Source organism: Acomys minous, assembly GCF_964271855.1.
Source record: "Acomys minous genome assembly, chromosome: 14".
Lineage (NCBI taxonomy): Eukaryota > Metazoa > Chordata > Mammalia > Rodentia > Muridae > Acomys > Acomys minous.
Genome location: NC_140496.1, coordinates 100,405,821 through 100,466,768, shown reverse-complemented (window position 1 = coordinate 100,466,768; position 60,948 = coordinate 100,405,821). Strand labels below are relative to the sequence as shown.

Here is a 60,948-nt window from a genome sequence, read left to right as displayed (position 1 = left end):
TGAAAATTCAAAATGGGCACGTTAAGTATGTAAAGACCAACTTGAGGCACAGTTTCCCATTTCCATATGGATAAGCAGGAAAGCACGTAGTTTAGCAGGCGGCGTTTGAGGCACGAGGAGATCCTGGCACTGACTACATCAGGAAGACCAGCACGGCTGAGTTGGTTGTGCACTGGAAATGTCTGCAGAAGAAGAGACACGAAATCCCGGGAGCTTCCTGTGGATTCGGCATCCCTGTCTATCGGGGAAGTCTGGACGAGTGGGAACCCTTTAGAATGGGAACGGGCAGCAAAAGACAGCAGAAGTCGCACCGCTTCTGGCAGATCTGGGCCATCCCTAAAGGGGCTGGATCCCATCTGTGGGTTCCTCGGAGAACTCAGCCCACACTGAGATGTAAACACAGCAAAACAGCAGGTGCTTCTTCCCTCCTCATGGGGCACAGCACAGTGGTCATGGACACCAAGTCTGTCACAGAGACAGACCCTGTGGGGATGTGGGGCAGATGATCAGTAACTACCTCACAACTCTGACCACCCAGCAAGAAGTGATATCCCAGCTGGCTTCTCCTCTGAACTGCAGCAGCATCTCTGAAATGTAAGGAAGTGGTCCTGCACCAGGATGAAGGTAGCAACGCACTCAAGAGCTACCTCCTGGAACTATGAACGTGGTTGCCTCCAAGGGGACGCCTATTCGAGAGCAATGCCTCATCAGGCCGTGCTGTCTCCACTGCCCCAGACAAGCAGCTGCTGCTACATACCCCACAGTCACAGAGTGAAGGGACAACACAGTTTCCTCTTTTGGTACCATGATGGATTTAATGCAACAGCCACAGCAGGGGCAAGGAGGGAGGAGAAAGGCAGACAGGACTAACCTGCATCATCAAGCAAGGACTTGAGTAGGCTTCTATATGCAGACAAGCAGGGTGAGGCACTTAAAAGCTTTGGGATGAGACCCCATCCCGGAGAAGCCTGGGCCTAGGTCTACATTGATTATGAACTTCATTGCTCTCAATAGTAACACACTTCTCACAAAGAACCATGCAGCAGAAACAACAGACACAACAGATTGTTCTGAAAATGAAATGACACAAGTGTGTCCAGAGCATCACACCTCCAATTATAAAAGTCAGTGTCTTTTCATTGTCTCGTTTCTTTTGTTGTAGTACCTAGTTGAAAATTTTTTAATTACAAAATTATTGGCAATGATATAAAGCCCTGGCTTGTACAGATATTAACGCACCGGCGCCCATTTGGTGAGGAAAATATCACCATCCAGCTATCTTAAATATCCTTTGTCATCCAAATATCTTAAATCAATGCTCTTATATTGTTATTCAAGATACTTTTGTCTTTCCCCATCACTCCATAATCAATATTCCTCTTAGAAATTATAACATTCACATATATAAAATAAAATATGCTTTAAAAATCTCAACAATGTAATGTTAGTAGCTCTAGCTATCTGAACTCAGTTTTCATGAAGTGGCTTTGTATTATTATTTCCCAGATGGCTTAAAAATAAAGTCTTAACTGTCATGTGGCAGTGGTCCTAACACATCTGTAAACACAATGCCACCAAAAACATTTTTATTGGCCTGAAATACTATACTCAAGCGTTGTTTGAAATCTTTAAACCTTAAAGCCTCTTAACATAATCACATATATTTATGTACAGACATAAATTTCACTTTATGTAAAACATATGAAAGAGGTAATCTCAAAATCACACTAAACATAATAAATATAGAACTTGCTTTGTTAAAAATCTACAGTATACATTCAAGTAAAGGCTAAACTTCCAATGCCAATCATATTTGGGACACAAATATAATGTTTACACTAACCAGGCCCCTAAAAGTGCTATTTTCAGTACCTGGAGGAGGAACTCCTTCTAGTGCTGTTTCCATCCAAACATCACACACTCCTGTCACAGAGCCAGATGCTTCTGTTACTAACACACCCAAACTTTGCATCCCTTGAAATAGCTCAGCGCTTCAGCTCTTTGGGGGAAAGACAGGGAAGTCAGACAGACAACTCAGACCATCTTAAATTAGATGCTGACTTTATGATACACCCTGTTTTAACTCAGTGTCAACTCTGATGTACACGTTAGCGAAAACACTGCAGTCCGTGCACCTAAGATAAGTCATCTCTCGCCACGTGAGCGTGTGTATAGGGTGAGGAGCATCCACTGCAGCAACCTTCCCGCGAGCCGGGTCTGGACACTGTGCTCCACTTCTGACTTGTACATTCTCTTCCAACCTCATTTGGTTTAGTTTCTTCAGGAGTTATATTCAGCACACTGGTTGAACTGTTGGGGAAAGGAAGGCAGATCTTAATAACTTCTGCTCCTTGGCCACCGTTTAGACAGAAGTTCCTGATGTGTCAGTGTAAGGATACGTGTTGGGCAACCACACGAGGAAGCAGGGAGCACTGAACTGCTCTTCCGGTTTCCACCACCCACTACCCTCTGAGCAGCAGGATCTTCACACTGCACATCACTGTCCACCCATATTTAACCTGCCAGTTAATTTACTGGCTTTGTTTCCCATTTTGACCCAATTCCAAGATCTCTCACTCAGCTTTAACGGTGCCTTCCAACTGGCTCTCCTTGTGTACAGTATTGACTCCATAATCTGTTCCCAAAGAAACGTGGAATACTATGTTTTTTAAACCTGTTTTTCTTTTCCCTCCTATTAAAAAAATCTCTAATATTTGCTCTGCAGTTCTTAGATTACTGACCTAAAATACAGACTAAATTGTCTCTCTCTCTCTCTCTCACACACACACACACACACACACACAGAGAGAGAGAGAGAGAGAGAGAGAGAGAGAGAGAGAGAGAGATGGGGGGGACATATCTGGATGGATATATGGGTTTCCTAAGGGCAGGAAACAAACTGCCTTACTACTCTCACGTTAGGCAGGAATCTTTATTAACTATGAGGAAGTGGTTTCTCTTGGCTTTCTCCTTCAATTCTGGTGCACTGGGTATACCAAAGAAACGTAAACCAGGTATTCTGAAAAACTAGCAAAATGGCATTCTTCAAAATGATTAAAGCACTTGGATTTTTAAGTGATTCCTGGTATAATCACCCTAGTGTCTCTTTTAAGGCAGGGTCTCACTCTGTAGCTGACTGACTTAGAATTCGCCACATACACCAAGCTGGCCTGTCTCCTGAGTGCTGGCACAGAAGCTGAGCCACACCTCAGCCGGCCCCGAAGTCTATACTTTAAACGTGAAATAGAGCCACACAGGAGTAGAAGCCACAGCCTGGTTAGCCACTCCACTTCCACACTTAGCACAAAGCCTCCCACACTGGCAACCTCTGCACATAGAGTGAATAAATCAAATAGTGTGTGTGTGTGTGTGTGTGTGTGTGTGTGTGTGTATAACAACTCCTAAGCATCACAATGTTAATCATTTTTAGAAATATGTGAAAGTATTTAAATACAAATACCTGTGTTCTGACACACAAGAGCGTGTCTGGCAAAAGTCTGAAGTGGACGGTGAAGCGGGAAGAGACTTAGTCAGTTTTGACGTGCGCGCGGGCACCCCATTGGCCACACTGTGTGGCTTCTTTTGCCGTGGTCGGGAGTGCACTATATGATTGTCTGGATCGGAACCTGTTTTTTAGAAGTAAGAAGGGCACATGGTAAAATATCAAACCCAAGGAAGATAGCCAGCCAGAGGAATCATTTGCAATATGGAGTAGAATTTGAGAAAAACAATTTAACTGCCATCTCTACTGCATAGTCTGCAAATAGAAGGATCTAGCTTAAAAATGGTCGATTTCTAAGATCATGAATTTTAAAAAATATGGCATTATTATGCATTCACAAGAACACTTGTTATATGCCAGGTTCTCCTGTTAGCTGTACTCTGACTTCAGTGAATAACCCATTAGGTTGATTTGGGGGGCAGGAGGTACAGGACCTCGGTAGAGTGGCAGCCGGCTAAAGGGTGAGCTCCTGCGTCTGCCCGCCAGCACCTCAGCACAGGTAGGCAGAAAGAGATTAAGAACAGAAAAGCCTTCACACTGACCAAGTCTTGAGCGCCACAGACAGATGGCCCTGTGCGCTCGCCCCCCTCTGCACTTGTGCACTCACACAGCACTTACTTCCGGAGAAGGCACTGAAAAGTTTCACATTTTCTGAGTTCTGGTGGTCAAAGGTCGTCATGTTTAGAAATTGCTGCTTCAGCCAGCTGGCTCGCTCTTCCTCGAACGCCTTCCTCTAGTGTGAAAAACAAACGGCAATTACTCCCCTGTCATCTCCATAACTTCTCCAGCAGGTTCCTCTCTGGCCACCTGTACGTTTCATAAATGAAATAGCTGCCTAGAAACTAAAAGACACTCAAGAAAATTATGTTTAAAAAATAAAAATTGTGGGCTAGAGGGATGGTGCAATGGTTAAGAGCGCATGTTGCTCTTACAGAGGACGTGGGTTCAACTCCCAGCACTCCATGATGGTTCACAGCAGTGTGTAACACCAATTCCTGAGGACAGCAGCCACACAGGTGGTGCAGACACACATGCGACACAGAGACATACATTCAGGAAAAACATCCACACACATATAATAATTTCTGAATAAATAATAGAACATCATAGATTGACTTACTAGACCAATTACTGTGTTTCACATGAACGGAGCATTACCAGAACTTTTGAAAACAGAGAACACACAACCAGAACATTGATATCAGAAAAATACCCTATTTCATAAGTCAGTCCCTTGGAAAGGAACTTTTGACCACATCAGGCATTTCATTTGTCCTGTAGCCATCTGTCAGTGGTTGCTGCCACTGAGGCACAAGAGGCAAACACAGATTACACTAACACTCTCCTTCTGGTCAGGTGATGGTGCCTAAGCCACACTTTCCTGCATCCTGGGCTCTCATCTCTGCCACTGTCCCCTGTGTCTCCAAGCACACATGTCCTCATGTGGGTGCCAGGCCGATGGTGGGCACAGGAAGAATTTGCTGCATGAGGAAGACAACCACAGAGACAAGGGACTTTACACCTGGGGAGGGGTCGGTGTTGGCGCCTTCAGATACCCAACACCGAGTCTTTCCTCACAAAGGTGAGTATAAAAGCAGGAATCACCAGACAGCTAGGAAAACCAATGGCAGAACAGGAAAAAAGCGAAGACAATAAGCTGACTGCAGACAATGAGGCTTCAAGAGTTCTGAAAAATACTGTCACACATACAGCAGAATTCATAAATGCATGCAAAACAGTAATAGTGTATAAAGAAGAGGAAAATTAAGTGCATTAGAAAAATAAAGAAACAAAATTCTGAAATAAAAGATCAGTGACTGAAGTAAATAATAAAGTTGATCCAAAAGACAGTTTGGTGATCCAAAGAGCAACACAAAAGAACATGAAGAACTTAGAACCAGTGTCAGCCACAGCCACACCTGAGGGCTGGGCCCTGTCTAACAGCATGGGGCAGCCAAGCACAGGGAAACAAGTAGAAGAAAAAGCCTCCAAACAAAGACTTTAGACTCTTCCAGATGAAAAAACTAATGTGTATCCTGACAAAATCAGAAACTACAAAAATCTATCAACTTCCACAGAAGGGCATTGTGGTGCCCCACAAAATTATCTACAAAGTAACATAGGCTATATCTAGCTTCAACAAAAACAACAAAAATAAAATAAATGAATAAGTCTTTCGATTTTTGGGGTGAGGGCTAGAAGTTAAAATGAAACACCTGGCTGAAGCAATCTAGTGCAGTTTCAGGTATTCCAAATTGAGCACATTAGCACTACGCTGCATTTCACAAGCACAGCAGGGGCAAGAGCACACAGCAGTCGGGTCTCACTGGCAGATGACCACGGTAAGGCCTCAGGGAGACGGCTTTCCTGGCTGGCAAAGCCAGGGCCAAGACTGCAGCTCGGTGGGTGGCACAAGGGTGGCCTTGCGTGAGTGCCATCCTGGGTTCAGGGTTCAAGCCCCATCCTTTACCTCTTCAAATGCTCTGTTTATAGTGTAACAGCTACACAATCTTATTATCTACGTTATTTTCTGGCTTTTAGTCTCTAGCCTCAACTTAAGACAAACCACTGTATTTATATTTATTGTATAGTGTAGGGCAGAATATAAAAGTGGTAGCACTGAACAATGAAAAACAATCTCATAAAACTGCAAAGTGAAGGGGCAAGCAAGAGCTGTAGGAAAAAGCAGTACAAGGATTTCTGCTTGACGTGGTGGCACTTGCCTTTAGTCAGTTCTCTATAGTAAGTTCCCTACCAACGTAGGCTACACAAACTCTGTGCCCTACCAAAAAAGTCAACATAAAACAAATGTCTACTGGTAATTTTTCTGAGAATTTTAACTTTAATATATACTGTTTTAATCTTTTAAAAGATTTAATTTTTATTTGTATGATCACCTGCAAAGTATATAAGTGTGCACATGTGTGGTCTGGTACCCGTGGAGGCCAAAGAGGGATTTTAGTTCTCCTACAACTGGGGTCACAGACGGTTGTGAATGTTGGAACCCCAGCCTGGATCCTCTGTAAAAGCAGCAGGTACTCTTAGTCACTGAGCTCTGAAGTGCGATTAAAAGCTTGTGGTCACACCCAGCTTCCAGCAGCACCCCTTTTATTTTAGCAGTGGTTATGTCTAAAGGTTAAAACGGGAGATGTGGAGGACACTGACTCACTCCATAATGTTTCCTGTAGGTTGAGTTTTAAAACCATGTTGGGTCAATGGTGTCTTTAAATTTTGCAAGGGCACCATGGAGACAGTGCACTGCTGAAAGAAAGCAGCCTGTGGACACATGTGTATATACACAATTCAAATGTGTACACTCCCCTGTGAGCACTAGGGAGAAGAATCTTTTACTGTGCTTTTTTGTCTATTAAACAAGTCTGTTCTTGGCACTGTCTTCTGGCACCACATGTTTGACAGTGGATGAGTGATGGAACTGAATCTATAACAGAAGACCATCCATCTGCTCAACCTCCCTTCTATTTCCAGTTATTTGTAAAGTAACAGGGCACCAGACTTCACACAACTGACTCCACTCAGGCCATAAAACCCAGGACATGGACGGCACCACCAGGCAAAATGAAAACAAAGACCAATGCAGCAAAGCCCATAGTTCTGGGAAAGTCTCTAAGTGCACTAATCTTGCTTTTTGGCTTCTGGCTAACTGTTCTTGTTAATGCCAACCCAGGACATGGATTTTGTGCTTAAAAGTCCACTCTGAGAAGGGCTCAGGGCTACACTGGGATCCCAAACACAGAGTGCAGTCACTGATCGGCTAATAGAGACTTTTTATTGGCTTAACCCCATGTCTAAGTAGTCTTCTCTGGTGAATGGCTCGCCACAACGAGATGATGGGCAGCACTGCAGCAGCACTGCAGCACTCACCCCACCCCGCCCACTGCAGCAGCACTGCAGCACTCACCCCACCCCGCCCACCGTAGCAGCACTGCAGCACTCACCCCCACCCCGCCCACTGCAGCAGCACTGCAGCACTGACTCCACCATGCTCATTACAGCAGCACTGCAGTCCTCACCCCACCCCACCCACTGCAGCAGCACTGCAGCACTAACCCCACCCTGCCCACTGCAGCAGCACTGCAGCATTGACTCCACCCCGCCCACTGCAGCAGAACTGCAGCACTGACTCCACCCCGCCCACTACAGCAGCAGTGCAGCACTCACCCCACCCCACCCACTGCAGCAGCACTGCAGCATTCACTCCACCCCGCCCACTGCAGCAGCACTCCAGCACTCACTCCACCCTGCCCACTACAGCAGCAGTGCAGCACTCACCCCACCCCACCCACTGCAGCAGCACTGTAGTGCACACTCCACCCCACCCACTGCAGCACTGACTCCACTCTGCCAACTGCAGCAGCACTGCAGTGCTCACCCCCAACCTTGCCCATTATAGCTGCACTGCAATGCTCACCTCCAAGCCCAAGCGAATAGCAGCTTCTGTAAAACTTCGTCTTTCTCTCTCAAAATTCTTCTTTTGCTCTTTAAAAAGGGACCACTCCTCTTTGAGGCGTTCCTTTTCTTCCAGCAAGTAACAGTCTCGCAACAGTGAGGTGGTGTCGTCGTCACACGTAGTAGCCAGCTGCTGCTATTAAATTTTAAAGCACAGTAAGTCGGGAAACCCCAACAGGGCACACAGACAGATTCAAGTCAAAGTGAGGAAGACAGCTCAAAGTTTGACCAAGGACATAAACTACGAGAATCAACAGGCCAATGAGAGCGGCTTCCCCAGTGCTGCCTCCCTTGGTACAGCAGGGACCATGTGAGTGAGGGATGCAGCCTAACTGCTGGCACAGAACTCACTGCAATGGGCAGTGTGCACTCACAGACCTCAGGAGGTCCAGTCGCACACATGCCCGGCCTGTGGGGACCGTGCTCCCGGTACCTGTAGGAGCTGCTGCTGGGCCTTGATCATCTCTTTGCACTGCTGAATCTCTGACTCCAGCTTCTCCGTCTCTTGTTCATGGTCTTGTCGGGAGATGACGTCCTCATCAGCAAGGCCCTCCAAGTGCACCTTCGAGACTGATAGAACCCCAGTGTGCTGCTTAGTTTGCTGTCAACTTGACACAAGCTAGGGTCATCAAGGATGACGCCTCCATCAGACTGATCTGTGGGCTAGCCTGGGAGGCACTGTCCAGATCAGTGATTGGTGTGGGAGGCCCAGCTCACAGTGGGCCTGTGAAGGTGGTTTTTGTGCTGCATAACAAATCAGGCTACAGAGGCCAGGAGGAGGCAGGAGGGGGCAAGAGGAGGTAGGAGGAGGCAGGAGGGGGCAGGAGGGGGCAGGAGGGGGCAGGAGGGGGCAGGAGGAGGCAGGAGGGGGCAGGAGGGGGCAGGAGGAGGCAGGAGGGGGCAGGAGGGGGCAGGAGGAAGCAGGAAGGGGCAGGAGGAGGCAGGAGAGGCCAGGAGGAGGCCAGGAGGAGGCAGGAGGAGGCAAGGAGCTAGCAGCACTCCTCCATGGCCTCTGCTTCAGTTCCTGGCCTGGCTTCCCTTCTCCATGGCCTGTGAGCTGGACGGTAAAACAAACCCTTTCCTCCCAAGCTGCTTCTGGCCACAGTGTTTACCACAGCAACAGAAACACTAACTAGAACAACCAGAAACTAGGCAGGTTTTACAGCCACTGTCAGCATATTTACAAATCAAGGTGCTCACGACTTTTGCCTTTGGGCTTCTCACGGGTTTTGTAGAAGGAAGTTATTTTCTTTAGCACTTTGCAGTTTCATAAATGATAACAAAATCAAACGTTTTAAAGAAAAACAACTCCAAGATCTGGCAACTATACAGTTATATAATTTTAGGATGAAATTGATTTGCAAATGAACATTTTTGCCAACATTTAGCTTATATTACACATTTGTTCCAGACTGTCATGAGAAGTTAGTGTTCTGCATGTGGCCTCTGGTTCTTGCTACTCAGTCTCAGGAGCTACTGTCTCTACCACAGAAGGCTGCTAACAAAAGCACAGTTTATAAATTCTTTTGATTATGCTTGAAAGAGCGGTACAGTACTACCACCTGTGTGCTCGCACATTAAATCCTGCAGTTAGAGTCCAGCATGCTGCTTCTTTTTAAAATAATTTATCTTTATTTTATGTGCATTAGTGTTTTGCCTGCATGTATGTCTGTATGAGGGTGTCAGATCTTGGAATTACAGTTGTGAGCTGCCATGTGGGTGCTGGGAATGAAACCCCGGTCCTCTCGAAGAGCAGTCAGTGCTCTTAACCACTAAGCCATATCTGCAGACCCCAGGTGTGGTTCTTAATAAACGGCAATAAGAAATGAGAACATTTCATGCAGAGTAATGCTGGAACTGTAAGAATTGTGCTGTTTGTCCATTACAACTTATGGTATTGGTACTAAGATTCTCGGTTTTGATAACGAGGACCTACATTCACTTGATATACCCATTTGCAGGCACACAAACACAAATAAAATGCAAAATCTAGATTTTCCAACTTAGAACCACGTAGACTTTAATACACACAAAACAGCCCCCTTCAGACTGTTGAGTTACAAGCTATTCAGTTCACTGCTGAGCGGCACGCGGACACGGCATGAAGTGACACTGCTCGCTATGGTTTGTTCTGAAGCCAAGTGCATCCCTCAGCGAGTGCAGAATCAGGGGCGCAGCAGGCAGAGTCTGACCCTCAGAGCAGCACGCAGCCCACTCTGCATGCTCTGGAGTAGTAGTTACCTTGGTTATCCAGTTTTTCTACGTGACTTTTCAAAATCCTCCACTGTTTTCTGATGCTGTTTGTAAGCTGCTCTCGCACAGTGTCACAGGAAAGGCCCCACACACTCTCTCTGCTCAGCTCTCCAGCATCTTCATCAATATCAGAGATCACCTACAGCGCAGGGAGGAGAAACGGACGAGCAACTCTCACGACTTTATCCGGCAGCATATCAGACTGATAAAATCTACCACCTAACAGCTTGTAAAAACAGAAGTTAGCACCGAGACTCCCAACTTTAGATAGATCTCTTCAAATCTGAGTGGCAGAGCTGTCTGAGGAGAGACAGCCCTGTCTTTGTGCAATGCTGCTGTGCTGGATCCTCAAACTGTGCAAAACTATAGAACCCCAGCTTAGAGAGGCAGGCTCAGGGCCACGCAACCACAGTGGGACTAGGATCTCCCACCCCACTCCACCCCCGCCGTGTGTGTCAGGGTTTGTGTGCATGCATGTATGCATGTGTGCGCGTGCGCGCGTGCGTGCGTGCGTGCGTGTGTGTGTGTAGGGATCCCAGCTTTATCTTTTCAGGGCCCAGAGCACAACCTGAGCCACAACACAGGTGCAGACTGAGTGGTTCTTTAGCTCCTGTCTCTGGGCTGTGAAGAGATGCCATGACCAAGGCAGCTCTTAAAAGGAAAGCTTTCATTGGGGCTGCCTTACAGTTTCAGAGGTTTAATTCATTACCATCCTGGCAGACACAGTGTTGGAGAAGGAGCTGAGAGTTCTACATCTTGATAGGCAACCAGCAAGGAGGAGACTGGATGTTTCACAGTAGACGCAGCTTGAGCATTTGAGATCTCAAAGCCCCGCCCACACAGTGACACACTTCCTCTAACAAGGCCATGCCTCCTCTAATAAAGCCACACACCCTAACAGTAGCATTCCCTATGCCTAAGCATTCAAACCCATGAATATGGGGCCTTCTTTATTTAAACCACCACGGCTCCAAAGATCTGAAAAGGTCCCCTCTCTGAAAAGTAGACAACATGGCACCGAGGGCTGTGACCACAGCATGGTGGTTGAGAGCATACCTGAATCCAACCCTATTCCTGGCATGCACATTGTGCTCAGAGTTGCTCATGTCTGCAACGGGCATAATTAAAAAGCAGTCAACCTATTACACCATGGAAGCATTATATGCATGCCATGGTGCTCATAAAGTACAGAAGATAAGCCCTAGCCCCCAGGATGTGCCTCGGGATGCACAGGCCAGGGTGTGTGCTTGTCACGGAGCCTCTTCAGAACACCAGCAGTGGCGCCACTGCATCACCTGCCCGGTCTGAGCCATGTGGGTTAGCGGAACACTCACAACAGCGCCTGTGCCGTCCTCTGCTCTTTCTCTGGGCTTCTTCTTCTGGGGAGAAAGGAGGGAAATCATGTCCTTCTTCATCTGCTGGAGGACTTTCTTCAGCTCCGCGTTCTCCAGCAGGATCTGCTTCTGGCGGTACTCATACTCGTTCAACAGCATTCTGTACATCTCATCCTCATTCCTGTGGGAGGGCACAGCTGTGAGAATACACGGCGACAGCAAACCCTGGCTACACGGTCAGGCCGCATGCTGTACCTGGCTTCTGTTTTATCAGTCCTCCAGGAGCCTCGTTTTCCATCAGCCCGACCCACGTAATTTAAAACGTCCATGGCTACAAACATAAGCACAAAACACAGTCCATCATCATCAATCTCCACCACGGCTCTGACACCGCAGACTGCAGCCGACCTGGTGCACAGGTCAGCTGCCTTCAATACCCGGAGGCTTAGCAAACTCTTCAAATGCTAAGCTCACTTCTCTCCTGACTGGGAGAAACAGAGAGTCCCCCCAGTCACTAAAGATAAAGGGGTATAAAAGGACTTAATGGAGGGAGACAGTGTTTGGCGCACAGCAGGTACCTGGTTACTTATTCCTATTAACTTCAGTGTCAGGGGAGGACAGACCACAGGCTGCAAGCCAGCTGCCTACTCTTGAAGATCAGCCTTCCCTAGAACTCAGCCACAGCCACCCACTTACACACTTAGGAGACCTTCCCCTACAATGGCAGGGGAAGCAAGCTAACCTTAGTCACTGGGCCATTACAGAGAAGGTTTGCTGTGCCCTACCAACCACATCACTGCTGTCATCTTCAAAGGACCAAAAGCCCTCAACAGTCTTCCCCAGATGGAGACAGATACATTAGGCATAAGAAAACAAAACAAAACAACTACAACAACAACACATTATTTGAATTCTAGAACTAATAAGATGAAATCTGTCATTTCTGGTTGGGTTTGGGACGGCCTGCTGCTGCTGACACTTTACAGCCTTCTTTTGACATTCAGAAGCCACTGAGATGCTTACTATCACTGGTTCTTTCTAGGGAAATCAGGGTCTAGCTTGCCTTTCTTGATGGGTCAACTCCATATGGGTCATATTAAACAAATACGTATGTGGAGGTTTGAGTGAGAACGACCCCCATGGGCTCATATGCTTGAACGCTTGGTCCCCAGTTGGTGGAATTGTTTGGGAAGGATTAGGAGGTGTGGCCTGGTTAGAAGAGGTGTGCCACTGGGGGTGGGACCCGAGGTTTCAAAAGCCCACAGCCAGTTCCAGCTGGCTCTTTCTGCCTCATAGTTTGTCTCAAGATGTAAGCTCTCAGTCAGCTACTGCTCCAGCACCAGGCCTGCCTTCCCGCTGCCATGCTCCCCAACACAACTGTCATGGGCTACCCTCTGAAACTATAAACTAATAAACCCTCCTGTAAGTTGCTTTGGTCACTTTGTCCTATAGCAACATGTAGCTACTGATACAAATCAAAGTGACTCAGTTTCCCCAGACAAATCGGTTGTCTCAGTCCATAGTTTACACGGCAATACCTAACTGTAAGGCCAACCTCACAGTGCGTGCAGCACCTGGCTCTTTGCTGCGCACATCACTGCAGTCGGTCACGCGCTCTGCCAGTTGCCTTCATACCTATTTTTTTGTCCTTTTTGTTCATAACGAGCTGGTGCAGACGCTCCTTTAGCTTATTATATTCACGCTCTTTCCTCTTCATATCGTGATTATACTGAGTGGCCCGACTGGCTATGATATTTTGTAATTTTTGTACCTGAAAGAAAAACCACTTTCTATCAAACAAAAATTGATAAACCTGCTAAAATTCACAAGTTCAAAAGGTAAAACAAGTCTATCTTCCCACATAGTGATTTCTCAACAACAGCTGATTCTTCCTTCTTTATGGAAAGCACCTTAAAAATATCCCATGAATGACAACAATGCTTGCAGCCCAGCAGCTGCCAGCAAGCTGTCGTCGCTCTGAGCAGCAACTGCTGGAGCCTGTGTCAGGTACTGCGGTCTGAACCCGCCCACCCCGTGTGTGCGAGGCCAGTGCTAAGCCACACTCCCAACCCTCTTTCCACACTGAGCCAGGGCCTCACAGCTGTGCAGGCTGGCCTTGACCTCTCAGTCTTCCCACCCACCTCCTCAGCAGCTGGGGTTACAGGCCTGTGTCACCAGGCTCAGTTCACGTAGCTCTGGACAGGAAGCACACTTCATTCTCTAGAGCCGTTCTCAAGCTTGGCCATAGAGTGGTGCATTAGCTTACTCCATACCAAAGACAACTACAGTCACACTACATGTAAGCAACAGGGCAGACCAAAAGCTCCTATGCAGTAACTCAAAAAATATATATTATATATTATATTAATATTAGTTTAATAACTTGATAATATGGTATTTTAAAATATATATATATGGTTTGGTTAGATAAGATATTTATTGTTTATTATTAAATGCTAATTAAGTAGGGTTAAAAATCATTCTATCTACTCATGGGCTTTTTAAGAAATAGACTCCTGGGGCAGGGAGGACGGCTCAGTGGTTAAGAGCACTTGTTATTCTTGCAGAGGACCTGAGTTCAAGTCTCAGCACCCACATGGTGCTTTACCACAACCTGTAACTCCAAGCCCATGCGATCCACTGACCTCTCCTGGCCTCCACAGGTGCCAGGCATGCACATGGTATCCAGACATGGAGGTAAAACACCCATACACATAAGATAAAAAACAAAATAAAAATATAAATAAAATAAAAAATAATGAAATAACAAAGAAAGACTCCCTTCCAGGCCTCTTAGTTAAAGAATAAAACACTGAAAATCATCCTATTTTCATAGTTGTTATATGGACAGGAGTTGCAACCTAGAGCAATGGAAACCCAATGGCTTATAGCAACTTCAAGCACTAACTCCATACTCCACACCATCACACTGCTAATGGCACTAAGCTAGAAATAAAGGCTTAGGCATCTATTAGAGCAAAACTCAGAGTGATGACAGTTTTGAGTTAGAGGTGAGATCTTTAATGTGAATTGCTACAGTTTGTGCATCTTAGGCAACTGCTCCACGCTGTAGCCATTTAATCAGGTTAATTCTTTGACTAGATAAAAAATGGTAACATTTAACATCATGCCGGGGACAAGGGGATAGGTGGTTCAGTGTAGAGCACTTGCCTAGTGTGTGTGAGGCCCTGGTCAGGCAGAGAGAGATCAGCAGGCCTTCCCTGCAGAGGGAGACCTTGCTGAAGCGAGATGGCGGTGCAACGGGCTGAGGCACGGAGCCGTGCATCTGCCACGGCACTCTGCAGACAAAAGGATGCACTCTCTGTGTTCTCTGTGCCTGAGGAAAGTGAGTGGTCCTGAGTACAGGAAGGATGGCTTGGAGGCCCTGGCTCTTGCCAGGTAAGAACTGATATACTAACTAAGAAAATGCACCCTCTTGGGGCAAGGGCAGAGGACAGCCACAGGACTGTCCACCCCCCTTGCCAGTGTGACACAGGATGAACAGATAGCTCTTAAAAGTGAAGTGACCACTATGTCTCAAGTTCCAGAGCAACAGGCTCACCTCTGCACAGTAGCACAAAACTCACCTCATCTTTCTCATTTTTCAGTAGCTGATGCAAATTCCTGTTTTTGCACTGTAACTGCCTGTCTCTCTCCTGCAGCCCAATCATCTCTCGCCTGGAGGTTTCCAGCTGCTCCTGGAACATGAAGTAAAACTGACTTGAGTCAACAAGTCCTCAGAAGGGCAGTGACAGAGGCTACACCTGGGAGGTGCAGTCCAGCTTCTGTATAACACTGAATGTGACTTTAAAGTGATTACTATGAAATTTAATATAAAACCACATGCCTTAAATTCATTTTATTTCTATTTATGCACAAGAACTGCAACATGGTTCCCTCAAAAGGCTCTTTCTACGATCCTGAGTTCTCCAATTCTCTTTAAGGCCTGCATACTCTGATAACATACTTCAGAGGACCAGCTCATCGACAGTAGTATTTTCATCCTTTGGGACGCTTGGCTTTAGGGAGCAGTAAATGCTGCTGAGTGTGAGAAGACTGGGAACACTATCTCTCACAACACCTGAGTTTAAGTCTGAACTCTGAGAAGAAAAAAAAATCCTAAAATTCATACAGAAGCACAAAGGGCCCAAAACAGCCAAAGAATGCAGCCAAAAGTACCACAAAACCTGATTTCGAATTACACAACACAGCCACAGTAGCCAAAATACAGCATAGTATTGCCATGGAAACAGACATGAAGGCCAATGGAATACAACAGAGGACTGGAGTGGGTGTAAACATGTTTTTGTTGTGATCCCAGGTGTGGGATGTGAGGTGTGTATGTGAGGGTGTGCGGTGTTTGTCTGCTGGAAATAGACTTGTGAGGGGACACGTGGTGTTTGTCCACTAGAAGAGGAACCGCCTCTTGTGGGGGCGTGGTCTTTGCCAACTGCCAAACATCCTAGTACGAACTATGAGAGAAGAGATATATGCCCAATACAAGGGGTTTGGCTCTTTGGTTTGGGGATCATTTCCCATCATTTTGCTGTTCATCACGCCACTCCAAGATGCTCCTAGAGAGAAACACTCCAGAGAACACTTCAGGGTTCTGGATTCCAGCTGCTGCTCCAGGTTCTGGCTACTGAGGTTGCAGTCACCTTTGCTGAATTGCTGCTTTGCTGTTTAACGGGTCTGCTACAATCCTGGAATCACTCTAAGGAACAGAGTCTAAGAAGGTCTAGTTCTCCTGTTCCCATTAACCTTTTTTCTCTCCTGTCTAGGGTAGGTGGGTTAGGAGGAGGTATAAGCATTGAAGAACCCCAAGTAAAGTAGGTTTGAAAAAGGTCGAAGCCTACAAGGCACCTCATTTTTGACCATGGTCTAAAAAATATACATTGGAGAACAGAGCCTCTTCAACATCTGGGAAAGTAGAACAGACCACCATCTCGTCCCATGCGACAGTTAGTTCAATTAAATAAAGCTCTTAGTGTAGGACCACAGACTCAGAAGCTGCTGGAGGGAGAACAGAGAAAGCATTGCAGAGAGAGGGTTCGGCAAGGATTGAATGAAAAGGACTCCAGCGACACTGACCAAGAATGGACCAGTGACATCACATGGCGTCAAAGAGGATACTCACAGTAAAGGAAGCATCAGTGCGTAAAAGATGGAAGAAAGTCTTTGCTAAATACCTGTCTGGTAGGGACTAATACTTACAATCCATAGAGAGACTCAAAATAAATACAAAAGCCCCAAATCACTCAATAAATGGACAAACACTGACTAGGCAGTACTCAAAAGAAAAAATACAAATGGCCAGTAAATATATTCAACATCTTAAGCCCTATAGAAAATGCATATTAAAAACTACAGTGAGATTCCACACCACCCTGGCCATTCTGATTAGGACCATCAAGGAAGCAAGCAGCTCCAAATGCTGAAGAGGATGCCAGAAAAGAGAAGACTCTACACACCGGTAAGCTGATGCGCTGACGGAGGCAGGACAGGTCAGTGTGGAGGGTCCTCAAGAGCCTAAAAGCAGAAATGCCATACAACCCAGCGTACCACTCCTAGGCTACGTCAGAAGGAGTCTAAGTCAGCATACCACAGAGATACTTGCACACCCAGGCTTACTGCAGCACTAGCCACAGTATGTAAGTAAGCTAGGGGATCAGCCTATGCAACAGAAGAATGCATAAAGAAAATGTGACGCGGTGTGCATGTGTATGCATGTGAATGATATAGTTTTATTTGACTCAGAAAAGATGAAATTATGTCATTCTCATGAAAATACATAAAACAAAAGATACTTGTGTTAAGTTAGATGAGCCCAACTCTTAACAAATGCCTTTTTTCTCTCATATGTGGACTCTAGATTAAGCATGTGTGTGCACGACCTGAGAGCAGGAGAGCTACAGTGCCATGGCAGGAGGGTATGTAAGGGGAACGGAGAACAAGAGGGGTTGATGGTGTGTGTGTGTGTGTGTGTGTGTGTGTGTGTGTGTGTGTGTGTTCGCGCGGGCACATGCACGTGCCTGTGGATAATAAAGACAAAATACATCCCATTTCTCTCATTCAGATCCTGACTTGACTATACATGCATGTGACATGAAAACAGGAGGGGAACATACGGGACAGACAGCAAAGGAACTACAGGGTGGAGAAGAGAAATATAGGTGAGGCGAACAGAAGTATAGCACAATGATGTACTATGAAAATTTAATAATGAAATCTATGTTATGCATGTCAACCAAAATACTTTATAATCCAAACAAAAAGGTCTGCCAAGAATTCCTAAAAACTGTGTCATCATGAGCCTCCTGGGCCTTCCACCCTCCATGTAAGTATGAATGTGCACCCACAACTCTCCACCCTATCAGCAAGGTGACACTGACACAGTATCTTCCCCTTGCTCGGTGCCACCTCATTTCTGTACCCTCCAGAGCCCAGGGTCCAGCCTCACACCTCACACAGTCACAGTCACACCAAACTTTACTCTCTCTCTCCGGCCTCCACAAAGCCATCTGCGGTTCCCTGAAAATGCAGCACCTTCTCCTGCCTCCAGGACTTTATAGGAGTCAAGCTCTGGAACCCTTTCCCAGGTGCTGACACCCTGCCAAGAGTGTACACAAACTCACAGAGGCTTTTTCTCGTACACAGGTCCTTCTATAGAATACTGAGGGAAAACTGAGGTTTGTATAGATTATATTCTTAATAATATGCAACTATAATGGTAAGTCTTTCTTATACCATGATTCAAATGCTTGTTACTCTTTTTTCAAGGGAAAATGTATTTTTTTTATAGAAAAACATACAAAAAATTTTGGGATAATGAAGAAAAATAAAGCAAACCAGAAATCATCAACAACATTCTCTATGGTAAGATGGAAGGTCAAAGGCTCTGTGAAGAGCAAGTGTTCCTTTTTACAGAGAAAGGTTACTAGGGCCGCAGGAAACTGCAGTCTCCACTGTAGCGCGGGGACTCCTTACTGCCAGCTGCTGTCCGGCTTGTTCACCCGGAGTGCTGCTCTTTGGTAATACGTACTGTACCGTGCCTTGCCGTGGGGACATTTTCCTTGGGGTCAGTGTGTGAGGAAGCATCTCCTTCACTAAGCAGGGTGGGACGACTTTGGAGGAAGCCCTCAGTGCCCCCAGAACATTACCAGTTCCTGACTTCCTACAGATTCAGCAAAGCCATGGATAACAAAACGCAGGCCTTCAGCGCGGACAGCGGAAGAGAGCAGCAACGTGTGCCGACTGCCAGCGTCACTCCTGCATCTATAACTACTTCAGGGTTTGAACAGAGCCCGGAAGCTTGCTTGAAGCCAGCAGCCACCTGCGGCCCGTGCCCTGAGGCCCAGCACTGAGGCAGGAGGCTGGGACTGTACCTTAAGCTTGCTATAGCAGCTCTGCAGGTGGTCCATGTCGCTGCCCAGCTTCAGGTTCTGCGTCTCCACGCTCTCCTGCGCCAGCAGGTTCTTCCGCTGAAGCACGAGCAGCTCATTCATACAGTTGAGAACAGCAACTATATTTAATCCTCTCTTTATCTCTTTACTTTTGGATTCTTCATAGAGGGAGGGGAAACCGAAGGTAGTCAGTTCCTGAGGGGAAAAAATGTTTTCTTAGCAGTGTCAGCTCGGGGAGGAGGTTGGACAAAGGACAGGATGTTTCAGTTCAGCAACAATGAGCGACTACACTGCACAGTGATAAGTTAGTAACAGTGTGTTGATTCTCCAACTGCAGGGTGGACCTGAAGTCACCCTGACACAGACAACCTCACCATGTGCCCATCAGAGCCACTCCATAGTGTAGATGTACTCAAACATTACGCAGTAGGTATACAGTTTTTAACTTGTCAACTGAAACACTCAATAAGTAACTTGCCTTTCAGTGGATTAATAGACAACTCAGTGAGAAGGAAAAAAAAAGAGAGAAAAACAGAAAACCATTCCTAGGTCATTTATCAAATATTCTAAGAATGAACACAATTTCAAGTTCTTTGATGAATGTTCTAAAGCCTGATCAACAGTCGCCCATGACCTGGCATATTTTCATCATGTCCTGGGACCCAAGGGGTCCAGCTGCTGCAGATTGCAGCTAGCCTGGGTCAGCCCAGCTCACCACCCCGCTCTCTGCATGTCTACATCTGTGGCCACTCGGGCTTGGCAACCGCTGTTCTCATAGCCGTGATATTTTCTGGTATATAAAATGACTTATGCTCTTGCTTATTACAGGAAGCACATTACCTGATCAAGATATGAAATACTTTGTTCAATGTTCTCTTCTGTGCAGAAGGCACTGAAAACACTGTGCACGTTCTTTGATAAAGGTATTGAAGAACACAGCACTTGCTGGGAGTATAAACTTGATGGAGACATCTTTATTTCTGAGGTATATTGAGAGAGATTTTTGTTTTCTGAAAATAAAAAAAGACATTCAGGCAATTATAAGTCTAACATGATCTCCATTACATCAAAGATTCTGAATTTCATATAAAGTATTTTAAAGGGCAAAGACACTTTTATGTGAAATCTATGTACACTTTTCTAAACAAAGTGACAGACTACATCAGTGTTTGTGTGTTAAGTGAACACACACATGAACTTCCACTACTTGATTTATAAAAATAGGATTAACACATTTGTCTGTGCCACTCTATTTATGCGATTAAAAGGATCAGAGACTGAAGGAGCGAATAAATATATTTCAAATGCATAGTTTCCCTCCAAAGTAGTAATTAATAGTCTACTGCCCACCCAGAGCACAGCCTGGCTCTGTGTAACTTTATGCAAATGAACACTGGTACGTGATGACCGCTGACAATGCGTCATCCCCTCCTCAGTGTCTGCGGTAAGCAGTTAATGCTTTCTCGGTAATGCCTCTGTGGTGGTGTTGGCTGTCTGGACTCAGTTACCTGCACACAGACCTGGATCTGTAACAGTTATCCAATCTCCCATAGCAGTTTCCAGAGCCAGGGTACCTGAGGAGGTGGGTCAGTGCTGAGGCATGGACAACAGCGTCTGTCACTCTTCTATGTCAGCATCTCCTTAGGAAGCAAGGGACAGAGGTACCTAATTAAAAGATGAAGTCTACGGCTGGGCATAGTGACTCACACCTTTAATCCCAGCACTCCGGAGGCAGAGGCAGGTGGATTGTTGTGAGTTCAAAGCCAGCCTAGTCTACAAAGAGTTCCAGGACAGCCAGGGCTACGCAGAGAAACCTTGTCTCAAAAAAACCTAAAGATGAAGTCCAATGAAAGCTAATATGCAAAAAATAGTTTTATATTCTTTGAGCTTTTTAAATTTCATTTTTATGCATATGTACACCATATGTGTGCCTTGTGCTCATGGAGGTCAGAAGAGGACATCAGCTTTTCTGCAACTGGAGTTTAAAATGGTTGGGCCACCATTGTTGGTACTGGGAACTGAACCCAGGTCCTTTGCAAGAGCAGCCCAGGGCTCTTACCCACTGAGCCATCTCTGCAGCCCCATTTGCACGTGTCTTAAAACAGAAGGGTTCTGGAACATTTGTTCCTATGTACACAGTGAAAATAGTAGGTGCATATTGTGCTGGTTGGTTTTAACTGTCACCTGACATAGCCTAGAATCCCCTGGGGAGGGATCTCCATGAGGAATTATCTAGACCAGGTTGCCTGTGCATGCCTGTGAGGTGAACTGCTCGCACCCTGATTGTGGGCGGCACTTCGTGGCTGGCCCGCACCGTACACAGTGATGACAGCGGCTGAACAAAGGCACAGGGAAGCAGCAATTCTGTGCTAACTTCTCGCTGCTCTTAAGGATGGATTTAGCGTGACCAACTGTCTCAGGTTCCTGCGTCTGTGACTTGTCCATGATGGACCACAGCCTGGAATTATATAAACCTTTGATAAACCCCTTCTCCCATAGTGGATTTTGATCAGGATGTTTAATTACAGCAACAGAAATGAAACTAGAACACACATACACACTGACACACGGCCATGCATGTGTGCATGCGTGCGTGTATCTGTGTATTATAAGTTGTACATATGTGCATCAAGGTTTGAGGATTCCCAAGATAAGCAGTATCTGATTTGACTCGAAGGCATATCACAACACATACTATTTCTACATTGTGTTCTTTAAAGTACCGATCTTGTTTATGTAGATGAGAAGGTGAAACCCCATGTTTTGTTTTTCCGGTCTACGCTGCAGTCCAGCAGAGATGTAGGAAAGGCACGTCCCTACCCGTGACACTTTAGGCAGCATCACCTCCTACCCCAAGACAGAGCTGGCAATCAGGACCTGGAAAGGCCTCACAATAATATCTAAGAAGATTAGATTCATCTACAATGTGTTCTTTATAAAGGGAAAATAAAACAGAAACGTGTTCCGCAGAAAACTGGCTCATACAATACAACACTGTACAGATTTAAACAACTGTAGAATAAAGTGTCTAAGAAAGATCAAACTAGAAACAGACTGAGTAAAGTGGACTTAACTAGACATACATTTGTTTACTATTCATGTTTCCACCTTCTAACAGATGAGACATATTTCTACCACAAGAAAAACGATTCAAACGAAATTACAACTGGCAACAGATTTCCAGGTCAGGAGAAGGCGGAAGGGTGAGGAGGGAGAGCAAGTGGCAGGACATGTGCTACGCTTGGACAGCTGCTTCTCGGCTACAGTCAACTGCAGCCAAGGGACAGCAGCCGATGCTGACACTGGAATTCTGGACTTCCATATGAAATCTTCAGATTTTTAAATGTTAGAAGCTAATTAAAAGAAACATTAAGTGACTTATCCCAAGGGAAGAGGGAGTGATTGGGGATATGATAACTGTGTGGGGTTCTAGAAGCCTCTTGATCTGAGGTAGTATGGACATACGCACAGTTCATTAAGCTGTACATCAAGGTCCCATAATGACATGTAGTGTGACTCCTTAGGATTAAATGAGACGATGCATTCAAGTATTTATCACATTGCTTAGCACACGGGATCCAGAATTAGTATTAGTTCATTGTGTCTAACTTCCTCATTGCCATGACCAAATATCTGAGATAAACAAGGTGGGAGGGGGATGTTTTTGGGCTCACAGCATCAGAGACTTCACCCCACCACAGAGGGAGGGAAGGAAGGAGGGTGTGGCCAGACAGGGACTGAGGTAGAGGTGGGTTATAAGAATGTGACGAGCCACACAAGCAGGCTTTCTCCTTCATTCTCCATGAACCCCCAGCCTAGGGGAGGGAGCTGCCCACTCAGGAGTGGGTCTTCACTGCTAGTCAGTCCTTTTTGGACATGTACTCACACACATCTACAGGTATGCATCACAACCAAAGGCAGCAATTGCTGTCATCACGTGGACGCAGCTCTGTCTGGTGTGAGTGACAGGCAGAAATCACTGCTGCTCTCAAGGAGAGAGGAACACGGCTCTGCAGAAGACCTGGAAACTGATGTCTGAATAGACACCAGGCAGTGATGTAATCTCCCATAACAGGCTGTCCACACTGGCACCGGGCAATGATGTACACCTCCGTAATCACAGGGCTGGGAAGAAGCAGGAAGCCCATCGTTGATCCTTAGAAGATCTGGAAACTGAGCTGATGGCCACATAGACTCTGGGCAGTGATCTAATCCTCTGTAATCAGCTGTAGGAATAGACACCATGAAACCGAGCAAGGCTCAGCACATCTCTACACAGGGATCTGAGGCCTCACACTGGCTTCTGCGCTCCCATTGTGCTCCCACTGCACTCCCACTGTGCTTCCACTGCGCTCCCACTGTGCTCCCACTGCGCTTCCACTGCACTCCCACTGTGCTCCCACTGTGCTTCCACTGTGCTCCCACTGTGCTTCCACCGTGCCTTCTTCACACATCCCAAAAGGAATGCTTTTTTCTTTTTTTTTAATGAAAGAAAGGTTGTCTAAACTCATAATTCTTTGTGCCAGATTTAGTTCATGCCTAGTTTTTCTGTGTCAACTGCTGGAAATTGGGGCTAGGAGAGATCAACAAGGCTGTCCAGGGCTACTTTTCTCAGTTTACAGAATTCTGTGTTCCCTTTGTTCCACTACTCCCTTTCAACATGGAAATCCATGAAAATCCATCTTCAGAGGTTGAAAAGTCAGAAAGATGTCCACTAGTGCCTTTAGAAGATTGACTTGTTGAAATTAACTTAAAATAACTTCACTTACAGCGTGTCACTCCTACAGAGCTTAGACTCAAATCCAGGCATGCCTGTGAACTGTCTCTGCACAAACACCAGCATCTTGTTCATAAACACTTCCATCCTCGGGTAAATCTAATTCAACATCAAAACTAGGACACTTCACACAAACAGTTTGAGTTCTGATTATATCCATCCTTTTCACCAGAGACGTTTGTTATCCTTTCTTAGGACTCGGGTTCTCAACACATACCAACACTCTGTAGAGCTGTAGGCGGGGCAGCCTCTGAGAGCCCTTCAGTCCCATTCTTACTGGGATAGCCTTGAGCCACTCTGTGCCCAGGTACGGGCTGGACCTGGTGAACAGCTAACAGTATAGGCAACATGATATGACTTCACTTTGGAAATCGGGCTATGAGTGTGAGGCTCCATGTGAGCTTTGTCTACATTGTCTGTCAGGTTCCGCTCTGGACCAAGCAAGCCATCCTGCTCTGAGTATCCCCGAGAGCCAATGTCACAAGGAACTGACTGACGTCTGTTCAGTCCAAAAGGACACAGGCTGCCAAGAGCCAGAGCAGGCTGGAAGGAAGGAGCTTTGCCTGAGCCCGGCTCCTGCCTAGATGACGGCCTCTGACGAGCCCCTGAGCCAGAGGCAATCAGCTGAGCTGCGCCCAGATCCTGGGGGAGCTGGGAGATAGTACATGCTTTGTTTAGTAATAGATAATGTAAGTTAAAAAAAAAAAAAGAATTTCTGAGCCTCCGATAAAGCTAATTTATGGGGCTGGAGAGATGGCTCAGTGGTTAAAAGCACTGACAGCTCTTCTAGAGGACCCGGGTTCAGCTCATTCTCAGCACCCACACGGCGGCCCACTATCTATAATCCCAAGAGTTGACACCTTCACATAGACAGACATGCAGGATAGACACCAATGCACACAAAAGAAAAATAATTTGAAGAAACTAATTTATATGCATCCTGATGAACTGGAACTAAAAAGGACATCAGAAACACAAATGCAAATGACTGTTTTATGATGAACAGAGTCTACTGTTCTATCATGTTCTGGGTGCTGTGCTGGATGGTTTATGGGCGCCAAGTCCCTGACATAGAGCAGGCTTCAGCACATCTCTCTGCTCAGGGACCTGAGGCCTCCACACAGTTGTTATTCCAGCCAGCAACTCTCTTCTTTGAACTCTCATATTCTTACTCGTCTCATCTTCTGCACTCTTAGCTAAACACACACTTAACATTTCTGTACAGCCATAGTGAGCAACAGTAATCACAACAACTCCAAAGAACAACCTATGACAAATTGGTGTGTCCGTACTGGCAACTGCGTATGAAAGCAGGGAGCAGCGGGAAGACGCAGACTCCGGGTCAGTGCCCTCCACTGCCCACCTCTCCTGCCCGGGGCATGCCAGGCCTGTCCGATGTCTACAATGAGAAAAGAAGCATGGCGGAAACCCACCTCACGACAAGGGCCTCGCCACACAGCACTCCGTGTTCTTTCCAAGTTGACCTGCAGTTCAGGCTTCAGAAGGCACAATACCCACCTAATCGGAATTCTACGACAAACGCCCAGTAAGTGTCAAAAAATAACAGCTTTCCATTACAGGAACATAGTAACACGGTGCCAGCTGGCCTTCTAAATACCGCACATGAGTTTCAGATAGTTCACTAACATTTCTGCTAAAATATCACCAAGTTGAGTTACCAGATTGTTGGAATATGCAAATAAAATTGTTAAATCTAAATCCTTAAACATTAGTAATCTTCTAAATTCAGTCACAGAACTTGAAGAATCAGTTAGGGACATGGTTTATGTCACTAATCTCAAGAATGAAATCTGATTACTTAAAACGTAACAACTTTAATTATTCCTTTCTAGAGGAGACTATAGCACTTAATTTTATCACGAACTCTGCTGTTAACTCAAGTATAGAAACACTAAACTCAACCTCTGAGTTTTACAAACGTGAAATCCGAATGACTTGCCTGTATGGCAGAGTACTACAGACATTCCCACAGATGTGGACTCATCCAAAGCACCCATGCGGTGATGCAACTGGGGAGCATGCAGAACTTAAAACAGGCATGCCTTCTTCACAAAGAAAATAACACTACACACCAGGAAGGCCCAAACAAAAAACTGCTATTACCTTAGTCCTTTGCCTTCATGTTGGAAGGCATGGCGAGCAGGAGATTTGCCGTTAGGGAATGCAGTGTAAGCCCTGCTGGCCTCCTAGGCCTGCCACATGCCTGACATCCTATTCTGACTAAGACACTTTCCACAAACCATCTCTCCAGGCTGGTCTCCTCGGCTGTGTGATGAGGACCACAAACTCTACGTTTTCCGGCTGCTGTGGGTACCTGATTAGACAACAGGTGCAGAACCGGGCAAAGTGCAGCCAGAGCACAGGACACTGACCTAAACACTCCACACATTCCCACTCCACCCCACTACGTCCGTGTACAGCACTAACTCCTTTCCATGGGTAAGACAATTAAGGCAGATGAGTTAGGTAATCAGCCAGGGTCACGGGGCTAATGTGGAGCCGAGAGCTGAGTCAGGATTCCAGCCCCGGCCCACACAGCCACTCTCCTGGCCATCGGCCATGCAGGGTGCGAGGGTAATCTCTTCCTCTATGAACTCCACCAAAGACAGGATCCTAATCATATCTCCCGACTGGGCAAAGGGTGAATAAAATAGCGTGCAGATGCAAATATGATAAAAGATTTCACGTGGAGACAGTGGAGTGATGCTCCTGGGCTGAAGTGGCCAGAGAAAGTTAGTCCTCCCATACCCGGGCATTGGCTGCATAGGACCCTGCACAGTGTACATGTACCCTAGGAGGTGGGTCTGGGAGCAGCAGGGGGCTTCACAACAGCAGGGGAGTACCTCAGGGGGCAACCTTGGACTACTGAGCCCAAGCACTCACCTCTAACAGCAGAAGGAGGAAAGGGGGCCTACTCCCAAGAGGGGCTGTTAAGCAGGCGTTGGAAACCTAGTGACACACAACAGATCAGATCAATCATAAAGCCGACACAACAGACAGATTGTTCCGACAGATAGGATGTGAACACCTGGTTTTTAATTACACATGCATGGAGACCAAATGTGATAAATCCGTATTTTAAAAGACACAAGAAGGATGCAGAATTCAGTGATCGCTGCCGTATGAAAAAGGGTCAGAGGAGTCTCTGCATACAGTTATACAGGTTACTGTCTTAAGTCCTCTTTTGTATTAGATGTTTTATTATTAAAATAAATAAAGCGAGTTAACAAAAGAATGTGTGTAAGAGCTGAGAAATGACTCAGTCAGCGAACTGTTTTCTCACAAGCCCAAGGAGCTGAGTGTAGACCCAGGCGCCCCAGGAGCCCACAGAGAAGTCTGGTGCTGGAAGACAGGAGGGAGAGGTGAGTCCACGGACAGTCACCCCACCGTTAACCACGTTACTTTATAATGCAGGGGGGGGGTCAGGGGAGTCCCACCATTCTCTCAGGGTATCTTGAGCTACGAGTGGGCCAGCATGTATGAGGATTTCTCCAGGTCTGTAGTTGCAGATAAAATATCTAGATAAAGTATATTAATTTCTCTCTTTAGTTCTTTCCATCAACATATGACCAAATCCCAGGCCAATAATGGGCCCTGTGTCAACAAAAGGTGGAAAGCACCCAAGGACTTACACCCGAGTTTGTCTTCTGACCCTCCACACAAGCGTGCTGCACGCGCATACATACACCCGTGCTCATGGGACACACACAGAAACAGCAGCCTGAGTCTCTTGAGTCTGGGATTAAAGGTGTGCACCACCCACACACAGGCCCAGTTTTTCTTTGTACAGCAGCACACATTATTTTTTTAAAAATTCTCAAGAATGATGTGGCAAATGAAGTAGTCTCTGGTCAGACAAGGGAGGACAGAATAAACCCACACGATTGGGCAGAGAGAACACACGTGCTGTCTCAAGTAAAAGCCTGGGTCTGGTACTAGACAAAACGTTCCTTAGGGCAGAAGACTAAGGTTAATGGGAACTGGGTTTAGGTAAAGGCAGCCTCCCCGTCAGGGTAGACACACAGAAATGCCTGTGCAAGTGTTCAGTGGAGAGTAACGCTGAGTGCACACGGCCAACCTTCTGACTTTGTGAAGTGACACAATCATCCACAATCTCCCATGAGAACCACACAATCAAATTGCAAAACAACAAAAACAAAGCTCAAAAGACCTCAGCCAAATGTCCTATCTTCAGTACTTACGATTTTCCGTTCAGTTGCACTCTGGTTACGGGGCACACTAATGAGCCAACGGCTGTTATCCTGCCACGACATTTTTTTTTTTCTGAGACAGGGTTTCTCTGTGTAATAGCCCTGGCTGTTCTGAAACTCACTCTGTAGACCTCTCTGGCCTAAAGCTCAGAGATCTGCCTGCCTCTGCCTCCCAAATGCTGGGATTAAAGGTGTGTGCTACCACCGCCCAGCTCAATCTTAACTTTTTATCAGTTTGGTTGGGTTTTTGCTTATTTTTTCTTTGAGACAGGGACTTCCTAGTAGCCCAGGCTGGCCTCGAACTTGTACTTCTTCCCCAATCTCCAGAGTACAAAGGTTTTTGCATGTGCCACCAGGCTTGGGTAATTACACTTATCACACAGTGAGTGTTCCAAATGTTTGGTATTACCAGGATACATGTATGTAATGAGCACAAGCCCAGGAAGCAGGTCACACTATTAGCATCTCTCCTTGATTACCACCAGAGGACCAGTGGTGACGGAGCATCTGGCCAGGGAGAACAGGAAGGAAAGAGACATAGCAGCAGCAGCAGCAGCAGCAGCAGCAGCAGCAGCAGCCGCTGCCGCTGCCGCCCAGAACTACAGCCAACAACTCTGTTTAACTCCCACTAACAACTGGTTACTGAATGCAGTGTGTCATCTCTGAATCTCACACTGCTTCTGCCCGACATTTATGGGCCTCTTATCGCTCAGGTTCTGCCGTGACTGTTTTCCACTGGTGGCCTGCATCTTCAGCACCTTTGATCTCTATTGCCCAGGCCTAGCACAGAAGACAACTCAGCAAAGAGGACACTCACTGCTGCTTTTTAAGGCTTCTGTGGCTTCCATTAAGTGCCTGGGAAGGGGGGGGGCGCTTTCAGGTATCACCTGGACCATCAAGTCCCCACAGACTATGCAAGCTGCTAACTGTGGCAGACATACTCTACAGAAGAAGCAATTTAATCCCCCAGTAAAACAGTGCAGATATTCCTTATTGCCTTCTGGTCAAGGTTCACAGGGGTGTTCTTGACTCTTATCACTAGTGCAACTCCAGCAGCCACCTGCAGTCCCCAGCTGCATGGACTGACCACCTATAACCTGCACCTGCTTTGCTGCACACAACGCACCTGTTGCTTGCTGAGCACCTGTCAGGACACAGCTGAGAGGCCTTCTCACATTGGTGGTTTTCTCCTCCACACAAAAACTCCCTAAGTACAAAATACTCAGGGCAACAGTTTTCTTTATTCTTACACCTGGCAAGTAGTAGCTGAGTGCCCAATAATGTTTATTCAAAGACTAAATTTATTAATGCATAATAAATCTGCTCCTACACTATACAAATATGAGTCTAGATTTTCCATTACTAATGGCTTGTGTGTTTCTCTACTGTCTCATCCCATGAGCTCACAAACTTAAGACGCATGCTCATAACCAGCTAACCACAAGCACCTAAGACACAGAATAGACTCACAGCCAACAGGTTGAGCTAACACTAAAAGCTGCTTTTGAAGCTGGGCCCAGTGGCACAGGGCTATCATCCCAGCTACCTGGGAGACTGAGGCATCGCAAATTCAAGGTCTGCCTTGGCAAGCTAGTAACAAGACAACCCTGCCTCAAAAAAAGGGGGTGGGGTGGGCACTGGGCTTCACCGCTAAGCAACAGAACACTTGCCCAGCATGTGAAGGGCCCTGGGCCTAGTTCGGCAAGGTGTGAGAGGGTGTTGTTTGTGTTTAAACAGGATGTTTGTTACCCTGGAACTCCTAAACTTAGGCTACCCACTTACCTCAGCTGGGATGAGCAGCCACACTAGCCACACACTGCTCCCATTTGAACACGCAGTCACCTCACCGCAGGAAAGTCTTTCTCTCTCTAGCTGAACGCTAAGTGAGGGCCCTTCCACAAAATCTGTGTCCTAGCCTGTCTGGGCCCAGGAACTGGTCTGTCCAGTTTTAAGAGCGCACAACTACACAATTTGACTGGGCTGGGCTTGAGGCCTCTGGAATAACTTTTCCATTTCGTACACACCTGCCTCAGCAAGTTTAGGATGCTGCGTACTTAACAAGTCTTATCACAAGGCTCAATGTGTTATGGGGAGCGCTTCGCATTTCGTCCTGGAAAAACCGAGCCTCTGCATTATCTTACGTTACTCAATCCCTGGACCTCATTATCTGAGCTGTACAGATGGGGATCGAGAAGGGAAGGAAGGTGTAAAATGACTCCGCTGTAGGGGCCTCACCAGTCACCAAAACAGCCCCTAATCCTCACAGGGAACCATTTTGTGTGAGCAACTTCCACACACACCAGCCAGGGCAATGTGTCCAACAGGACCACAGCTTTTTTCACTTGTTTAGTTGAATGAACACTGAGCTTCCTGGGCCCATAAGGAGGATGGATTAAGTTTTGCTGGATGGATAGAAGTTTACAAATCTGCCTCTGTTCTACATTTCAAGACAGCATTTTTTTTTTCTCATCCAGATCTTTTCCAACTTTATCCAGTCATGTCATATACAGACCTTTCCAGTTCATGATCAAATTATGGGCTAGAAGGATTTTCTTCCAGAACCTTGCAGGCTCCATGGTAGCAGGATTCTCACCTAACTCCAGGCCTGGACTCTAATCTGAATGGAAGCAAATCCCAAATCCAGGAAGCTCTCACCGTTGGATTTGGGAACCCTTCACCTTTCATACAGTCTGGATTCTAAAAGGAAATCGAAGTTCTCACAACTGCATCAGCGTTGACAGTTAAGAGTCTGGCACGCAGGGGCTCAGGAGTCTGAACTGCGGGTGTTAATGTAAAAATTCCTCTACTGGTGCTAATGGGGAATTATTTGGCAAGTTTTATTTCCTGGGCCCAGGTGACTTGCATAATCCGGCGATCTGCTGCACTAGGAGAAATACGTGCTGACCCGAGTCTCACCATTCACTGTACAACACTGGAGAATCCGAGGCCAAATATTTTTTTCCAAGCAAGCCTACCGCGCTGCGATGATGTAAGTTCTTCCCCTAAACGTGGGGCTGGACCACTCTGAGGCTCCTACCCGCGCAGCAGCCGCGGACCACTGGCCAAGTCCTGCTGCAGCCTCTGAGAAATCGCCGAGCCCCGCGGGCCAAGGGGACCCCGCGCGTGCACGCGCCGCACCTCGCAAGAACGCGGAGCTCTCCCCAGCACCTACCTCGCACCTCCCGCTGCAGGCGGCGGACAGCAACGCTCTCCAACCGCCGCAACGGCCGCGCCGAGCCCGCCGACAGCCGTCCCTGGTGCCTGCGCCCACGTCCAGCCCGGCTGCGCGTCACAATCCCGCCGCTCACCGTCACGGCACCAGGAGCGGTTCGCGCCTCCCGCAGCCCGCGGGCCCGCACCGCGGCGGCACGCAGCGGCTCCCCGCCCGCCCCGCAGCTCCGCGCAGCCTCCAGCCCGCCCGGCCCGCCTCCCGCCGCCTCCCTCGGCGGACGCCCACCCCATCCCGCCCCGCGCTGGCGCCGCCCATTGGCTCCGCCGGTTGCCAGGCGACGAACAACCGCAGCCCGCATTGGTCCGAAGAGGACTGGCCTCCGAAATACAACCGAGCGGCTCTCCCAGCGCAGCTGCGGCGGCCGCACCTGTTACGCCCGGGTTCATCAGGCCGATGCTCCCCGCTCCCTAGCTCTCCGCGGGGGCACGGGGAGAGTCCTATCTGCCTTAGATCGCGGCCTCCGAGGCCACCTCGAACCCCCAACGGTCCTCAAGGAGCAAAAGCGGGGCTCCCAGGAGAGCCAGGTGCGCTCCCCAGAATGGAGAGACACCAACGGGCATCCAGAATTAGGTCAGGCCCTGGAGAAGGGAGGGAGTGGCCTCGGGAATCGGAGTGCAGAGCACGCCAGTGGTACAGAAGTCCGTGTAAAACTAGGGTCAGGGTGGTGGGTGTGAAGGCCTGGGCTCAGTCCCCAGGACCGCACACAACGCGCGTGTGAGGGTCCGTGATCCAGCTGAACTGAAGTTCAAGGTCATCTTCGACTTACCTTGGGAGCTCCAGGCTAGCCTGGGTGGTATGAGTAAAGCACAGGTAGCAGATAAAATTAAGGCCAGGAGATAGCTGCAGAAGGAAACTAAGTGATGGCACTGTGAGCTAGGAGTTGATGAAAAACTCCCTAGGCCCACTTGGCGACTCCAAAGAAAACGAATGACACCAGCACGTGACCAGACCACTCCCTACCATAGCTGCCTAAAGTTCCCTGGGGAAAAGGAGGAGAAATCTCAGTCAAGGGCAGGATGGTGGGGTTCTAGCCAGGTGTTTACTCAAGAGGAGAAAAACAGGTTTGGGGGTTTTATAGTGGCTCCTGAGAGCAATTTGAGACCAAAGCAGTATAAAAGGAAAACAAGAAATATGCACATCTATGCCACTCAAAGACAACTGGGAGAGTAGTGAGGACTACACACATCCTCAGTCCTGCCTGGAAGATGAAGTTTCAGAAGTGAGCATTGGATTGAAGGAGACAGATTAGTTGCCCTTGAATACAGACAGCAAGGACCCATCTTGGGACACTGAGCACCCACTGCCAATGGTTATCTTGCTCTAAAACAGCAATTAAGTCTTCATCTTTACCATTTCACTCTGGCAGTGAAACAGGGAGCGCTCACTCCTGGGTTAGCTAAGTCACTCAGTTCAACCTGTCTAAATAATTGAGAGGTGTTTGGCCTTTGGGTCTCATGAAATGCTTCACACAGTGAAGTGCTAAGGTCTCCTAAAAGCTTGCCCTTGTATAGGTCACATCTGTGAATAAATACCATACTGTGGAAATTTAAAAGTCTTAAAAATATCAAAAATTAATGTCAACCTAAGTAGCAGACTTTAGTGAAAATCTATATTAAGAAATTGATGGTATTTAGAAATTTACATATATACTTACATGCAAAGACAGTAGAAGGCATAAAAATCTTCAAGTCTCTACATTCTATGATGCAATTTCTGGTAGCCTCTGGAATACTGCAAATAGCTTAGTGTTAAAATAAAAGTAGCCTTTACCTCAGATTCCTTTTGGAGGATTTCCCAGAACCCACACGTCTAATGGCTAAATTAACCTCTGCTGGCTCTGTGGGAGCTCCAGACGGCTCCTCACATGAAATAGTAAAGGGCCCGTTGCATTAGGCTTTGGAGGGTCAGGTATGTATTAGAACAAGAAGATCCTGACCAGTGCCCAGGACAAGATAAATAGTTGAGGCGGTGGTCTAAAATAAGGCCTGGCGGGGGTAGGGGGGTACCAAGAGTGAAAAGGGCATTTCTGGGCTTGAGAGAAATAATTGGATATGGTGAGGAAAGGTAGGATAGGCAAGGGCTGGCTTCTTATCATCTTTGCTTAAGCTTAATTTCCTCTCTGGCAAAATTAGAGGGTGCTATGTGACACTGCTTTGTTTTCTGAAGCATGAATCCACCATTGCTACCCCGAGTCTACTCACCTCCATCTGGGAAAACTCTTTGTTTTGTTTTTCAAGACAGGGTTTTCTCTGTGTTAGCCTTGCCTGTCCTGGACCCACTTTGTAGACCAGGCTGGCCTCGAACTCATGGCAATCCGCCTGCCTCTGCCTCCCGAGTGCCAGGATTAAAGGCATGCACCACCACGCCCTGCCCAGGAAAACTCTTAGAAAACCTAGATTGTGTCTATGCTCATCATCCAAGCCCAGGTGTTTTCTAGCTGCAAGATTCTCGTGCCCTGCCACTCTCCACACCTGTTTAGCCCACTGTCCTTGAATCCTACAGCTGTGCCACTAGCAACTACCTCCTATCCACCTCATTGTCCCTCAGGCTTGCTGGCACAGGACTGCCTCAGGACCATTGCACTGGACATTGCTATGGCGAAGCCCTCCCCACCCCCACCCCTTAGCATTTGCATGACCTCTGGATGCCCCTGAACGTTTGTATCCCTTACACAAATGCCTAACAAGACACCTTCACTTTAAATTAAAACTCCTTTCAATTCCCAACTATCAAATTACCTTGCTCCTATATAACCTTCAACCATATTTTATCTTTTTTTCTCTCCCCTGACTGCTTGCTTGGTCCAATAAAATAAAGCCTCAGTAAGCAAGGGCGATTTTGTCTGCTGCATCCTCAGTGTCTGGGACTTTTGGATAGTCTTCAGTACTTGGTGACTGTTGAAGTTTTCTATTTCAAAGTAAGCACTTTCACAGGTGACGTCTGTACGTTGTCCAAAGGCATGGCTCACATCTGGATGCTCAGCATCTGTGAGACATAATTCTCTCCTTGAGAATAAGCCTGCTTTCTAGAAATCTAAACTCTGGCTTAGGACATTAATGGCTTCTCTGTGTGCTTCATATAGAACGAATCTCCTACTCCATCATGTTTGGCTTAAGCTGACCTTACATTTCTGGAATTTTCTTATTCAGCACAGAAAGTGCCAGCAGAGAGGCCCCCACAAATGCCCTAGCTTGTTGCCTTGCCCCTCAATATCGCATCTTTCTGTCACTGTGACAAAGCAACCAAAATAACTTTAAAGGCAAGAAAGGCTTCTCATGCCTCGCTGCTGAGAGTTTGCCGCCCACTCACTCCATTTAGCCTGCTGCGTTGGGGCTGGGTCAAGACTGAGCATCACAGTGGGCAGCACCCATCCAACAAAGCTGCTCACTTTGAGGTAGCCAAGAAGCAAAGTGGGGCCTGGGAGGGGGAAAGTAGGGAGGAAGAGGCCAGTGTTAACCCACTTCAAGGACATATCCCTGCAATCAATTTTCTATGTCCCTCACACAAAAACTTCACCACCACCACCACCCATAGTACCAATGGCTGGGGACAATGCCTTTAAAAGCCTGTGGGTGTTTGGGGGACATATCAGATCAAACTGTAACAATCATTCTGGAAGGTTCTTCCCACAAAGGCTCTACACTGATTCCTTTTCATCATCCAAATCGCACCTGATGTAGAGCAGCCTTCTCAGTTTGTTTCCTTCGTGTGATCTGTCTCCTCCCACTAGAGTAGAGCAGGAAGGCAGGGGCTGTATTTCTGTACCTTCAGCTCCTCATGGCTGTGATAACCACCGCTAACCAAACTGCTGTGAGTAACCAGGAGTCTGGGGTTGGGTGGTGGGGGTAAGGGGGACACTTGCATTACAACTTACTAACTTCTTCTATACAAGAATATTTAGAGGTAGGTATATTGTGACTTTTGTTTGGTTTTGTTTTTTGAGACAGGGTTTCTCTGTGTAGCCTTGGCTGTCCTGGACTCGCTTTGTAGAACTCACAGAGTTCCGCCTGCCTCTGCCTCTGCCTCCGCCTCCCTGAGTTCTGGGATTACAGGCAAGCCACCGAGCTTGGCTTATTATTGCTATCTCTAAAACACCTTACTTCTGCTGAAGGCTCTTCTGAACCACCCCCAATTCAATTCATTTGTTTTTCTCAGAGACATGATTTCAAATACTCAAGCAGAGACTCTGGCCCAAGGCTGCTTCTGGCATGCACATTCAGAGTTGGGGAGTACGGGCCAACTCCTCAAGGCTTTCTGCTGCAGTGCATGCCATCTGGGTTGCTCAGTACGCACGCAGCCATTTCTGGATCCACCGAAGTACATTTCTTGTCAGAGCCCGCGTCTGTGCTGGAATGGATGATGGGCTGAGTCACTTCTGTTAATGGTCCTGCTTCCATTATTTCTGGGTTCCAGCCAGGTCTACCTTTTAAAGGACAGCAGGGTGGGTAATCTTAAGTCTTGCTGAATATTGAGTGATCTACTTCTGTGTTTATGGCCATTTTATTTGTGAGAACAGTTTAAAGCAATATAGGGCAGAGTTCATGGGCCAAGAGAAGTCAGAGTTTTCTCAACCAGGGACTAGTCCACAAGGAAGTAAACAGATGGGTGTAGAGCTTTTGGACTATCTTTACTCTGCCAACTGAACATTCTAATCTATATAATATATGATATATAATATATAATATATAAGGAAGAAAGAAAAGCCAGACCAAGAGCTGGGCATGTGGTTCCGTGGTAGAGTATTTTCCCTAGCATATACAATGCTCTGGGTTCAATCCCACCCCTTCCCCACCCCCACTACACAAAATGAAAGACAGAAAGCTGGGCTTTCTGCCTTCTAAACCATGACTGTAAACTTAACAGGACCTGACCCCCTACGCATCTGTATGGAATGGTGACATCACACTACATAGACAAAAATGTCTTTCAGACCAGTCCCTTGGGCGGGAGCTATTAGACAGCATCATATGACTGAGTGCTGCTTAAGAAGTGCTGTGCTTGGAAGGGAAACAGATCACACCTGCTCCTGCTATTAGTGCAGGTTAAAAGCCACAGAGCTGTATGCCTGGGTGTTCCCTACTTAGCACTTGGGACTTTGGGCTGGTCTGCTGAGACCTTTATATTGCAGCTTTTTTTGAAACAAGTCTGAGTAAAAACACCTTTTGAGTTTTAGCAGACACTAACATGGCTTCCTGACTTATCCTTTGTCTCAATTGAGTTATTAACTTTTAAATCATTCAAGCAATTGGTAAGCTATATCATAGAAAGTTGCTTAGGCATCAACCAGAGAGGGGTATGTGTGTGTATGTGTGTGTGTGTGTGTGTGTGTGTGTGTGTGTGTGTGTATGTGTGCATGTGTGTATACACCTATGTTGACATAAAGCATTTTCCTCAGTAACACCTCATTTTTTGAGACCACATCCCTCATTTAACCTGGAACTCTCAATAGCTGGAACTACAGATGTGCCCACCTCATGACTTAGATAAACTGAAATGTTGCAAGGCCTCAGTTCCAGTAAAAGAGCTCACTTTTTATAAAACCATTGCTAATCCCACCAAGGGAGCATAAAACCACTACCACAATTTTCGAGCCAAGTTTGAAGCAAGCTTTATAAAATACTTCCCGGGACAATGGATACTGGCCAGGCCAATGCCCAGAATTCCCAGAGAATGACCACGAATTATGTTAGTCCAGTGCTTATAAAGGCAAAACCGACAGGCTATATACTTCGTGTCTTTGTCCTAGAAGGAGCAAGCATCATCCTCACATGTATCCTGCCCACATACTTTCCTCCCGTGTATGATCAAGCACATCCTGTGTAGTTGAGGCAACCAAACATGTACAAAACTGAAAACTGTAACGTGGCTTGTTATCTTACAGGAGCATCAGCCCCAGCATTCCAGGAAGTTATATGTCCTTGGATAAGTGGGGCTTACAGGTTAGAAACATTTTTGTTTTATTGATCTCTTAAGCACAGTAATTTAAACTTAAAACATAATGTTAACCCTCACACTGTCCTTTAGCCCCAAACACATCTCTCAGTCCTCCTCCAGATTCCTGGCTTTTGCTCAATCTCCCCTTTTTTTCCAGTGTACAAGTATGCGCGCGCACACACACACACACACACACACACACACACACACACACACACACCCTACCTTCATAAACAGCAGACATCCCTGCCTTTTTAAAACCAGAGCATTTTAGTTTGCTTTATTCTCTTAGTCTTGAAATTTTAAATATGGCACTTTGCTCAACTGACAAAAGACCTTCCAAAGAACTGAACGATTATACATAATCCCAAAATGTCTTTCAGCCACACAGAAACCTGTTTAAGAGCATGATCCTGCAGAGCTTGAATAATTCAAACATTCGATTCTGTACACAAGTCTTCCAATTTTACCAAGTCCTCAGCTGACCTCATGCCTTAGTGAATATTTGCTGAATGGCGACTGTGTGCCAAGCAATTTAAGAAAAGATCCCTGTCCACGACAGGAACTCTAGTCTCCTAGGAAGGAGAGATAACGACAGCGTAAAGCTCTGAGCTACACTTCCTGCTTTGAAAGTTTGGCTTGACCACATAGGTCCATGGTGATGTCACTGAGTTCCCAAACCTGTTGGGACCACCTTCCTCTGGGCGTTTTGTTTGGTAACAAGGATTCCAAACCACTGTTAGGCTGCCGTTCCTTCAACCAAGAGAGCTATCTAATAGCAACAACAACAACAACAATGAAACTCTCAGGAACTGACCTGAGGCTGTGATGTTTCGTTTTACTGCTACAAGTGTGATGAGACATAACAAAAGTCAGAACAGGACAGAGCCCTGGTTGAATGGAATAAGTAAGAAGGAAAAACTGGGGGCTTGCACCAGCTTTCCATCACTGTGAAAACATACCTAGGATAGTAAACTTTACAAAAGGGTTCAGACTCTGTGAGCTCGAGGCCAGCCTGGTGTACAAAGTGAGTCCAGGACAGCCAAGACTACACAGAGAAACCCTGTCTTCGAAAAACAAAAATAGAAAAAAAGAAACAAAAGGGTTCAGAACACGAAGAGTTGGCTCCACGGCTGGGGGTGTGGTGAGGAAGAATATCAAGGGGCGTATGGCTAACCAGTCTATGCCTCTTTTGGTGGCCGTAAAGAGAAAAGATAGGTGTGGCCTCAGCACCCCATTCAAGGGCACCTTCCCAAGAACCTAACTTTTTCCAATTACTAGGCCTCATCACTGAAAATCTGCCTGTGGCATATGTGCCTGTGTGCGCACAAAGGCCAGAGGAAGAAGCCGGGTGCCCTGCTCTCTACTCTGTCTCTTCCTCCTTCCTTTGGGATGGGGGGGGGGTCTTCTGGAACCTGGAACTAGGGTAGCAGTGAGCAAGTTCCTCCTGTCTCCACTCCCTCAACTCCACAACACACACACAGTGCTGGGGTTACAGGCATGAATACTACCATGCCCAGCGTTTCCATCCCCTAAAGTTCTGGGGGGTGAGTCCCCAACACATGAGCCTTTAAGGACATTGAGGATTCAAATCATAACAGGGAGATCTATGACTTGTGTTAGAATTCTACGTTGAAGCCAAGAAAACTTTTCAGAATCAGATCTACTTTCTTTGCTGCTTTGGGTGTGTATGTGTGCATCTGCATGGGGGTACACAGGTGTGCGCATGTGTGTGCTCAATTGCTCTGCTCTGTCTGCCTTGGTTTTGCAAGGAAGGATCTCTCAGTGGCTTGGGGCCTGCGGACTGGCTGGCCAGGGAACCACAGTGATCCTGCTGTCCTCTCCAGCATTAGGATTATGGGTTGTACGGTTGCCACGCCCAGCTTTTGGACATGAGGTCTAGGGATGGAGTTCAGGCCTTCATCCTTGCATGGCAAAGCTTCTTCCCCACTGACCTGCCTCCCAAGGCCTCCTTCTTAGTCAAGTTAGTTCAGAAATACTAAAGGATTTTGATAAATGCAACTTCCACCAAATAATTAATTTTGTTCAGGCACACTACTATGTTTCCTTGCTTGCTCTTGCTTTATGTAATGTAATAGATAACCTGCCAGGAAAATGACATGTCAATAATACCTTTACAAATTAAATCGTATTAAGTGTACTACTGAAATCAAATATTTACAGGGAAACTCTGATACATCGTTTTACAGGACGAGCATGCCGAGATAGAACATAAACATGTAGCTGACATTTGTATTAAAACCTCTTCTTAATACACTTGTTTCTCTCGAGACGGTTTTCTCAGCTATCAGTTACAACTGTGTTTTTTGGTTTTGTTTTGTTTTGAGATGATTTTAATGGGTTTCCTGAAGGGCAGATCCAACTACAGAAGGCTAAGTTGTTGGAATCAACCAAATGTTTGAACCTTTTTATTCTGCAGATTGGCAATTCAATTTTATCTTATTTGTGAGTCTTATTTGGCTTTATGATTTGTATTTCATTAGGCAGTTTCTGTTTTTAAATTTTTATTTTATTTCTAATTCTGTGAGGGTAGGATGAGGGCATATGTACATGAAGGCAGGTGCCTGAGGGGGTCAGGGGCATTGGATCATCTTGGAAATAGAGGCACTGGTGATTGTGAGCCTGCTGCGGACACTGGGCATTGCAGCCCTCTGCAAGAGCAGTGCTCAGTCCTAACCACTGGGCCATCTCTCTGCAGTGTTTTTCTTACATACTCAGTGACTATCAGTAAATAACTGCTCAAGTTATTGAGATATAGTATCCTCTCTCTATCAAAATCAAAACAACCACATAAAATTTCATATGTGAGCACTTTTTGCAAAATTAAAATATTGTGCTTCAGACAGCATTTAAGTCTGCCTGTCCCTTTAAGAAAACAAACACTTGTGTTTAGTTGCTGGGCTGGTCTTGGGTTTATTTTATCTTAACAGCTGTGCCTATAGTTAGTGTTATTCAGATGGGGATTTTCAAGCTCTGTTGTGTTTTTCAACTTGACAGTGCTATCAGATATAAACCCCAAATTTAGAATCAAATGTGGGGGTGGATGCTATCAGGAGTGTTGGTGAAAGAAAATAATATGAGCAAAAAAGTTCTAAGCTTCTTTTAACAAAAATAAAATGGTTATATGTGATATATATATATCATGGTGACTGTGTGCCAAACAATGTAAGAGAAGGTCCCTGTCCATGACAGGAACTTCAGGCTCCTAGGAAGGGAAGCTAACGTCAGTGTTAAGCTCTGAGCTACACTTCCTGCTTTGAAAGTCTGGTTTTGCCACATAGGTCCATGATGATGTCACTGCGTTCCCAAATTTTATATATATATCCATACAAATATACATCCATACAAAAATACATACACATACATGATTTTTTTTCTTTTAATAGCATTATGTGTCACATCATAAATCTTGCTTTATGTAGAGGGTAACCTACCAGGAAAAATGATCTGTAAATAATATCTATACAAATTGAATACACACACACACACACACACACACACACACACACACACACACATATATATATCCGAAAATGTCGGGGTGGGAAAGAAGCATTGTAAATGGAAATAATGGACATTTCTGTGGCTATAAAAGGTGAGAGCAAAACCACAACCACGCCTCAGCACTCTGGAAATGGGGACAGTACACATTCTGTCTAATGTGCCAACATTTGATCTAGAAGGATGCTTGAGCATCTCCAATTTCATTTATTGTTCTATCGGGTTTTTTGTTTGTTTGTTTGTTTGTTGTTGTGTCTTTTTGTTTTTTGTTTTTTGTTTTGTCTTTGAAGGGGTAGTGTTACAGTCCTTAGAACTCCAGGCAAGAAAGAATTGTGCTTTGACACGTAACTTCTATTAAAATGGAAAGAAAAGAAAACAAACAAAACAAAAACAAAGAAAAAGAAAAGAAAAAATATGCCTTTTGCCTTGTTTGTGAATAAAACACATTTCCTTGGGTGATGGTAAAACGTGTCTAAAACTTTAACTTATTTGGAGCTGCTGCTCCATTTTGTGCCGTGTGTAATCAGTTCCCAGTATTATTCTCGCTTACTCATGGAGTGCCTCAACTTCTGCGCACTGGGCGGAGCTTCCCACCAAACCCACTTAATCCTAGAGCCCTGTCCCTAAAGCGGCTACTTCCAGATGAGGATTAACAGGCAGAGGTTAACAGTGCCCACTTATGCATCCCAGAGTCTGAGCTTAGCTGAGCCCTCCTCCTAACCATCTGCCAGTGCAAATCTGCTCTGCTGTCGCTGTTGATTTCAGGCGCTTCTGTTTGAAAGATTGCTGATCAGTAGCTAACGGAAAATTTCAGACTGAGCAAAGTGGCCCCCAGCACCCACCCCTGTCCTGGTACCAGAGCCTGGGCAGTCTTGAGAGCCAGTCTATTTTGTGTCCTTTATTCTCTTTTATACGTTTTCTCCTTAATCTAGTCTGCCTGAGAATGCGCTCGGGGTCTCCTGGCCGCCTTCCTTTCCCAGCCACCTGGATCCCACTTGACGGTCGTTCTTTCCACGGGACCTTCTCACCTGCTGTGATGCTTTGCCCCAGGCCCATGGAGAATGGACTGGGGAGCACAGTGTCACGGGGAAGAGGACTAAAAAATGTATAAACTGGGCTGGAGAGGTAGCTCAGCTGAGGAAGCGCTTGCCTTGTGGGCCTGAGCTGCATGCCCAGATCCTGTGTGAAACATGCGGAGTGCGGTGCTGTGTTTGTCATCCAGCATTAAGCAGGCACGGCAAGAGGAACCCTGGGGCTCACTGGCCAGCTGATTTACTCTCTGACAAACACTTCAGATGAAAGATTCTAGGTGGCACCATAAAAACATGGGGTACGAGAATGGAGCCAAGTGGTGAAACTAAAGACTATGGACGGGATTCCCCCAGGGTGCTTAGAATCTGGCTGAGGTCATCATGAACACAGACACTGCTCATGGAAGAACGCAACCCCTATGCAAAATGAAGTGAACCGCTCACTGCTCTTCATGGCTGAGTTTACCTTTACCATTATCCTAACTATATATATATTTATATTTATATTTATTTTTATGTGTGAGTGATTTGCCTGCATGTATGCCTGCGACCAGATGCATGATGCCTGCGGAAGCCAGGAAAGGGTACTGGATTAAGTGGGAGTGCAGCCACAGACATGTGGGTGCTGAATTAATCTTAGTGCCCTGGAAAAGCAGCCGATGCTCCTAACTGCTGAGCCATCTCTCCAGCCCCAGGACTCACTTTCTACTGACATATGTTAAGATCTGTTTCCTGGTAGATTTTACTTGGAGCAGGCTATCATTCAAAAGCTTGAAGAGAGAGCTTTCACTACAACTTCAGTCTTAGCATTGCCCATTTTGCCTGTGGTTTCATCAATTCTGTAAACACTGTGGCCTTTTTCTTTCTTTCTTTTTTTTTTTCCAAGTTGGTCTTAGGGGTCCACTTCATCAATATAGAAGACTTTGCAATTTTTTTTTTTAGTGTTATTTGATTTCTGTTGGTAATTCCAACAGGCTGGTCCTGACCAACGTCCATCTCTTGGTCAGTACTTAATATTTAATAAATGATTGCTTAATATTGGGACCAAAATGTTATTCTTCCCCTCTGCGTAGTGAGAGTAACAATGACCTACTCACTTAGCAAAAGTCCTGAGCACGGCTTGTTAACTCTAGTGCTGTGGCTTGAAGCATGAAGGAAGCCATACATATATTTAAGCAATGGAGGCGCCTATTGAAATTAGCAATCTACAAAGAGCACTCTGGAGACATGAGGAGCATTAGCCAAATGTGAAGAAGCCCTGGGAGTGACCAGGAAACAACTGTAATAAGCAGAGAAGTACTGACAACCCCAGTAAAGACAGAGCCAGCGCTGGTGTAAGACAAGAGGCAACCGGAGTCATTGAGAAAGAGGAACGATCCTGCCTCAGCTGGAGTCTAATAAATTTAGCTCCTGCTCTCTCCTTATCTCAGATTTGCCCGACTCAAGTTCCAAGAATAATCTGAACTAATATCCCCTGCCTTAAGCGACCACCAGATGACCCTATAAATATTTATTTCTGTGGCCAAGGAGTGTCCAGGCTTCTCTGGTTAAAATTTCCCACTCACATTCTTTTCTCCCTGTCATCAGAAAAAAAAAAATCTCTCACCACACTATTCCCTTGTTAGTTCCACATCTTTTAACCCTAATGGGATCCTGGCTTTTTGTCAAAGCCGCGGGACTCTCTGCAACCCTTCTGCGTGGTGACCAGTTTCCTCCTGCATGTCATGTTCCACCAGGCCGTCAGGTTACGCATATGAGTGTTTCTCTCCCAAGAACCCATTCCTCTCTTGCCTACCTCAGTTCCGTTGTCCTTTATCATGATCACTCCTTCAAATGTGTCCTTCCTTTTCTAATGCTTCCGCCGCATTGTCCCCACCTGCCTTAGTTACTACCCTACCACCGTGACAAAACACCCAAGCAATTTCTAAAGAGTTGAACTGGGGGCCCGGGGTTCCACAGAGTTATAGAGTCCGTGACCATCATGGAATGGAGCATGGCAGCAGGCAGACAAGGAGGGCCCTGGAGCAGGAGCTAAGAGCTTATATCTGACTCACAGTAATGAGGCAGAGAGAAAGCTAACTGGAAATGGTATGCGCTTTTGAAAGCTCAGAGTCCCTCCAGGGACACGCCTCCTTCTAACAAGGCCACACCTTCTAATCCTTCGCAAACAGTTCCACCAACTGGGGACTGAGCATTCTAGTATATGAGACTTTGGGGATCATTCTCATTTGAACTATTCCCCAAACCCACTCTCAGATCTTGAATCACCTCTCCCATAAACTCTTGTCTACCACCCTTCAGAATCCAAATATGTCTGAAGAAAACCACGGCTATGCTGTGCCCAGAAATTAAGCTATTTCCCCAGTGCTGCCAAGCAACCATTGTGCGTGTTTCTAGTTAATGTCTTCTTTGATTCTCCTAGTCTCTTATTGTCAAAACCTCATCACCCCACAAGCAGCAAAATCAAGTGCACCTTCTCCCTGCAGCTGTGCCCATATGCTCTGCTGCTGCTTCTGCGGCGATAGAGAAGCAACTTGCCTTTCTGCCTGATGCCACCATCTTCTCTGTGCCCTAGCATCTTCTCCCTCAACCACCCGTATGATGCTTTCTTATGTCTTATGTACAGATATTTCTGTCACCAATGAATTGATTTCATTAGTCAGCAGACATCATTAAAAGAACCTCTTGCTTATATTGCTTTTCCCAAGTAGCACCATGTTTTCTGCTTCTTCTTACAGCAAAATGCTAAAGGTGTTGGCTAATTCTCTTAGAAAACCTAGCTTTCGTAAGTGTAGTGAAACAATAGCCATTACAGTGCTCAAGATGTAATGGCTATTGTTTTCTAAGAGAATTAGAGTATTAAGAAGTAGGAGGGGGCCTGGAGAGATAGCTCAGAGGTTAAGAGCACTGACTGCTTTTCTAAAGGTCATGAGTTCAATTCCTAGCAACCACATGATGGCTTACAACCATCTATAAGGAGATCTGGTCTTCTTCTGCCATGCAGGCAGAATGCTGTATACATAATAAATAAATACATATTTTAAAAAAAGAAGTAGAAGGAACCTTAATAATTGAGAAAATGGTGCCCAGTCAGGGAGGAGAAGCAATTTGCCCAAGGATGCCTGTAGTTACTGCATGGCTACCATGCAAAAGGTTCAAGAGAAGGAAAGAGAAAGCCACGTCATGCCCTTAAGTCTCCAGGAAAAGCCGCTCAGAGCCCAGTGTCTGGGCCTACACTGTGAGGCACAGACAAAGCGGAGCAGGATAGGGCAGGGTGGGGTGGGTGAGGCAGACATGCAGATGGCACCCAAATACCTATTCTCAAATCCTATTACAGTAAGTATTGGCTATTCTATTTGGAGCAAGACTGCTAATCTCTCTTTACCTCATTTGTTTCTGTTAAGAATGATTATATTACATCACACAAGATTGTCGTGCAGTTAAATGAGAAATTCACTTTGTAAGCTGCCATAACCACGAAAATAAGTAGGATCTATGCTTTTCCTCCAGACTCCCATTTGCAGACCTGCTTTGCATTCCCCTCCAACCTGAGGGCATTAGAGATGAACAGCAAATCTCATTTTTGCCAGAGTTCTGCCTGAGTAACGTCCCTATCAGGATAACGCATCCCACCACGGTTATCAATGTCTACTTCTGCGTCTGTCAACATCCCCTTCATGAGGTGACGTTCCAACACGTAGTGCACTTTCTCCAATAATTAACTCAGAGGCTTCATTTCTCCAAGTTCCATTGTGCTTGTAGATTCATTTGTTACAAAGTGAAACCCAAGGCAATGAAAATAACTGTACTCTTCAAAAAAGAGGATAGACTTGAGGCTATATGCAACTGAGAACTATTTATAGCAAAGCCAGTCTACGAATGCAGTAAGCCAACTAACACACACACACACACACACACACACACACACACACACTCCTTACATAACGGTATGGAAAGGTTTTAGAAGTATTAGGGATGGCAAAGTTTTGAGGTCAGGTAAGAGAACACAAGCCAGTGCTACTATCACCAAAAGACTAAGCTAAAATGATGGCAGCATTTCCCAGCATTCATATACACAGGGACAGCAAGGGCATCCCACGATGGCTTATCAGATTTTTAAACTGCAGCACTGCTCTGAATACGACATGATACCCTTTTCCCTGTGGGTTTTGTTTTCTGAGTAAGTTCCCAGATGCGACTATATCAAATGCTGTCCAGTATTAGGCTCACCTCCTCCCAGGGGAAAGCCCATGTCTGGCTTTTCTATGGCAACCTGTCTGGAAGTAAGTCAGCCATTCACTATGTCTAATCAGATGAAAGTAATTCTCGGAGGAAAACCTTACTCCTGCAGTGAATAGGAGTAGACCAGCACACCAGCAATCCCAGGGCACCAGGCATAGTCTGTTAAACAAAAAGACACTGGCAACACTGTGGTAGGGTAGGGGGGCATAGGAATAAGAGCAAGACAAGTGAATGTTTTGTGCTTGTTCATGTCTGCTGCTGTCTCAAGAATGACTTGGGGGAAATGGTGAGTCATCTGTAAAAAAGTGGCTGGTCAGACTGTGGAATGGGAGGGAAAGAGAGCGCATGCATTCCTGACGCCTGTGAGACTAGGATCTCACAGGTGAAAGGTTACAGTCATTGAAAAGAAGGACCCCTCCCAGCAAACCTTTCTTGGGTGCTGGTCTTGTTTTTAGACATGGCTCGGGAATATTATAGACACGTGGATAGCTGAAAGGATGGAGAAAGATGTAAAAGTGAGACTAAATATTAACCAGAAGCACACACTAGTTAAAGGATACATGATTTGATAAAAATCAGCCATCCTGGAATGTACAAACCCCTGCAGGGCAGGGATCTGGATCTCTCAATAAATAAGATATAAGGAACAAAAAGTAAAGAGGAAAAGGGAACCTACAGAATATGAAGAGACACAACAAATGTATCAAACAAGTACAGCGCGTGCACCTTATTTGGATGTTAGTTTGGCTAAACAAGCATTTATTTTTTTTTTAAGTATCCATGAGACAGCCAGTTTTTTTTTTTTTTTTTTTTTTTTTAGACCTTAGGTGTAGTTCTCTCTGTGCCAGACGAAGACCTAGAGGCAACTAACAATTCCAGAAGAGGAAAAAATCTGCATGTCCAAGGCACAAGCTCCCTAACTTGTTATCTAAATACCAAACAGTTAGCGGTGAAATCATTACATATGTGTGTATGCATGCGTCTATATATACATAGAGATAGATGTATGATTATGTAACAGTAATAGAGACAAAGAGGGAGGGAGACATAGGAGGGGCCAGAGGGAGGAAAGGGAATGAGGGCAGTGGTATAGCTGCATTTTAACTAAGACTGAAAACATCAAAAAGGGAGAAGAAAAAGATCCAGCAGACAACTGGAAATAGACTGAAGACTGAAGAACATGAGACTTAACTATAAAACTTCTGTAAAGCAGCACAGAGGATGCTAAGGCAGGAGGAGGAAGACTGCAAAGCCAGTCTGGCCTGTATAGCAGGAGCCTCCATGCTCAGATTAATCATGGCTCTTGTTTTCTTACATAGGGTGAGGAGTGTGTGTGTGTGTGTGTGTGTGTGTGTGTGTGTGTGTGTGTGTGTGTGTTTGCAGCACTGGCGGTCTAACCTAGGGCCTTGCATGTGAGAGGCAAGGGCTCTACCACTGAGCTCTGCCCCCAGCCCTTCAGTGTGAGTTTAGAGCTCAGGGTCCAAACTCAAAGCGTTTTTAAGAGGCAGAGGTTTGCTTAGTTTTCTCTATTCCTGAACACCATCTCCTTTTCAGTCCCACTTTGTCCTGAATGGCAGGGAAATTTGGCTCTGGAGTTCTCTCAAGCCTTTACTTGCAGTGGAGTCTCAATCAGAGAGACTCTTGTGGACTTGAAGGTAACTGAGAACTCCTGAAATAAAGGTGGGCCTGCAGAGCCTGCTTGACTGAGCTCAGTACCGCAGAGGGACTGGCCTGCTGCTGGTCTGGGAGTCAGTTACCATATCTTGGACTAGTCTAGACCCCAGAGCAGGCATTTCTTGCCCACTTCTATGTCAGAACTAATATCCTCTAACTAATAGATGAACACCTGTTGTGTCTATCAAACTGCTAGTTTCCACTAACCCAAGAGCTGAGCATGATGTCCGACAGCATCTTGGGCCTATAGAAACGTTTCCCACATCTTGCTGAGACCACTTTTCTGTGGTACCCACCAGTGCATTTTAAACTTGCCTTGGCTTGTGACTTCCCTTGTTCTGTAAAACTCTAAAACTTCAAGAAACTGCTTCCATGTTGGAACACGAAATTTGGGGTGACCTAAATGTGTTCCAGGCCATGGTCACTCAAAATGGCTCCGGCATAAACTGTCTCTTACAGCCTTTGAGATGAGAGCTGTGGTTTTTGCATTGACACAAATATTGGGGCTGGAGTCAGTCTATCTAATTTTCAGTGTTCCCGATGGCCATCTGCTGAGACAATCGTTGGGCCCCACAATCTTGGTCTTCTCTCTCTTTTCCATTGTTGGATTGTGTAATACAACCTAGGCCAATCAGAGAGCTCCCTTCGAATAACACTGCTGCTTTCACCAAGTGGCACCTCCACAGGATCTTTCAAGATCACATCTTCTCTGTATTACCCCAACTCCTAGGAACACTTCTGGAAGTCAAGATGCTGTTTTCTGCTTCTGTTGAACCTCAAAATCTGGGTGAGGCCTAATTGCTCCCCAGAACACACTAATCCCAAAGAGCTGCTACAAGGCATCCTTTCTTCAAGCAGGCATTCATTAGTAACCATCTCCCAATACTGCCTTCTCCTCTTACCAAGAAAACTATATTTCCATTTCAGATATAGAGGTGACTCTTTTAATTATGTTTTCTTCCATTACAACAATGCTCCAGGTTTGGGGAGTGGTTACATAAGAGAGTGACTTGGCACTTTTCAAGTTTTCCTAATTGGATAAGGCAACTGAGAACGTTCTAGAACATCCAGAATGAGGGGCAGGTAAATTGACTCAGCCCCTGGTGGAGCACAGATGAACATGTCAATGTTGCCAGTATACTATGGCAGAAACATGGATGGACATGTTTATGTCTTTCCACGATGTCGGGGATTTATGAAATAATAAAGTCACAAGCTAAGTCAGTTTGGCTGGCTGCAGGTTAGAATGTGGTTGGATTAGCTTGATATCTGGCCCTTGGCAAATACAAGTTCTTTGATTACAGTCTCAATCACTAGTATTAGTACCCAGATCACACGTTATGTGTCACCTAGCTTGACCTACACGTGTACCCATTTGTAAATATGCAGACACAGAAGAGTTCCACGGGGCCTTACTGGAGGCAGACATAGACAAACACTGATGAGAAGACAGTCTCTGCAGGTGGCCAGGTCAGATGACTAGGAATCCAGTGGGGAACTGCCAGACGCCTACAGAGCTAAGGGGCAGAGTAGCAGGGCCACATGGTCAAGCTGAGTCGCAGAGGACAGAACCACAGATGCAAAGCGTAGAGTGAGTCTGGCGGAATGAACAACGGACAGTAGTGGAGACCATCCTGGGTCAAAGTTCCTGGGACCTCTGGTAGTTCTTAGCCTTGCCTGTCTGTCCCATGGTGTACATATTAGACTGTCAGTCCGGTACGGAGCTGTCACCATCACAATGTTAGGTGCCCTCATTATGGGGTCCAGGTAAGAGTGTTATACCGGTCACTGGTGTGGCATGTTTGATAGGTTCTGGGCCTGGTTTCTTTGATATAGTTTCAATACACCCATGTGTTCATATATTTCCAGCCTACTTTGATAGGTTCATTCATAGGTGGTAACATTTACTTTTAGGAGTGAGCTCTCAGTCTGTGCCTCATGGGTGGCGCTGGACAGTGTCTGTTTATACAAATATGATGCAGGGTCATCCTGCTTCTCTGTGTGTGCTCAAAACAGAGCCATATGCTGCTTGTAACATGGAGGCACCAGGTCAAGGCACAGTCAGGAAGCTTCTGTGTTTCACAAAAAAAAAAAAAAAAAGCGGGGTACAGCCTGATCGTCCCACAAAATACAAAGGTTTTTCAAAAAAACCTTTGGACATATACAATTGGAATATAAAAATATTCAATTGGAATATACAATGCATTCCAACTGAATGAAAGGAGGTGGCAAGGTCAGAGCCAAGGTGGCCAGTTAGAATCGCCAGTCATTGGACCAATCACCAGTCGTTTTTGTTAGAATGATCAGTCTTTGAGAAGATCAGTTTTAAAAGACAAAACAGGAACTAGTAAACACTGCGCTTTAAGATTCACATTGTCCCATCCACTACATGTTTAAAATCAACACTCGAAGTTTTATTAATTTTTCCACCCACACTCTTAGAGTGTAGGGAGTTACCATGCCACTAGTCAGGGACGGGCCTGAGGACTTACAGACTGTACAGCAGTTTGGTTCCTAAGTCTACTTGACCTGTCTACGGATGTGCATTTGTAAAACCACTAGATCACTAAGCTCCGAGGCTGGGGACACTAGTGGAATGCGTAGCTGGGAGTGGGGGAATGTTTGGGACTGAGCAGGCAGAGAACAGAATGCAAAGGCCTTTTGTCGGTGTGCAGCCGCGCAGACGGAACGCGGTAATGAGGTGGCATCGTGCCTGGCTGCCAGGTTCAAGGCCACTGAGTTATTACTGGTCTAATGAATTTTTAAAAGTAGCATTCGAAAGCAAATCTGGTGAGTAGCAAAGAAAGAACTGCTGCTGCCAGCACCGTGCCTCCTGTACTTTCTAACCTGCACACACTCAGGCCGGCTTGCACTTTGAGTCCAGTGGAAAAACTCAAAACAAACATCTCTTTGAGCCTGAAGAAAAAGCACTAATTGTAGTCTGATGGGTCAGGAGCCCGACGGCCTTGAGCTCACCTGCACTACTTCACTGAAAGCAAACAAACTACTTTCCTTTACTTGGGTTAGAAAAAAAAAATTAACCTTCCCCACTCCTACATACAGTGGATTCTTTCCAAATAAATATAATCTTTTCAGAATATAAGACGTTTAAACTATCAGCTGCTTCTTTTTTCTTCTGATAAGTACAGGGCTTGTAGCCAGCTGAATCCAGTCATTGGCTAAATAGAAAGTCTTTTTACAGGAGATGCTGGGTGCTCACTTCTTAACTTCCTGATGCCAGATATAATTTATTATTTACAGACCAGATAATAGGCCAAAGGTATTTTCAAATGAAATATAGACAAAGGGAGTATTCAAATGAGCTCCTTCTGGAGATGGGGGACATCCTTCTGCATCACAGCACTGTGGGCACAGCATACGGAGTTATCTGCCTTACACGTCACTCTTACTCAAATGACACTGTTGCAGCAGAGGCTATGCCTATGTGAACCTGCGCAGGAAAGTAAGTGTGAAGGAAAACTCCTGAAAAGAAGCTGTGTCTGCAGAGACTGATGGTCTAACTAGAGTTTCAGTGCTGTGGAGAGATTGGGATGTTGCAGATGGAGAGGCTAATTTCCTGATCTTGGGCTGGTTCTAGTGCCCTCCACTCCCCAGAACAGCAATTCCTTGCTCACCTCTTTGTCAGAGCTAACATACTGTGACTAACAGATAAAAAAAAAACCCTTTTATTATCTATTGACTTTGCATACAATTAACTTCCATCAACCCAGAAGCTAAGAATGTCACTACACAGCATCTTGGGCCTAAAGAAAACCTTTCCCCATCTCACTGTACCTGCCTTTCTGATGTACACACCAAAGTATTTTAAACTTGCCTTGATTTATCGTCCTGTGCAACTATGAAATTTCGTGGAATTGCTTCCATGTTGGCACATGGAATTTGACATAGCCTATATCTGTGTTTCTGCACCAGAATAACTTCTTCTTATTCCCTTTAGAACGAGAGCTGTGGGTTTTGTGTTGACAAAAGCATGTAAATGAAACAGGGCTTTCTTCAACTAGGAGCCGCAAAACCCTTTTCTGTGGACGCAGTAGGAAGCAGAGGCACTAGCAAACATCTCCTGATGGAGAGCGGTCCAGCCAATGGTTAACTGCAACAATTAATTTATATCCAATTAGCCCAGATCCCAGTCCAGCTGCCTTCTGTTTCAGCATCCGGCCTTTCCTTCCCGAGAGTGAAGTGGATTTCCTTCAGTTTCTTCTTTCCTTTTGACTAGCAATAGGAGCTTTGCATGGAATGGCCCTACTGGATTTAAATTAAAAATTTAAAGTCCTCTCTTGCTGATTCTTGCCTTCACTAGAGAGGTGGTGTGCGTTCTTTTTTTCTAGTCAAAGGCAGAGGACCAAAGAAGGACCAGCAACCTCATTTCCTGCTAAATATACTACGAACATCTTTTCAGGCCCTTGCAAGCAGACAGGACACCCATAGGGTGCTCATACCAACCTGAGGATGTTATGGCTCTGCATGGTTTGTCCTCAGCACCTGAAGTCCCCAGATCACCCCTCTGTAGCCAGCTGGTGCTTGTATAATATTGCTTTGAGCTCGGTGAGATACAGGAAGTCAAGCTCTCTGGCTGAACATTTGGAATTCTGGCCATCCTCTCTAGTCATCCATCTGGTAGCAGCGCCCTCCCCTTCCCCGCACTCTGCATGCCACAGTGCACCACCTGGTCTCTTTTGTATTAGTCAGTTTGAACAACATGAGTCGAGATGGAGAAGTTCAGTTAGCCAATTCAACCATGGTGGAGCTGTGACATCTTGGCCCTCTCCTCCTCAGATCTGTCATTGCATTTGGTCCAACCAAAGCTGAAGCTATTAAGAAACTGGGGGTGGGGGTGGGGGGGGGGGAGAGGCAGGGGGGTGTGGTTATGTCTTTAATCCCAGCACTTGAGTGGAAGAAGCAGGTACATCTCTGAATTTGAGGCCAGAGTACCAGGACAGCCAGGGGCTTAATAATATAGAAACCCTGTCTCAAAGGGGGAGGGGGAGGGGGAGAGGGTGGGGGGAGGGGGAGAGGGTGGGGGAGGGGGAAGGAGAATGGTGGAAGTCCAGAGTAGATTTCCCAAAAGTTGTCTTCTAATTTCTACATGCATACCATGGCATATGCATGCCTACACACACACACACACACACACACACACACACACACACACACACACCACACGCACACACGAGGGCGCAGTGGTAGGGGAGACATAAATGGCTTTTGACTTGTGGCAAAGTGGTTTTTGTTGTTGCTGTTGTTTGTTTTGTTTGCTTGTTTGTTTGCTTTTACCAAACCTGGTTCTTATGAAAGACCTAGTCACTGCATCACTGAATGGCTGAGAGTCTCTGCCACAGCACACAGCCTGGAACTGCCATTAGAGAACCAAGTGGAGACTGTGTAGGAGGAGATGACAGGTACTGTCTGCGGACCCGCACTACTTACTTGGTGGGGGGAGAGAGAGTGGCATCCTCAGTGCTCTCTCCCATCACTGGTTGCCACCAGGGTCCTCCTTCCCCACAGTTCACTTTGCCGAGGGGAAGAGAAGGGGGAAGGTTTGGGAGGGAGTTGAGTGTATTTTTCCTTCCTCCTCTTCTTCTTTCCCTCTGTGAACACATGAGCAATGGGGACTGTGGCCATCCCTAGCACAGTTGCCCATGCTGAGAGATGTCAGGAGAGGGTGTAGACCCAGTTGGCTAAGTGGTCCAGGCCAGTCCATCAGCATAGGCTTGGTGGAGCCCTGTGAATGAGCACTGAGCCTCTTTAACCTTGCTTCTGGCAAATAGACCCTGGAAAACGTCAAGTTTGTGCAGCTCATGACTAACACCAGTCTTCATCAATGGAAACATCTTTGTTTAGGTGTATACCTCAGGGCCAGCCCTCCTAATCCGTTCTAAAACATAGTCAAGGGTGTTGCCTACCTGAAGTGAATGAATTTTATGTTATTGTTGTGACTTACGACTTTTAGCATATTAGAAGAAAGATTTGCAATCATAGAGTTCTAAACAAAGTCCCAGAGAGATGCTACAAAATTTCATAGTTAGTCTTGGCCGCAGGGAACAGAATTCTTCATTTAACCTACACAGTTCCATGCCTCATGTTCCTATCCTATTTTATTCAAATCGTCTTGGTATTTTTAGAAGCCAACTATCTTAAGAAAAAGCATTGTTTCTCTTTCCAGAAGAAAGAAAAACTGAAAACTTTCAGAAAAGTAAATCTCATTTGTAACTTGTAAGGGATCTGTTACTTGCCTATCTTTAAAAACAGCCATATGAGCATTGTAGATGCACAAAAGATCTGCATCTATTTACTCTGAGTAAGGCAGGGTTCCTAGGAAAAAAAGAACACAATCTGATTAGTTTAGGAAAAATACTTTAAAAAGGATATTAAGACTAGCAGAGGATAGGTGTTGGAGGCCATGCTGTCAGGAGTCAGGTGTAAACCACACCTGTGACAGGGAGACACCACAGCACATACAAATGAGGAAGAGACAAGACACCAGGACTCAGGCTAGCCTGTGGTCATGGTCCCGAACCTTTTGCCAGTGGAGCCTTTCTTCACTGCACCTTTCTCTTATTTTCCTCGCTTCAGCTAAGTTTGCTTATATAGGACCGACTCGGGGCCACATGCCTGCTCCCCAGCTTCCAGAGAGGCCAGAGGGGTGCTTTGAGGAAGAAGAAATTACTGCAAACACTAGGTCAGAGGAGGCCAGGTGACTGCAAGCCTGAGATGGTGACATCAGTCCCCCTGGGTGTTCAGCAGTCACACTCAGCTCTCTTTCCCCACTGATGTCTCCAACTCTTCACTCTCTCTGTTTTTTACTTCTAAATTAATTAAATAATTAATTTTTATACAGGATATGACTTTGTAGGCCAGCCTGGCTTGGAATTCAAGATGTAGCCCAGGCTGGTCCTGAACTCATGGCAATCCCTCTGTCTCAGCCTCTGATGCACTGAGATCACAGGTCTATGCCACCACACTTGACTTCCGGCTCTGCATCTTAAGAGCCAGGCATGCTATATCCCTCAAGCTGTAGACTTCTTGTAGTGATAATCTGGACCTGAGGACCACTTCAGCCTTTGCTCCTTACTCTATGATCCTCAAGTCTCTCCATCACCGAGACTGATCATTTCTTACGTGCGAAGCCATGACTTACTTTATTTCCTGTTACTAAGTGCAGTTGTGGAGGCTACAACACACACACACACACACACACACACACATACACACATATACACATACATACACACACACATACATACACACACACATACATACACACACATACAGACACATGCATGCATATGCATGCACACATACACACCACACATACACCAAACACACACACACTCAACAAACACATACATACACATACACACACATACATACACACACATGCACACATGTGCACACTCGTGCGCGCACACACACACACACACACACACACACACACACACTGAGCATCACTAGAAGGAAGGGGGCTAGGAAGGTGGTGATGGCCCGTGCGCGCACGTGTGCGTGCGTGCGTGCGTGCGTGTGTGCGTGTGTGCTTAATGGTGTAGTTTCTATTTGCACCTAGTAGGCTAGAGAACTCCCTGGTGCTTAGAGTGGCTGGACTTTTTGCTCTATTTAGGCTCTCAGCATAGATTAGAAGAGTTAGTCCCCATTACAGAGAATTTTGCTTAGACAAAATGCAGTGGTTTTCAAGTTATTTTCATCCAAGTGGGCCTTTTAAGTTGACACATAGTGATCACAGGGATTGTTTGTTCATTTTTGTAAGCATATTGACAAGGATAAACATAATATATATTTGTATTTTATACTATTTCCAAATCACTGTAGTTATTTGTCTACATGATGTGACGTGGCTGTGATCCCAGCACTTGAGAGGCAAAAGCAGGTATATCAGGAGTTTAAGGCCAGTCTCAGCTGGACAGAGTTTAAGACATTCAGGGCTACATGAGGCTCTGCCTCAAAATTAAAAATAAATTGTAATGACTTTTTAATAATAATCCTATTGCCCTGAGCTGTAAGGAAAGATATCTGGACCAGCATAGGCAAACTATTAATTGACACTTCACTCCCCCAGCCCCTGGCCAAATGCCCCTTGGTTCTGAAGGCAGAAGAGTTCAATGATTGCAAAGCCGGAGCAAGGGAGCCCGCTCTGAATCATAGCAGGACTTGATGTTCTACCACAAGTCTCATGTTCTAAGTGGGGAGTGTGGCACCACACATCCTTTTTCTGCCTTCAAATTTTCAAGTTAAAATATGGCTTCCAGCCTGGGAGTTCTCCCTCGGCCCAGGGGCTGTTGTCTTTAACGTGCAGTCTGGATGCTCCACCCAGAGTATAGTCAATCATGTGTCAATTACTTTAATCTCCTTCAAAAATAGAGAGAATATGAACAGATAGGAAAACCTAAGGTTGTGGGATAACAGACTCAAAGGAAAGATTATTGCATAAAACATAGCATGACATTTTTATGTATGTGCCAGTGGCATGCTGTAAATTTGGCTCCAGTATTTCTAGTGGTGCGTGGGAGTGAGAAGCTCAAGCAGTTAGAGGACTGGGAACTTTCCAGAAGACAAGTAGAAGGGAAAACGTTCGAGGGAAATCATCTCTCTGTGACTGTGAGTCTCCAGGGAACACAAATAGCATGGAGAATTAAGACTCATGCTATCTTGACTAAGTAAACATTTTTGTTTGCTAATTTGTTTGTTTGAGGAAGGGTCTTTCTTTCTTTCTTTTTTGATTTTTCGAGACAGGGTTTCTTTGTGTAGCCCTGGCTGACCTGGACTCACTTGTAGACCAGGCTTGGTCTTGAACTCACAGAGATCCACCTGCCTCTGCCTCCCAAATGCTAGGGTTAAAGGTGTGCACCACTACACTAGGGAGGGGCAGGGTCTTTCTATGTAGCCCTGGCTGACTGAAACTCAATATGTAGACCAGGCTGTCCTCACTCTCAGAGATCCACCTGCTTCTGCCCACTGCATAGTGGCATTAAAGTTATGGCATGATATTTCTAATAAAATACATACATTTGTGGCTTTTATACTCTTGTTTATAATAAGGGATTTTTTGTTTTGTTTTGTTTTGTTTTTCAAGACAGGACTTCTCTGTGTAGCCTTGGTATCCTGGACTCGGTTTGTAGACTGGTAGACCAGGCTGTCCTTGAACTCACAGAGGCCCACCTGCCTCTGCCTTTCTGAGTTCCAGGATTACAGGTGTGTGCCACTGCTACCAGCTGTCATAAGGATTTTTTTCCCATAAGGGATTTTAAAGTAGGTTTATTTGGCAGAAAAAAAGTCTACAAAGTAGTAAAAATAATCTGGTCTCTGTGTCACTCTTTGCAGCTTGACCCAAGGACAACATCTGGACACTGGGATGGTAGAGAACACCTGGACACTGGGATGGTAGAGAACACCTGGACACTGGGATGGTAGAGAACATCTGGACACTGGGATGGTAGAGAACATCTGGACACTGGGATGGTAGAGAACATCTGGACACTGGGATGGTAGAGAACATCTGGACACTGGGATGGTAGAGAACACCTGGACACTGGGATGGTAGAGAACATCTGGACACTGGGATGGTAGAGAACATCTGGACACTGGGATGGTAGAGAACATCTGGACACTGGGATGGTAGAGAACATCTGGATACTGGAATGAGACACTTAGTCACACATGTCAACGTACTTACATTTCACAGGTGCTTTTTGGGAAATCTGAGTTTGGAAACAGGTTTGAGTCTGAAGGACTCAGATGCCTGTTATCATCTGTTGTCATTACAGTGGACTTTTGGACCCAGGTCTTCAAGATATGGGGGGCAGGGCTTACATCTGTGCTTTCCTTTCTCTGCAAAAGCACCATGCGTGTGATCCTTTCCTTGTAGATGTAGGGTGTCATCCCCTCCTCTGCTCCTCAGAAGAGGCCATATATAATTATAAGTTTTTATTTCTGGAATGTTGAAAGAATTTTCTACTGGCACTATTTCATATTACTTCACTTTTTGGTAGGTAGGGAGGCTAGGTCTCATCTGAGTAGAATAGTCAAATAAAATATAATATTTCAAATTAAAATTGATGCTTATGTAAGCAATGGGTGGTATATAAGTATGTTTGTTTTATGTACTACTGCAGACAAACTTATGCTTTTTTTTGTTTGTTTTTCAAGACAGGGTTTCCCTGTGTAGCCTTGGCTGTCTTAGACTCGCTTTGTAGACCAGGTTGGCCTTGAACTCAAAACGATCCACCTGCCTCTGCCTCCCAAGTGCTGGGATTAAAGGTATGTGCCACCACCACCCACTGACAAACTTATGCTTAAGTAGTATTTATTTGAAATTAAAATTTTACTTAAGAAAACTGAAAATATGTTCATATAAAAATGTATACATGGGTGCTCTTAGCAGTGTTATTTGTAAAACCCTCAAAGCATAAATGATGGTCTATCCAGAGCAATGGGAGTACAGTGGTCCATGTGTATTAGGAAGGATTCTCCAGAGAAACAGAACAAAAGATTTGACAAAAAATGTATTATAAAGAGTGACTTACATGACTGTGGAAACTGATGACCCATCATTTTGCTGTCTGCAATATGGAGACATAGAGAAGCTGATGATATAAGTCAACCCATGTCTTAGCACCCAAGAACCTTATGCTGTGGGTTCTGGGCTGAGTGTAGGAAAAGGTGAAGTGGGGATGGGGGGGATGGGGGAGTGGGGGTGGGGGGCGGTACCCCACCTCTGCAGAAAGGCAGGGAAGGCAGCACATCTCTTCCCCTTCTCCCATTCTGTTTTTAAAACCCTCACTTTATTAGGTGATATGTACTCCCACTGGGAAAGGAACTCTGCTTCATCGAGGTGAGCAGCTCACATGTGCATCTCTTCAGGAAATAGCCACACAGACATACTCGGAAAGAATATTTAACGAGAGAGGTCAGCTTTCCCCATTCCAGTCAAATAGACACAAGAAAACTAATGATGCCATCATACGATGGAATTTTGTCAATCCCAAAAGGAATGGTATGGTGGTTTATACCATAATATGAGTTACCCTATAAAATATGCTGTGTGAAAGAGGTTATACACACATGGTTACATATTTTATAGGGTCACTCTTATTATAAGTATAAACCACCATATCATTCATGCAAGAGAAAACAGATTAGTGTTGCCAGGGGCTGGAGGAACAGAACAATGAAAAATGATTAGTGTTCATAGGTTTCTTTTGGAAGAGGTAAGAACATTCCAGAATTAGAGAGTAGTGGTGGTCACAGAACTCTATGCTTATATTGAAAATCACTGTTCTGCGTGCTTTCAAAGGGTAACTTGTAAATGTGACCTATATCTGAATAAAAATTATACAATAAAAATTAACTGAATATTTAGAATTATTTGCTAAATCTGGGTGCGTTTGACTGGTGAAATCCAAGTAGCAGCTCTGTATATTATAGCTGCAAGGGATCCTTGGACGTGTTTCTTTGTGGCTCATTGTCCTAGTCACTGTGCTGTTGCTGTGAAGAGACATGATGACCAAAGCAACTCTTATAAAAGAAAGTATTTAATTGGAGGCTTGCTTTCAGTTTCAGAGATTTAGTCCATTATCATTATGGTGGGATCTGGCATAGGCTTCTGAAACCTCAAAGCCCACTCCCAGGGGTACACATCCTCCAACCAAGGCCATGCTTTCTAGTCGTTTTAATCCTTTCAAACAGGTCCACTCCCTGGGAACCATTCTTTTCTTAAAAAAAAAAAAAAGATTTTATTTTATGTATATGAGTGTTCTATCTGCATGTGCACCTGCATCCCAAAAGAGGGCACTAGAGGGTGTAGATGGTTGTAAGCCACCATGTGGTTGCTGGGAATTGAACTTGGAACCTCTGGAAGAGCAGACAGTGCTCTTAACCTCTGAGCCATCTCTCCAAGCCCCAGGGAACCATTCTTATTTAAACCACTACTCATGATGTGGAAGCCCATCACTATGTTGATCATCTGAGGATGGTAGATACTACGATAGGTTCTGAAATTGGCTGCACTGGATTAAAACGTTACCTCTCAAACCTACCAGCCACAAAGCTATTTAACCCCCTGCCTTTGGCTTTTGTATATAGTTTGTCAGTATTAGTCTTGCAGTCATTTACTGCCCAATGTCCTCACTTCCCTGGTCTTCTCTCTTGCAGTCTTTGTTCAACAGAGCAGACAACACAGGACTTTCAAGTAAGACATTAGGCAGTGTCAGTTCTCTGCTGAAAATTCCCTGTGGATTCCTCCGATCCCTTGGTGTAAAGCGGGGAAGAGATGTACACTGAGCAGAAACTTCTGAGCATGGAATCAAAGTAGAGGCGATGCAAATAAAGTGACACAGATACAAACGGTAGAGGGAAATAAAGCGAGGCGCTCCCAGGAAACAAACCCTCATATATCCTGAGCTTTGAGTGAAAAGCAAGCCAACGGAGCTGGGCTGTGGTTCAGAAGGCAACAGCTTGCGAGGACCCGGGCTCAGATTCACAGAGCCCACATGGAAGCCTGGTGGATATCCTCGCTCGCTACCTGTAACCTGTGGCCACAGTGGGCAAGGATAGAAGGTATCTGCAGCAAACTGGCTAGCCAGGTTCAGTGAGATGAACTGGCTGAGTCTGAAAGACATCTGAACTCGTGCTTACAGTGGTCTGGGAGAGAACTCTTTCACCCGGAAGCTCATGGGGAAGAGGAGAAAGGTGTAAGGACCAGAGGCTGCTCTTCTTCCTCTTGCAGGATGCAGTGTTTGTAACTGTGATTGCCTGACCCCCCGGGGTGACCACAAGTGGCCCGCAGCCAACATCTGCTAAGAACTGTCACAGCGGTGTCAAGGTCTCCCAACTTCTTCCCAAGGCCAGCTTTGGTAAGAAGGTTTGAGCAGTGCTTCAGGGGAGCCCCACCCCGCCTGTGAACGAGCTGTTGTTTGCTGTTGAAGCTGAGGAGCACTCAGCTGGGGATGAACATCTGGAGAGTCTGACACGTGCGTTTCCCCTGAAATGATAGCCGCTTTGGGCCACCTCTGTGGCATCCAGGCTAGATGGTGTTTGCCCAGGTGTCTTGGGGTTAGAACGGGGACAAAGGGGATGAAGGAAATGCCTCAGCTTGTGCTCAGTGACGTATTCGTAGGAAAGGAGTTCTAACTGCCAACTATATGTAACAAATGTAAAACGCACTCAGCCAGGAGAGAGGCCCGACTCCTGCCTTCTCTGGGCCTTCTCTGGGCTGCAGCTCTTTGCAGCTCCTGTCTGATGAGCGTCACTATGGAGACCAGGCATCTCTAACTCAGGAGCAGAGTGGAGATTGGCACACTGCTCTGCAGCCAGC

General features: G+C 45.8%; 1 protein-coding gene across 7 annotated transcripts; it reads right to left on the bottom strand.

Moving 5' to 3' along the window:
* Window positions 1-795: 795 nt before the first annotated feature.
* SSX2IP (SSX family member 2 interacting protein) lies at window positions 796-31,312 on the bottom strand. 7 transcript variants are annotated; one of them, XM_084756114.1, is made up of 14 exons: window positions 31,141-31,312; window positions 20,468-20,599; window positions 19,800-19,969; window positions 18,942-19,154; window positions 15,144-15,254; window positions 13,192-13,327; window positions 11,812-11,887; window positions 11,557-11,737; window positions 10,211-10,361; window positions 8,403-8,539; window positions 7,932-8,102; window positions 4,121-4,235; window positions 3,461-3,626; window positions 796-2,310 (listed from the first exon to the last, which is right to left on the bottom strand). In XM_084756114.1, the coding sequence occupies exons 2-14, from the start codon at window positions 20,508-20,510 to the stop codon at window positions 2,136-2,138; spliced, it is 1,845 nt and encodes a 614-aa protein (XP_084612240.1). In that variant the 5' UTR covers window positions 20,511-20,599; window positions 31,141-31,312; the 3' UTR covers window positions 796-2,135. The 7 variants fall into 7 exon arrangements, with proteins under 7 accessions (XP_084612240.1, XP_084612241.1, XP_084612237.1 ...); XM_084756115.1 differs by having other exon boundaries at window positions 7,932-8,105; window positions 20,480-20,599; window positions 31,141-31,309; XM_084756111.1 differs by having other exon boundaries at window positions 7,932-8,105; window positions 31,141-31,306.
* Between the last annotated feature and the right edge of the window lie 29,636 nt (window positions 31,313-60,948).

Excerpts from the sequence above, each read along its gene's own strand:
- SSX2IP (XM_084756111.1), bottom strand. The coding sequence starts at position 20,510 with ATGGGAGATTGGATAACTGTTACAGATCCAGGTCTGTGTGCAG. Across the intron at positions 11,888-13,191 it reads CAAAAAGGACAAAAAAATAG|CCATGGACGTTTTAAATTAC; the intron begins GTATGAAGGCAA and ends TTATGTTTGTAG. Across the intron at positions 8,540-10,210 it reads AGAAAAACTGGATAACCAAG|TCTCGAAGGTGCACTTGGAG; the intron begins GTAACTACTACT and ends GGGTTCTATCAG.